Here is a 71,454-nt window from a genome sequence, read left to right as displayed (position 1 = left end):
GGTTGTAGAGAACTGGAAGCCAAATGATTTTCAGTAGAACACTGCCTTGCTGTGAAAAAGACTAGAGCCAGCCAAACCCCGGGTGGGGGTTGGGTCAAGGCTGCTGCAAAATGGGCATCCTTGGATTTGCCTACTTAGCACTCTAAGAGGATTGATAGGCTTCAAGACCATCATCCCCTCAAGATAAATGTCTTTAGTGCTTCCCCCTAGACACTCTGAATTCAATTAGTTTAATTAGAAAACAAGTAAAGAGGAATTATCTTAATATAGCTTTGCTCCTAACAACTCAAAAAAGTCCATTTATTTGGCAGAAATCCAAGTTCCCTCTTTTGTTTATATATTCCGAGATAATGATGTAAATTTTCATTTCTGAGTAAAAAGGCAGACATCTCTCACCCTGTCAATCATGGTTTTGTTTTAGTTTTAATAATAAATAATAACAATAATAAACACTTCCTGATTTCCTCATTTTTAATGAGGTAGGAGCAGTAATATGCTAGTAATGTTTAAATATCATTTAGTTTTTAAGTTGAGAGGGGGACTGTCTGATTTTTAGTGTTTGCCAATTGCTGTGGTGAAATTACTACCACTGTGGCTGATTTCAAGCTACTAAGATGAATCACTGAACTCAGAACTGGGAAGATGCTAACCATAAGTTCTTACAAGCCAGTAGGGGCTGATTCCAGCACACCAATGCATAGCAATATTAGCTGTTTGCCAAAAATCCCTGCAAATCTATTGCCAAGGGAATTTTTCCTCTTACCGAGAGGCTACTTGAACTTGCATCAGTTGTAAAAGCAAGCTCAGAACCAAGATAATTGGGTTGGTAAGTGACGGGGGAGTTGTGTGAAGAGTAACTTCATTGTGTTTGTACAACAAATATATTCCTCCACAATTCACGCACTGACTTTCTCTAACTATAAGCATGGCGCATCTGAGTGTAACAGCCTGAGAGCTCAGCATGGCGGTGCTAATGCCAGAGTGCCCAGTGGACACCCTGGGAGTCTGGGACCCGGCCTCCAGTCCAAGCCCTAGTACAAACATTCTGTCTCACCTTGGGCTAACTGCTTAATTTCTCTGGGCCCACACATTTTTCACATCTAAAATGTTAAAATGGGGGCTAGAAATAAGAGAACAGAACAGATAATCATCAAAGTTCGTTTTCTAAATCTTCAATATACGATCCCCTGAAATAACAGGACACTAAGTGGGAGGGCAGTTTTAAGTGATGCTGTTTCCAAAAATATCATAATTGGGAAACAATGGAAATTCCCAAGGAGGAGACTTCTTGCTAATTGCTGAATGGTCTGCAGAGAGCTGTGGTCCCTATTTTTAGGTGAAAGGAAGGCTTTCAAACAGGGTATTACTGCTGGGAAACAACAGCTCTCAACTGCCCTTCATTTCGTCTTGTGACGAGATGAAATGTTTGCTTCCATATGCCCATCTGCGAGGGCTCTCAATTAAACCCATAATGTCTACATGAGGCCCATCTCTTTGTTGGTTTATGGTCTTTCAGCCACGATTATCTGATGGGGTTATTATTCACTACACTATCCTTATATCAACATTTGCTTCAATCTAGTCTGAAAATACTAGAGAACATCCAGATTGTCATAGTAAGAGGTAAACTACTATACTGGAAATGTCTTTATCATATGTGTCAAGGTCATATATTTATGAAAGTGGCCAAGGATATTCATTGTTAGTTGCCCGCATGTAAAAATGGGGTTCTGGTAGGCACCTCTAAGAACATTTTTCTGATATACCTTGTGGGTTGCTTCAAGTAGCTAATGTTTCATAAATGAGGGAGATCTGGTAGTGAGAGATGAACAAGCATAGTGTATTTTATCTCTGGAAGCAATGTCAGTATTAAAAAGAGCTTAGCTAGTGATATTTTTGCAACCATTGCCAGCAACTCGCCCATGATATGCAATATATAATACAATATAGGGGAGAATTCACAGCATCAAAGGCCAATGCTGAAAAATATCTTTTAGATGCTTAAATATATATTGTTCACAAACCACTGAGAGTGATTTGAAACTCAGAACAGGGAAAACTCCCTAAACTTCATGAGATAGCCTTGGAAAGTTGAATGGCATACTTATTATTATTTTTTTTTTAGCAAACCTGTAACCATCTTAAATGACTTAATAAATTATAGGCCATCCACCATACCTTTCTCATCCCCACATCACTCTGAACTACATTATTCTTGTTACCTTTGACTCCCAAATTTTCTTGCTTTAATTTATCTGCTGGTTCTCTTATGGCCACTGGAGAATTAATGGTGCATGTTAATACACATACCGTGTTGGGGGTAGCACACATGGTGGGCAGAAGGAAGCATTCCTGAGTAAAACACCTAGGTTCAGATCCTGGCTCTACTTGAAACCAGCTGTGTGACCTTGGACATGCTACAGAACCTCTCTGTATTTCAGTTTCCTCATCTGTAAAGTAGGGATAATAATAGTGTCTACTGGCCAGGCGCGGTGGCTCAAGCCTGTAATCCCAGCATTTTTGGAGGTTAAGGCAGGAACATTGCTTGAGCCCAGGAGTTAAAGACCAGCCTGGGCAACATGGCGAAAACCCATCTCTACAAAAAAATACAAAACTTAGCTGGATGTGATGGCCTGCACCTGTAGTCCCAGCTTTGCAGGAAGCTGAGATGGGAGGATACTTGAGCCCAAGAGGTTGAGGCTGCAGTGAGCTGTGATCATGTTACTGCACTCCAGCCTGGGCAACAGAGCCAGACTCTGTCTCTAATAATAATAATAATAGCAGCATCTACATCATAGGATTATCGTAAGAACTAAATTGGGTAATTCATGTAAAATAATACTCAAAAGCATATGGCATATACCCACTGACATGTACTTAGCATTCAATAAATAGTAGCTCTTGTATGTATTCTTAACTCTTGACAACTGAATTTGTTGAACTTCAGTGTGTGTGTATGGTGTGTGCACGTGTTTAGTGATTATATGAGTTGTGTTTTGCTCTGGCTAAAACTAAAAGTAAGTTGCCTTTCTTGCACATGTATCAGCTAGTGGGAGGAGGAGGTCCTGGAATATGGCATGACACAGGGGGAGTTATTCCAGGATTAAAATACATCTGCTATGGGGAAAATCTACACGCAGACAATCAAGTTTATTTGATACACTTTACGAATTGATATGTCATAGGCCTTTCCACAGACATTTTCACCCTAATGTAAAACATCGCTGAGAGGTGAAATGACTAGAGACTGTGGCTGAATGTCCTTAATTCACCGCTCTCCCTCTCCTTCTCCGTCCAGTGCACAGGGATATGCATGTCTCCCCCGTGTTGTAGGTGAGACTGTTCATCCAGAATACTTCCAGAAATTGGACCTTCTCCATACAGCCACGATCAAGGAGTCGCTTTATACTACAACTTCCTCACGTTTGGAAATGTGTGTCTCCCAACCATCCCAAGTTTAATGGGGCTTTAGCTGTGTCTAAGGTTGGCCGCAGGTGGGGGATGGAAGGAGGGGTTTTCTTTGATCCATCTAATGAATTAATGAATTAATCAGAGGTGGGGTTCAGAAGCCAGGCTCCTTACTGTTGCTGAAGCAGGGCTGATTATGAGCTAGCCTAACTGCTGGAAAAATGCAGCTTCATGCTAGAAGAATTAGGGACATGGCCCAGTCCATTCATCTTCCCTAATCGAGTTCTTGGGAAATACACACGTAGATTAGCCCCTAACAATGACCCCCGGCTGATTGCTTGGAGTACCCTCCACCGTGCCCACAATGGTACTGACTAGCTCTTTATGTCCTGCACAAAGGAAGCCCCGACTCCCCCTTGTCCTCCTCTGCCCTGTCTCCCCCACCCCCATCACCACCACCCCTGCCCTCGCCAGTGGCTGTTGAAGTCTTTTCTGCTTTTTTCCCCAGACTCTGAAATAAACAGTAAATAAAAGCTAACCTCACCTGGACTTATTAGGAGGAGCTGGGCAGTTCCAGAGGAATTAACTTTGGAAAACAAGGCCATAAACCCCTTAGCAGCGTGTGGGCAGGAGCTTAAGAAAATGCTGCCAATCTTTGTTTAGCGGTGATTATCGAGATCAATTTAATATTGGGGAAGTTTGCATAAAAAGCATTCTCGGTCAGAGGGGGAACAACAAATACCAATTAATTAACCCCACGGCTGCCCTCTGATCACCACCACCTCAGCACGTCAGCCACCTGGTCTATGTCACTGGCAGTCAGACCTTTTCGGGTGCCACCAGGCCATTTGTGGGCCCTGGAAAGGTGGAGGAGGGGCGGAGGAGGAGGCAAAACCTGGTCTGTCAGGGGACTTTCCAGAGGGTTTGTTAATTTGCCCTGGATGCCAGTACCCAAAGCCCACTCTCTATAAGCTCTGACTTTATTTCTTCTGGGAGCTAAACTGCTTCTACCTCCGCCTCTTAGATGCAGAATCCAGTCTCAGGGAAGGATTAAAGACAGACTGCAGGCTAAGATGGGCTTTGATTCTTTTCAAAAAGATCACACACTACAATAATAATTACAAATGAGCTGCAGGCAGAAAACACTGGACAAGGAGTCAGTGGCCTGAGTTCTAGTCCTGACCCCTCCACTTAATAGCTGTATCACTTTGAGCCTCAGTTTCCTCTTCTGTAAAATGGGGACCAATATGTCTGTCCTGCTCACCTCACAAGGTTGTGAAGATCAGATGACATGAAGAATGTGAGAAGATTCTGAAACCTACAAAGCGACATGTCGAGAGAATTGCTTGAGCCCAGGAGTTCCAGGCTGCAGTGAGCCACCATCATGCCACTGCACTCCAGCCTGGGCAACAGAGAGGGACCCTGTCTCTAAAATAAACAAACAAATAAATAATAAGTAAATAAAGTAATATGTGAACACTGTAAAGTGCTATTAACTTTCATTAATTTAGCTTTTTTCTTAAAAAATAATTTCTGACTTGAATTAGTTCAATTTCTATCTCCTGCAGTCACATACTTGCCCTTATTTTAGTTTGCCATTATATAGTTTTATTAAAAGTAGATATGCCCATCACAGGGAATTAACCATTGAATGATCCTTAAGAAATTGACTTGTCCTCCGCAAACATCCTTCTAACACCAATTTAAAGGTGGGGGATCTGAGGATGTGTGTTTTCCCTCTTCCTTTGTCTTGTCTTCCAGACTGGACGTTAAACTCCACCAGGCCAACGGCCCTGGCCTTTCCCAATTTGTTTGATGCCCACGACGTGGCCCTCGACGGTTGCCTTGCCCTCTAAAGGGACGCAGCAAACGCTTGTCTGAACGCAAGCGGGATAAAGAAGACACCCCTGCTGTGGAGATCAGAGCGCCTACTGAAAAGGAGATTTTAGGGATATTGTCCTCTAGGTCCTTGAGCTTTTATAGGAAAGCATTTTAATTCACGGTTCAGGCCACCAGTTCAGGGAAGGCCAAGCGCTCGCCTCGGGTCTCGCCTCAGATTTGAGGGGTGCGACGTTCACAGCGCCATTGTCCATCCGCGCTGCGGGAGGTGAAACACACTCACCCTATCAAATCATCTTTCCAAGTGGCCGATCAGTCACTGTGGGCCACGGAAGCCTCGAGGGGGTCCAAAGGAGAAAGAACTGCAAGCCAATTACTCCTGAACCCTCGGGGAGGCGAGAGGCCTCTTCCCCGGGAGAAGGTCCTTCCCCAGCCAGCTCTGGGCCATCTCCTTGGCCCGGAGTGTTGGAGGGAGGCGGGAGTGCCACACCGCTGCTCATCAGTAAAGGAGCCCGCCCTCCCCGCAGGACAGGGGGCGGGAGCGAGGAACTCCAGGTGGGTCTCCTGCGGGACCTGAGCCCGGCAGCACAGCCGACTCGGGGCTCCCAGTCTCCTGCTGGGCGATCGGGCGCTAGAGGTCACAGGACTTGCGGACATAAATGGCCCTGGGGTGGGCGCTGGGGGGAGGGAGGGAGGCTGCCGGCGCTCAAGTCCGAGGGGACTGGGAGGAGTTACAACAGATATAGACGGACAAACTAAACGCGAGGTCCGGGACTTCGTACAACCCAGCCAAGAAAGGAGTGGGTCCAGAAAAGGGAGCCAGCGAGGGGAAATTCAAACTGGGACGAGTGCGGGGCTGGGAAGCCTTTGGCTGGGTCTCGGCGCTTCCAGGGGACACAGGCCAGGGTGGCGGCCCCGTGGAGGTGAGCCAGAGGGGGCTAGAGGGGCGAGTCTGAAGCTGGGGAGGGGTGCGTCCAAGGAGGGAGGTGACCCCCAGGGGGTAGTCTGAAGTGAGAGGGTAAGCCCGAAGTAGAGGGAGACAAACGCAAGGGGAGAGATGAGCCCAAGGGCGTCGGCCCCACTGAGGCAGGACTAGGGGTGCGCCGCGACCAGGTTCCCGAGCCCGTCAGGCATCCCGCCGCCGATCCCCGGAGTGTGTTTGTAAAGCTTAAAACGGATCAAGAGGTGGAAGGGGAATATTCCTAGTGCCGGCCCAGGGGTGGCCACGAGAGGACCCTGTGGCTGGGCCGGGTGAGGACACGCCCCTCTGTGGAGGGAGGGGCCGAGAGAAGGGGCTGGGTCCAGGGCGAGAGGGGAGGAGCCGAGGGCCAGTTGGCTCCCCGCCTTTAGCGCCGAGAGCCCCAGCTACCCCGAGCCCGAACTTCCGACTTCTGGGACTAAGGCGGCAGCGGGCTGAGCGCTCGGCCACCCCCAGCGTGCGCAGCCCGGGCGGGCTTCGCCCGCGGAGCTTGACCTAGGGTCGGGACCCGTCGGGTTGCACCGCCGCGCTCGGGAAGACCCGGCTTCGAGACTCTCCTCTCCGTCTCCAAAGCGCCCTCCCGCCTCCCGGCGCTCCCCATGCACCTGCCGGGCTGCGCGCCAGCCATGGCCGACGGGAGCTTCTCGCTTGCCGGCCACCTGCTCCGCAGCCCGGGCGGGAGCACCTCGCGACTGCACAGCATCGAGGCCATCCTGGGGTTTACCAAGGACGACGGGATCCTCGGCACCTTCCCGGCGGAGCGGGGCGCCCGGGGCGCGAAGGAGCGGGATAGGAGGCTGGGCGCGCGGCCCGCCTGCCCCAAGGCGCCCGAGGAAGGCGCCGAGCCCTCCCCGCCGCCAGCCCCGGCGCCCGCCCCCGAGTACGAAGGTGAGTGCGCACCCCCGGCTGTGCGAGGCCCTTCGGGCGCCCGAGCTTAGGAGTTGGCCAGACGAGAGCGCCCCTTCCTTAACTTTTATTAAGGCACCTGGGCGCGGGGTTGGGGACTGTCTATGGCGGGAGCTTCCAATTTGCATTCAGAGAAAGCTTAGGACCCATCGCCGCCCTCACCACGGACCTCCCCGGGCCATCTCGGAGCCCGCAGGCGGGCTGGCCAGTGCCCACAGCGAGGCGGGGTCGGCCCAAGGGTGCTTTGGGGAGTGTATCTGACCCTCCCGGGCCTCGTCGCCCCAGCCCCTCGACCCTACTGCCCCAAGGAGCCCGGGGAGGCACGGCCGAGCCCAGGGCTGCCCGTCGGGCCAGCCACCGGCGAAGCGAAACTGTCAGAGGAGGAACAGCCCAAGAAAAAGCATCGGCGGAACCGCACGACTTTCACCACGTACCAGCTGCATGAGCTGGAGCGCGCGTTCGAGAAGTCCCACTACCCGGACGTGTACAGCCGCGAGGAGCTGGCCGGCAAGGTCAACCTACCAGAGGTCCGGGTCCAGGTAAAGCGCCCAGGTTGAGGAACTGGGATCTGGGAGGGCCCGAGGCCCAAACTGCAGCCAATGCTTCTCGGAATTCACGGGTGTCCATGCATTTATTACTGTCCTTCCTCGACTTGGCATGCCCAGAGTCTCAAGGGAGAGGCACAGATCTTCGATGTTCCCTGTGCATCGCCCTTCAAGCAGTCTGTTCCAGTTTGTAGTACGAGCTCCCCTTTGGGTGTTTCCCTCTTCTAAACTCAAAATAGAAGATGGGAATGACTTGCAAGATGAAGAGGCCGACAGCTCATTAGACATAGCCAGGAAGGGGTTGGGGGTTGCTGAGTGGAAATGGAATGCAGGTAGTGATCGAGGGTGACAGGATTGGGGCCCCAAATGCCACCCTCGTCACTAGCTGCGAATATCGAGTTGGAAACGAAAACCCTGTTTCCTTGCGAAGGGCCTGGCACCTCGCAGTTGAAACTTTGGGTGGATTTATTTAAGAAACTGACTTTTCCTTTTCTGGTGCACATCCAACCAAACTTCTCGCTGCAAAGGCCTTTTCTTTTTATTGTAAAGGGGTTTTCGCTTTAATTAAAGCTGAATTATCTTTAATCCCTGATCATTAAAATATTTGAAAGCCTTAAATATTTGCTAGTCATCTGTGAAAAATCTGGGAGGATTTCCAAATTGGGAGAGTTTACAGAGGGCTGAAAGAGAGACATTGGGAACAAATTTCACTGCATCTGAAAGGCAGTGGAACTAAGATGGGATTTTTGTGTGTGTCTAATAAATTAGATTTCCAGGAAATGAGAACACTCAAGTGTTCGGAGCTTTTATCCATGTCTTAAAAGTAAAAGAGGACAAGCTGCTGCTTTTTCTTTTCTGCTTAGTTTAAGAGTTGAAAGTAATGAGTAAAAGTCATGGCTTAAAAAATATAATTCCCTAATGTGACTTGGGATTAACCAGCAAGGACAGTTCAATGTCTCCAATTTGGTGCAGTAAAGCTGCAATGATTTCACTGAAGGGGTGGAAATTTTATCACCTGCTTTCAAAAAAAGAAGGATGGGAGAGGGAATGAATACAAGAGAAAGAGGAGAGGCAAAGCCTTCCAGTACCCTACAGAATCCAAGCAAAGCAGACTCAGCTCCCTGGGCACTTGAGCCCACCTGCATCCTCCCTCATTACTTGTTCAGGAGTTTTGGCTTCTCCTCTAAGTTGTGAGATTCTTGAGAACAGTGTCTGTGACTTCTTTGTGACCACAGGGCCAGCATAGCACCCAGCTTATGGCCATTCTTAACACATGACTATGATGTAATCAGATGGTAGAGATACTAGGCAGGATCTCTCACACTGAGGGCAGCAGTAAAGCATTGCAATAACCGACCTCGATCCTTCAGTCTATAACCTGGGACACTGGATCTGAAGGCTACAGCTGATGTGGTAGGGAATGGAGTGGGACAGACAGGGAAGCCGAGAAGGTGGTGGGACAGGAGCCCTCACCCAAATCAGTGTTTCTTTTCTCTACTGTTGGCAAGTATCTAATATTTAAGGGAGACTTGAGGCCTTAGATATGCAGATGAATCTTTTCTAGGATGGTACAGGGTACTTACACTTTTGTTGTTTCTCTTTTTCTCCCTAATTGCAGCCTCTCACACACTTACCCTGCGGTGCTTGGGTGCTGGATTGCTGTTCTTTCAGCTCTCCTCGGGGGTCTCCTGCCCTTATTGACTGAAAACTACTTTCTCCCTTCTGAGGTTGCAACAATCTCCCCATTTCCCTTCATAAATATAGCACTAAAGCCACCAGTTTGGCTGAAATTCTTTTGTGTTCTCTACTAAACGGATTCTCTGTCTTGCCTGTGAAGGTGGAACTGGTAGTAAAAATGTAATTACACATATTCCAGCACTTTTATCAAATCAGTAATGAAGTTTCATTGGAAGAACCCGACGTTACTCTTGGCAAGGACTTTGTATAGATAAAGAAGAAGAAGCAAAAAACCTTGTCATTGAGCTAAGGTCTTAGGGTGATGTCAAAATTAACTTTGTAATGTAAAAGTAGATATAATAGACTGGAATGATTGTACTCCTTGAAAGTAATAACAAACAGCAGAAATAGTAAGCAGATATTAATTAAATAAAAATAAAAATATTAAAGCAGCAATTCAAATATGGTTGGGGCAAAATAAACCCCACTTGCTCCTATCTAGTTATCATAACCAGTAATCCGTGAAAAGAGCTGAATTTTAACGCCCATTCTTGCCAATTACTCTACTTAACAATATTTATTTATACCTGTATTTAGAGACAAAGGGTAGGTAAAGCAGAGAAAGTCTGAGACCAAAATACAGCAACTTAGATCTGTACCATACAGAGAACAAGCAAGTCTAAACTGTTAGGAGGGGCTGCCAACCAGCAGGTCACAGAAAATTGGTGAGATCTCGTTTCAAAGTTCTACGATTCGATTGCAGAGTTAAATTCACTTTTTTTCTGAGCTTCTGCTACGCACTAGGAGTTGGAAACAGATACAACCACAGCTATGGATAAACAGAGAAAAGGGTGGGACGCCACGGAGGACTAGGATGGGACAAAGAGACTCAGAAGAGGCGATAATGGAGAGAAGAGGCCAAAAAAAAAAAAAGAGAGAGACAGAGAGAGAAAGGGGATGGAAAAGAAAAGAGAACGCGGGGTGGGAGGAGTAGGAGTGGGTGGAAGGAAGGAAGATCCGGGCCTCTCTCGGCACATGCATAACAGTTGCGCCCCTAGTTTTATTTGAGGGGGACGGAGTGGAGCCCGCCGAGCTGAACCGGCTCAGGGTTGGGGACGCGGCCGCAGCCTCCGCTGCCGCCCGACGGCCCCTGTGCTCTCTCCTGCAGGTGTGGTTCCAGAACCGACGGGCTAAGTGGCGGCGGCAGGAGAAGCTGGAAGTGTCCTCCATGAAGCTGCAGGACTCGCCGCTCCTCTCCTTCAGCCGCTCCCCGCCCTCGGCGACGCTGTCGCCCCTCGGGGCCGGCCCGGGCAGCGGTGGCGGGCCGGCTGGGGGAGCGCTGCCGCTGGAGTCCTGGCTCGGGCCGCCGCTGCCGGGCGGGGGCGCCACGGCGCTGCAGAGCCTGCCGGGCTTTGGGCCGCCGGCGCAGAGCCTGCCTGCCAGCTACACGCCACCGCCGCCGCCTCCGCCCTTCCTGAACTCCCCGCCGTTGGGCCCCGGCCTGCAGCCTCTCGCGCCGCCGCCGCCCTCCTACCCGTGCGGGCCCGGCTTCGGGGACAAGTTCCCGCTGGACGAGGCGGACCCGCGCAACAGCAGCATCGCGGCGCTGCGTCTGAAAGCCAAGGAGCACATCCAGGCCATCGGGAAGCCGTGGCAGGCCCTCTAGGGGCACTGGGGAACGTCTTGGGATCCGACCCCGGGCCGACCGCACCGTACCCGCATCCTCTCTCCCAGGGACAATCCCCCTTCCCAGCTCGGCCCCTCTTTCCCTGTCGCCTGCAGCCACCCGCCAGGCATAGTTCAGGGCCATGCGCCTGGCGCTCCCGATGCACGGGGAGAAGGGCGACTTTCAGGCCTGAGGAGAGGCCCTCTGGCCGCCTCAACGCACTTCGCGGACCTCAGCCCTGCAGCTGGAGGGCAACAGGCTGCCGGGCCCCGCTGGCCACGCCGCTCCCATCACCGCAGGCGCTGGAGCCTCCAGGCCCAAACAGGCTGAAGCTCCTAAACTTGGCCATTCCCAGGAGGCTTGGAGACCCCCAGATGACCATAACAGGGAAGCAGGGGAGGCGGAAAAATAGAGTTTGAGAAACTTTTGTATAAGTAGTTTCAAACTATTTGAGAGGAGAATTAAAGACATGCTTGTTTTGTTTCGACTCTGTTTAAGCACGCTCAGGACTTGGGGAGAGGAGTGAATATTGGGGTACGGGAGGAGGGTGCGTTGAAGGACAGGGTGGGTCAGGGAAAGAGGAGGACTGCGAAGAAGCTCAGGGTTTCCCTGTGAAAATTCTAGGGACACCTCGCTGCAGCAGAGAATCGTCCCCATTCGGAACGCTTCGGCGGCCTAGACCCGAGGCGCCCTTCCCTGGAGCCGGCGTGCGCGCGTGGGGTCCGGAGTGGATGGGGCTAAGGCTCAGCTGCTAGCGTGCTCCCAGTTCCCCCGCTAGCCCCATAGTCCAGCGGCAGCTGGTATTTTCAAGTTTGACTTCAATAGAAAGCGTCAAGACCACCTTCCCTAGGGCGAGAGCGAAGTGTCCCCCGGCCCCTGGCGTCCCTGCTCTCCTAAGGACTCCTCTCAGCTCACCAGGTAGATCTCCGGTTCGGTGCCAGTCCCTAACACCCAAGGTTGATCACCAGCGGTACAAGAACTGAGGCAAAGAGATGCTTTTCCTTTTCGGAGCCGCGAGACTCTCTAACCTCCCCAACTCGCTCCACACTCGCCAACCCAGAGTTCTGTAAAAGGCGCGTCTGGTGAGGTGCCGCGCTCGGAGAGTGTCCTGGAGCGCCCTACGCCACCGCCCCGAGAGCTAGTTCTTGCGGGCGTGCCCTGGACAGTATCTGCAGTTCTTTGGCGCCGGCTCTAGGGCGAGGAAGGAATCTCGAAATCTCAGCCCGCTTCACAAGCTCCTGAGACTCTCGGAAGAAGGAGAGTCCCGGACTCCCGCCTGAGCGTGCTCGATATCCACCGTTGACACTGGAAGCTGGGCGACCGCCAGCAGAACCTGGATGCCCGCCAACAGGTCCTGGCACGGGGGGGGGGGGCGTCACCCCACAACCCCCGTCCCTAAGCGTGCTTTCTGGATGATGCCGCCAGAGCCTTAATTAGCATCAACTGGCTACTGTCTGTCGGTCCTGAGCAAATTAGTGAAGCTCCCAGTCCCCTTTCCTCGTCTAAATAAACCCTGTCTCTCTGGAAGGTGGGAAAGATGGAATAAGATCACCTGTAAAGGCTTTGTGTAAAGTACCAAGACCCTGGCATGACGCAATATGGATTGTAATCATCGTCCCCATTTCCCCGAAATTCCCTGGCTGTTCTCCGGTTCCTGAAACCGACTTGGGAAAAGGATGACCACGCTGGAGCTGGGAATATGGGAAGCCTCATCATAGTTTCCAGTCCTTTCTCTGCGGGTCTAAGAGGCTATTGCATAACCAGGGCTGTGTACCCCTAGACCTCCAGATGGTGCCTTGCACACAGTAGGCTGATCAGTAAAAATTTTCTGAATAAATTATTCCCCCCAAGAGGTAGGGAGTAATATCTGCACTTTCCCTCAGAAGGATGTCTCCTTGGGGGAGGAGGATGGAGCAGCCCATGTGCTATCACCTTTTAGCAAGAAAACAAAACAAAACAAAACCAGAATGAATGTGTGTTTGGCCTATCATTTGTTTCATTCTTTCATTCCCTAGGGATGATTTATTTACAGAACTTCCAACTTCATGGGCTCCAAGTGAGTACCACACGTGCCCTGTCCTCCTTCTTACTGCAGTCTTGGGCACCTGTGACCTTGAGCATGCCACCGTCAGCATCTTCTTCACTTCCCTTAGATCACTGCCAAGATTATCCATTTCGTCTCCTCTGTGCTGTTTTTCAATTCTTTCCCTATGAGTTTTTCTGCTACTTCCCCTTCCTCTTCTACTGTTTAGTTTCAGATGAGAATAGATTTTCTTCTAAACCATCTCTCCAGGCATCAACAGAGTGAGCCATACCCAGATTTCAGAGACAAGCCCTTGGAAAATGATCACGAAAATATCAATAGCTAATAATTATTGAAGGCTTACTATGTGCCAGCACTCTTCTGAGAGGTTTCCATCTAGTGGCTCAGTTAAGCCTCACCACAATCCTACCAGGAAGATACAATTAGCCCCATTTTATAAATGAGGAGACTGAGGCATGGAGAGGTTGTCCCAGTTTACATTGTTTCTAAGTGTTGGGGCTGAAATAACCAAAAGTGTCTATCATAGTGCGTGTTGGGAAAACATTGCTGATAAGTGCTCCTTATATCAATTCTACGACAGCTCATTAGGCCATATTGGGAACTGAGATCCTGAGCGTTGGGCACTAGCTGTGCTTTCCTGAGCCTCCTGGAGAGATCTTCACACACCATCTGCCCCAGGGTTCCCCCGTCCCCAAGCCCCGCAGGGCAGCTCTGAGGGTGGGAGATTCACTGCCAGCTCTAGGAGTAGGGGTGCAGATGGGGCGGGAATCCAGTACTTAACTCTGGCTGGAGGTGAGCAGCTTGTGATAAAGAGCATTAAAACCCCGATGGCCCTGAAACACTTGGGGCCCCTCTGCTCAAGCCCATGGCTAGAGAAAACGCTTTGCAGAGAGGCGCCGGCCGAAGTTGAGTCACAAGCTTCCAAAACTAGACTGTTGGCTCGGTCTAGGACGGGCATGAGGCTTTCAGGGACCCCGAGGGAAGCCTGCATCACTTTCCCAAGAATCACATGCAATGGTTCTTGAATCTTCTCTAATGAGGCTGCAAGTTTGGCTCAGGTGATGCTACCAGTGCCCACAGAAGGAAAACGAGAACCACATGGGTCTTACGAGGTTCCAGAAGAAAAGGCACCGTGCTGCTCCAAGCACAGACCTAGGGCAAGCCTCGATTGGCTTCAGTCAATTCAAGAGGTCTGGAGATGCTTCCTTCCCAAACCCCGACGACGTCTGCTCTGACCCGCCGTAGGAGGAAAGCAAGCGGGTTTGTAGACCGGGATCCTCTTCCGCTCTTGCGAACCAGGTTGGGCGGGGCCTGGGCGGGGCTCTCAGATAGCGAAGGCGGGGAGGGGAAGGACGCCGCGAATTGGACCGGGCCGAGAGAAGGCGGAGTCAGGCACTTTTGAGGAGGTGGGGAGCTGACCGCTCTTTGAGCCTCGGGGTACCTCCGCTGACCCAGAGAGCTGGAGCCTGCCGGGAGCGGACCTCCCCCGCGACCCCGTGGCCACCATCAGCCAGCCCCACGGCAGTTTTTGTTTTGTTTTGTTAGAGACAGGGTGTCGCTCTGGCGCTGAGGCTGGAGTGCAGTGGCGCAATCATAGCTCACTGCAGCCTTGACCTCCCGGCCTCAAACGATGCTTCTGCTTCAGCCTCTCGAGTAGCTGGGACCACAGGCGTGCGCCACCAAGCCCGGCTAATGTTTTTTGTTTTTACTTTTTTTGTAGAGACGAGGGTGTCACTTTGTGTGCCAGGCTGGCCTCCAACTTCTGACCTTCAGCGACCCTCCCGCCTCGAACTCCCAAAGTGTTGAGATTACAGGCGTGAGCCACCGCGTTTTAAGTTTTGCGTTTTTCCCTTTCTGGAGCAGTCTCTGCGCGCGAGGGCGGCGTGTCCATAATGCGCGCCACGGCTCCCGGCTTCTGTTGGCGATGCTCGCAGCCCAATTTCTTTCCGGCACGGACGCAGGGGACTGAGGGCTCGGCCTCTCTGGATTGCTGGGCTCCAGAGGTTCGACGTTAAGAGAACAGCTGTAGGATCGCGGAGGCGCCCTCGCTCAGTGTCCTGAGGTTCCCGTAGGACCGCGGAGGCGCCCTCGCTCGGTGTCCTGGGGTTAGGCACTGCGGCCCTGGACCGGTCCAGGCTGTGTATCCCTAGTGGATTTCCTAGTTCCGAACACGGTTCTGTCCCCTGCCGGTCCGAGCCCCCACCTGCGCTGCTCAGGAGGGTGATCCGGGCTGGTCAGGGTGGGATGGGGTGGAGGGACTGGAAGAGAACCCCCAAGAGGGGCGGGCTTTGACCAGAGGTCACCAACTAAACTGGGACCACCCTGCTAAATTTATTTACCCTAAATACATATTCAGTGTTTGGGGAATGGGAATTGTCAAACTAGTGGAGACAATCCTTGCCTGTTCCCCACCCCGCCCCAGTTAATCTAGAATCTGGTGACGGTAGAGGGAATGCCAATTCCTCCCTCTCTAGTCCAAATTCACAGGCTAGCTGAAAGTCTTTGCGGAGACCGCTGGAGCCCACGCGCAGGAAGCTGGGGGCAGGGGGCGGCAAGAGAGACCAGGACCCCCAACTCAGCTTCCAGAGAGCGTGTTCCCCACACGGTCAGCGTACGGTGAGGGCACTCTGGGTGCGGACCCGAGAGCCTTGGCGGCTTCAGCATTTGATGAGATGCTGTCCCCATGATCCATACCATCCAGCTCCGCCCCTCACCCCAGGCTCCCAGCCCCACTCCCAGCCTTGCCCAGTCCGCTTCTCCAGCCTACATTCCAAGAGCTCCTTTTCACCAGCAGAATCTTATTACATGAATGGAATCCAAGCCTCCAGGAGGTGGGCAGGGAAAGACTGTCAGGGAAGATAAAATTAAAAATTAATTTCTTACAAAATACAATGAAAGTAATTAAAAGCTGCACTTCCTCTTCGCTCAGGTAGCCAGAGCTCCGCACTCCCCCTTGGTGCCTTCTCGCCCTCCTGGTAAAGGCGAGACCCCGCAGCGCCAGACGGGCGCACCCGACCCTTGTGGAGGCGGATGGTGCTCTCTGTGACCTTGTCGTCCCTTTTATTGGGGACCAGCTCTAATAATCTGGCCTCCGCTTGTTAACTGTACAATAGTGGGCACAGTTAATGACTCATTAGTGATTAATGCCTTTACCACGCCTTAATTGCTCACTATAAAACCCCTTTGGTAAACTGGATTAAATCATCTAGATACTTGACCACACCTCCCCCAGCCCTGGCGGACACGGAAACTGCCGGTTTCCCCAGCACCCTGAGCCGTCGGCTTTTTAATGGCAGGTGCAGTGGCAGCTCCTCTGCCTGGGAGTCAGAAGATCTGTGGCCCAGTCGTGACTGTGACATTGCCTGTTCCTGGGACCTTAAACAGAGTACTGTCAACAAACTTCACTGGAGCACTAGGTCTCTAAGATCTCTGCTCCCTCATTACTTCACCACAGACACATAAAATGTGACAGCTCATTTGAGAAGCAGCTTTCCTCTGCTCTGTGCTTAGTATAAGTGTGTGTGTTTATGTTAGTGGATTCTGAATGAATTGTATACAAGAATGTCTTCCTGTCCAAAGTTGTCTGCAAAATGTTTTTTCCAATCCTAACAGTGGCTGGATTCTGCAGTCTCTCTAGAGATATTTTTTTAAAATGAGGTTCTAGTTGTGTTCTTTCCTGTACCATCTTCATTTCCTGCTGTCTTTATCTAATCTGCAGACCGTTACAAAACATGGTGGGCCTAGCCGGGCATGGTGGCGGGCACCGTAATCCCAGCTACTCGGGAGGCTGAGGCAGAAGAATCTCTTGAACCAGGGAAATGGAGGTTGCAGTGAGCCGAGATCGTGCCACTGCACTCCAGCCTGGGAGACAGAGCAAGACTCTGTCGTAAAACACACACACACACACACACACACACACACACCATGGTGGGCATGTAATGATAAAGTCCTAACACTCAAGGAGCATGGCCTAAGGAGGGGAAATAAGGACCCAACTGTACATAAATTTCCAAATGCCTACTGGTTTCCTCCACCTGAACATCCCAGAAGCTATCCCAAAACAAATGCGTTCACATAAAATCTTATTTTTTGCTCTGTAGGCTCCTAAAAGCTCCTTAAAACCCTTGTTCCTCTTTCAGCATTTATGTGCATCTAATGGATACGATGAGAATAATTCTCTTTTTTTATTATACTTTAAGTTCTAGGGTACATGTGCACAACGCACAGGTAAGTTACAAATGTATACATGTGCCATGTTGGTGTGCTGCACCCATCAACTCGTCATTTAACATTAGGTATATCTCCTAATGCTATCTTTCCCCCCTCCTCCCACCCCAAAACAGGCCCCAGTGTGTGATGTTTCCCTTCCTGTGTCCAAGTGTTCTCATTGTTCAATTCCCACCTATGAGTGAGAACATGCAGCGTTTGGTTTTTTGTCCTTGCGATAGTTTGCTGAGAATGATGGTTTCCAGCTTCATCCATGTCCCTACAAAGGACATGAACTCATCATTTTTCATGGCTGCATAGTATTCCATGGTGTATACGTGCCACATTTTCTTAATCCAGTCTACCATTGTTGGACATATGTGTTGGTTCCAAGTCTTTGCTATTGTGAATAGTGCCACAATAAACATACATGTGCAGGTGTCTTTATAGCAGCATGATTTATAATCATTTGGGTATATACCCAGTAATGGGATGGCTGGGTCAAATGGTATTTCTAGTTCTAGATCCCTGAGGAATTGCCACACTGACTTCCACAATGGTTGAACTAGTTTACAGTCCCACCAACAGTGTCAAAGTGTTCCTATTTCTCCACATCCTCTCCAGCACCTGTTGTTCCCTGACTTTTTAATGATCGCCATTGCAACTGGTGTAAGATGGTATCTCATTGTGGTTTTGATTTGCATTTCTCTGATGGCCAGTGATGATGAGCATTTTTTCATGTGTCTTTTGGCTACATAAATGTCTTCTTTTGAGAAGTGTCTGTTCACATCCTTCGCCCACTTGTTGATGGGGTTGTTTTTTTCTTGTAAATTTGTTTGAGTTCATTGTAGATTCTGGATATTAGCCCTTTGTCAGATGAGTAGATTGCAAAAATGTTCTCCCATTCTGTAGGTTGCCTGTTCACTCTGATGGTAGTTTCTTTTGCTGTGCAGAAGCTCTTTAGTTTAATTAGATCCCATTTGTCAATTTTGGCTTTTGTTGCCATTGCTTTTGTTGTTTTACACATGAAGTCCTTGCCCACACCTATGTCCTGAATGGTATTTCCTAGGTTTTCTTCTAGGGTTTTTATGGTTTTAGGTCTAACGTTTAAATCTTTAATCCATCTTGAATTAATTTTTGTATAAGGTGTAAGGAAGGGATCCAATTTCAGCTTTCTACATATGACTAGCCAGTTTTCCCAGCACCATTTATTAAATAGGGAATCCTTTCCCCATTTCTTGTTTTTGTCAGGTTTGTCAAAGATCAGATAGTTGTAGATATGTGGCATTATTTCTGTGGGCTCTGTTCTGTTCCATTGTCTATATCTCTGTTTTGGTACCAGTACTATGCTGTTTTGGTTACTGTAGCCTTGTAGTATAGTTTGAAGTCAGGTAGCATGATGCCTTCAGCTTTGTTCTTTTGGCTTAGGATTGACTTGGCAATGTGGGCTCTTTTTTGGTTCCATGTGAACTTTAAAGTAGTTTTTTCCAATTCTGTGAAGAAAGTCATTGGTAGCTTGATGGGGATGGCATTGAATCTATAAATTACCTTGGGCAGTATGGCCATTTTCACGATATTGATTCTTCCTACCCATGAGCATGGAATGTTCTTCCATTTGTTTGTGTCCTCTTTTATTTCCTTGAGCAGTGGTTTGTAGTTCTCCTTGAAGAGGTGCTTCACATCCCTTGTAAGTTGGATTCCTAGGTATTTTATTCTCTTTGAAACAACTGTGAATGGGAGTTCACTCATGATCTGGCTGTTTGTCTGTTATTGGTGTATAAGAATGCTTGTGATTTTTGCACATTGATTTCATATCCTGAGACTTTGCTGAAGTTGCCTATCAGCTTGAGGAGATTTTGGGCTGAGACGATGGGGTTTTCTAGATATACAATCATGTCATCTGCAAACAGGGACAATTTGACTTCCTCTTTTCCTAATTGAATACTCTTTATTTCTTTCTCCTGCCTGATTGCCCTAGCCAGAACTTCCAACACTATGTTGAATAGGAGTGATGAGAGAGGGCATCCTTGTCTTGTGCCAGTTTTCAAAGGGAATGCTTCCAGTTTTTGCCCATTCGGTATGAAATTGGCTGTGGGTTTGTCATAAATAGCTCTTATTATTTTGAGATACGTCCTATCAATACCTAATTTATTGAGAGTTTTTAGCATGAAGGGCTGTTGAATTTTGTCAAACAACTTTTCTGCACCTATTGAGATAATCATATGGTTTCTGTCGTGGGTTCTGTTTATATGCTGGATTACATTTATTGATTTGCGTATGTTGAGCCAGCCTTGCATCCCAGGGATGAAGCCCACTTGATCATGGTGGATAAGCTTTTTGATGTGCTGCTGGATTCGGTTTGCCAGTATTTTATTGAGGATTTTTGCATCAATGTTCATCAGGGATGTTGGTCTAAAATTCTCTTTTTTTGTTGTGTCTCTGCCAGGCTTGGGTATCAGGATGATGCTGGCCTCATAAAATGAGTTAGGGAGGATTCCCTCTTTTTCTATTGATTGGAATAGTTTCAGAAGGAATGGTAACAGCTCCTCCTTGTACCTCCGTTAGAATTCAGCTGTGAATCCATCTGGTCTTGGACTTTTTTTGGTTGGTAGGCTATTAATTATTGCCTCAATTTCAGAGCCTTTTATTGGTCTATTCAGAGATTCAACTTCTTCCTGGTTTAGTCTTGGGAGAGTGTATGTGTCGAGGAATTTATCCATTTCTTCCAGATTTTCTAGTTTATTTGCGTAGAGGTGTTTATATTATTTTCTGATGGTAGTTTGTATTTCTGTGGTATCAGTGGTGATATCCCCTTTATCATGTTTTATTGCATCTATTTGATTCTTCTCACTTTTCTTCTTTATTAGTCTTGCTAGCCATCTATCAATTTTGTTGATCTTTTCAAAAAAACAGCTCCTGGATTTATTGATTTTTTGAAGGGTTTTTTGTGTCTCTATCTCCTTCAGTTCTGCTCTGATCTTAGTTATTTCTTGCCTTCTGCTAGCTTTTGAATGTGTTTGCTCTTGCTTCTCTAGTTCTTTTAATTGTGATGTTAGGGTGTCAATTTTAGATCTTTCCTGCTTTCTCTTGCGGGCATTCAGTGCCATAAATTTCCCTCTACACACTGCTTTAAATGTGTCCCAGAAATTCTGGTATGTTGTGTCTTTGTTCTCATCGATTTCAGAGAATCTTTATTTCTACCTTCATTTCGTTATGTACCCAGTAGTCATTCAGGAGCAGGTTGTTCAGTTTCCATGTAGTTGAGCGATTTTGAGTGAGTTTCTTAATCCTGAGTTCTAGTTTGATTGCACTGTGGTCCGAGAGACAGTTTGTTATCATTTCTGTTCTTTTACATTTGCTGAGGAGTGCTTTACTTCCAACTCTGTGGTCAGTTTTGGAATAGGTGTGGTGTGGTGCTGAAAAGAATGTATATTCTGTTGATTTGGGGTGGAGAGTTCTGTAGATGTCTATTAGGTCCACTTGGTGCAAAGCTGAGTTCAATTCCTGGATATTGTTGTTAGCTTTCTGTCTCATTGGTCTGTCTAATTTTGACAGTGGGGTGTTAAGGTCTCCCATTATTATTGTGTGGGAGTCTAAGTCTCTTTGTAGGTCTCGAAGGACTTGCTTTATGAATCTGGGTGCTCCTGTATTGGGTGCATATATATTTAGGATAGTTAGCTCTTCTTGTTGAATTGAGCCCTTTACCATTATGTAATGGCCTTCTTTGTCTCTTTTGATCTTTGTTGGTTTAAAGTCTGTTTTATCGGAGACTAGGATTGCAACCCCTGCCTTTTTTTGTTTTCCATTTGCTTGGTAGATCTTCCTCCATCCCTTTACTTTGAGCCTATGTGTGTCTTTGCATGTGAGATGGGTTTCCTGAATACAGCACACTGATGGGTCTTGACTCTTTATCCAATTTGCCAGTTTGTGTCTTTTAATTGGGGCATTTAGCCCATTTACATTAAAGGTTAATATTGTTATGTGTGAATTTGATCCTGTCATTAGGATGTTAGCTGGTTATTTTGCTCATTAATTGATACAGTTTCTTCCTAGCCTTGATGGTCTTTACAATTTGGCATGTTTTTGCGGTGGCTGCTACCGGTTTTCCTTTCCATGTTTAGTGCTTCCTTCAGGAGCTCTTTCAGGGCAGGCCTGGTGGTGACAAAATCACTCAGCATTTGCTTGTCTGTAAAGTATTTTACTTCTCCTTCACTTATGAAGCTTAGTTTGGCTGGATATGAAATTCTGGGTTGAAAATTCTTTTCTTTAAGAATGTTGAATATTGGCCCCCACTCTCTTCTGGCTTGCAGAGTTTCTGCCGAGAGATCAGCTGTTATTCTGATGGGCTTCCCTTTGAGGGTAACCCGACCTTTCTCTCTGGCTGCCCTTAACATTTTTTCCTTCATTTCAACTTTGGTGAATCTGACAATTATGTGTCTTGGAGTTGCTCTTCTCGAGGAGTATCTTTGTGGTGTTCTCTGTATTTCCTGAATTTGAATGTTGGCCTGCCTTACTAGATTGGGGAAGTTCTCCTGGATAATATCCTACAGAGTGTTTCCCAACTTGGTTCCATTCTCCCCATCACTTTCAGGTACGCCAATCAGACGTAGATTTGGTCTTTTCACATAGTCCCATATTTCTTGGAGGCTTTGCTCATTTCTTTTTATTCTTTTTTCTCTAAATTTCTCTTCTTGCTTCATTTCATTCATTTGATCTTCCATCACTGATACCCTTTCTTCCAGTTGATCAAATCGGCTACTGAGGCTTGTGCATTCGTCATGTAGTTCTCATGCCATGGTTTTCACCTCCATCAGGTCCTTTAAGGACTTCTCTGCATTGGTTATTCTAGTTAGCCATTTGTCTAATCTTTTTTCAAGGTTTTTAACTTCTTTGCCATGGGTTCAAACTTCCTCCTTTAGCTCGGAGTAGTTTGATCGTCTGAAGCCTTCTTCTCTCAACTCATCAAAGTCATTCTCTGTCCAGGTTTGTTCCGTTGCTGGTGAGGAGTTGTGTTCCTTTGGAGGAGGAGAAGTTCTCTGATTTTTAGAATTTTCAGTTTTTCTGCTCTGTTTTTTCCCCATCTTTGTGGTTTTATCTACCTTTGGTCTTTGATGATGGTGACGTACAGGTGGGGTTTTGGTGTGGATGTCCTTTCTGTTTGTTAGTTTTGCTTCTGACAGTCAGGACCCTCAGCTGCAGGTCTGTTGGAGTTTGCTGGAGGTCCACTCCAGACCCTGTTTGCTTGGGTATCAGCAGCAGAGGCTGCAGAACAGTGAATATTGGTGAACAGCAAATGTTGCTGCCTGATCGTTCCTCTGAAAGTTTTGTCTCAGGGGAGTACCCGGCTGTGTGAGGTGTCAGTCTGCCCCTACTGGGGGATGCCTCCCAGTTAGGCTACTCAGGGGTCAGGGACCCACTTGAGGAGGCAGTCTGTCCGTTCTCAGATCTCAAGCTGCGTGCTGGGAGAACCACTACTGTCTTCCAAGCTGTCAGACAGGGACATTTAAGTCTGCAGAGGTTTCTACTGCCTTTTGTTTGGCTATTCCCTGCCTCCAGAGGTGGAGTCTACAGAGGCAGGCAGACCTCCTTGAGCTGCGGTGGGCTCCACCCAGTTCCAGCTTCCCGGCTGCTTTGTTTATCTACTCAAGCCTCAGCAATGGCGGGCGCCCCTCCCCCAGCCTCGCTGCTGCCTTGCAGTTTGATCTCAGACTGCTGTGCTAGCAATGAGCGAGGCTCTGTGGGCATAGGACCCTCCAAGCCATGCACGGGATATAAACTCCTGGTGTGCCATTTGCTAAGACTGTCAGAAAAGTGCAGTATTAGGGTGGGAGTGACCTGATTTTCCAAGTGCCGTCTGTCACCCTTTCCTTGGCTAGGAAAGGGAATTCCCTGACCCCTTGCACTTCTTGGGTGAGGCGATGCCTCGCCTTGCTTTAGCTCATGCTTGGTGTGCTGCACCCACTGTCCTGCACCCACTGTCTGACAATCCCCAGTGAGATGAACCTGGTACCTCAGTTGGAAATGCAGAAATCATTCGTCTTCTGGGTCCCTCAAGCTGGGAGCTGTAGACTGGAGCTGTTCCTATTCTGCCATCTTGGATCCACCTGAGAATAATTCTTTTTTTAGAGTAATTCTTAACCCCTGGAGGAAAGTTATATCCCAATTTCCTTTCTACCTTATTTCTCAGCCATATATCTTCCAAATTTTAGCTGATCACTTGGATGTCTTGAATAAAGACATCTCCCAGACTCCCTTTTCATTAGATGTGATTAAATAATGACCTATGTTACGTAAGGGAAAACCCTTCCTTTTTTTATTTTTTTTAGTATTTATTGATCATTCTTGGGTGTTTCTCGGAGAGGGGGATTTGGCAGGGTCATAGGACAATAGTGGAGGGAAGGTCAGCAGATAAACATGTGAACAAAGGTCTCTGGTTTTCCTATGCAGAGGGCCCTGCCGCCTTCCGCAGTGTTTGTGTCCCTGGGTACTTGAGATTAGGGAGTGGTGATGACTCTTAAGGAGTACGCTGCCTTCAAGCATCTGTTTAACAAAGCACATCTTGCACCGCCCTTAATCCGTTTAACCCTTAGTGGACACAGCAGATGTTTCAGAGAGCAGGGGGTTGGGGGTAAGGTTAGAGATTAACAGCATCCCAAGGCAGAAGAATTTTTCTTAGTACAGAACAAAATGGAGTCTCCTATGTCTACTTCTTTCTACACAGACACAGTAACAACCTGATCTCTCTTTCTTTTCCCCATATTTCCCCCTTTTCTATTGGACAAAACCGCCATCGTCATCATGGCCCGTTCTCAATGAGCTGTTGGGTACACCTCCCAGACGGGGTGGCGGCCGGGCAGAGGGGCTCCTCACTTCCCAGACGGGGCAGCTGGCCAGGCGGGGGCTGCCCCCCACCTCCCCGACGGGGGGGCTGCTGGGCGGAGACGCTCCTCACTTCCCAGACAGGCGGCTGCCGGGCAGAGGGGCTCCTCGCTTCTCAGATGGGGCGGCCGGTCAGAGATGCTCCTCACCTCCCAGATGGGGTGGCAGTGGGGCAGAGATACTCCTCAGTTCCCAGACGGGGTCGCGGCCGGGCAGAGGCGCTCTTCACGTCTCAGACGGGGCAGCGGGGCAGAGGCACTCCCCACATCCCAGACGATGGGCAGCCAGGCAGAGACGCTCCTCACTTCCTAGATGGGATGATGGCCGGGAAGAGGCGCTCCTCACTTCCCAGACTGGGTGGCTGGGCAGAGGGGCTCCTCACATCCCAGACGATGGGCGGACGGGCAGAGACGCTCCTCACTTCCTAGACGGGATGACGGCCAGGAAGAGGCGCTCCTCACTTCCTAGATGGGATGGCGGCCGGGCAGAGACGCTCCTCACTTCCCAGACTGGGCGGCCGGGCAGAGGGGCTCCTCACATCCCAGATGATGGGTGGCCAGGCAGAGATGCTCCTCACTTCCTAGATGGGGTGGCGGCCGGGCAGAGGCTGCAATCTCGGCACTTTGGGAGGCCAAGGCAGGCGGCTGGGAGGTGGAGGTTGTAGCGAGCCGAGATCATGCCCACTGCACTCCAGCCTGGGCAACATTGAGCACTGAGTGAGCGAGACTCAGTCTGCAATCCCGGCACCTCAGGAGGCCGAGGCTGGCAGATCACTCCCGGTCAGGAGCTGGAGACCAGCCTGGCCAACACGGCGTAACCCCCTCTCCACCAAAAAATACGAAAACCAGTCAGGCGTGGCGGCGCACGCCTGCAATCCCAGGCACTTGGCAGGCTGAGGCAGGAGAATCAGGCAGGGAGGTTGCAGTGAGTCGAGATGGCGGCAGTACAGTCCAGCCTTGGCTCGGCATCAGAGGGAGACCATGCAAAGAGGGAGCGGGAGGGGGAGCAGGAGGGGGAGGGGGAGGGGGAGAGGGAGGGGGAGGGGAGAGGGAGAAACCCTTCTTTTGCCCCCGCCCCCCAACTGCAGTCTGTTGGCTCTGAGGCAGGTGTGATGCAGGTGCTGGGGCAGCCATCTTGGCCCATGCCATGAAGCCACACAGTGAGGATGTTGAGCAACAGCATAGAAGAGATCCAGGTCCCTGGCTGGGTGCAGTGGCTCACGCCTGTAATCCCAGCAATTTGGGAGGCCGAAGTGGGCAGACCACTTGAGGTCAGGAGTTTGAGACTAGCCTGGCCAAGATGGTGAAATCCCATCTCTACTAAAAACACAAAAATGAGCCAGGTGTGGTGGAGGGCGCCTGTAATCCCAGCTACTTGGAAGGCTGAGGCAGGAGAATCGCTTGAACCTGGGAGGCAGAAGTTGCGCCACTGCATTCTAGCCTAGGGGACAGAATGAGGCTCTGTCTCAAAAAAAAAAAAAAAAAAGAAGAAGAGATAGGCTGGGCACGGTGGCTCATGCCTGTAATCCTAGCACTTTGGGAGGCCAAGGTGAATGGATCGCCTGAGGTCAGGAGTTTAAGATCAGCCTGGTCGACACTGTGAAACCCCATCTCTACTAAAAATACAAAAATTAGCCGGGCGTAGTGGTGCATGCCTGTAATCCCAGCTACTCGGGGGGCTGAGGCAGGAGAATTGCTTAAACCCAGGAGGCAGGGGTTGCAAGGTTGCAGTGAGCCGAGATGGCGCCACTGCACTCCAGCCTAGGCGACAGAGCAAGACTCTGTCAAAAAAAAAAAAAAAGAGAGAGATCCAGATCCAGGTTCATGACACTGTGGAGCACCATACTAGCTCTGGACTACTACCCAGGCTCTGTTTTGATCCTAATTTTTAGGGTCACTATCAACCATACCTAAATCCAAGTCCTTTCTTTCAACCCTTATATGCAGTCAAGTACTTAGCCCCATCGATTTTACTTCAGAATGTCTTGTATTCACCTACCTCTGCTTTTCCTCTCCCTGCCAGTTTCCCATTTGGGGGCTTTATCATCTCACTCATGCTGCATGGCCTCCCGTGGCATGCAGTGCTTCTGTTACGGTGGCACTTCCTGCATCTAGGCCAATTTTATGGTATTTCTTTATTAATTAATTGAGCCCCCTACCCCACCTCTCTCTCTCTCTCAGACGGAATCTCACTCTGTCACCCAGACTAGAGTGCAGTGGTGTGATCTCGGCTCACTGCAACCTCTATTTCCCGAGTTCAAGCAATTCTGCTGCCTCGGCCTCCTGAGTAGCTGGGATTACAGGCACGCGACACCACACCTGGCTATTTTTTGTATTTTTAGTAGAGATGAGGTTTCACCATGTTGGCCAGGCTGGTCTAGAAGTCTTGACCTCATGTGATTTGCCTGCCTCGGCTTCCCAAAGTGCTGGGATTACAGGCATGAGCCACTGCGCCTGGCCTAAATTTTATTTTCAAAGAACTTCTTTGGTCTATTGCTTCCAAAGAGCCTGGCTCTCTTTCTTTTGCTAAGCTTTGGAGCTATAAAAATACAGCCTCCATATTGTTCTCCTTATTCCTCAATCCTTTCAATCTGTCTTTCCCACTGTGGTCAGAATTAGTTGTCTCAAACAATTCCGCTGCTTAAAAACAATTTCTTACGGCCTATGGAAGAAGAGCGAAGCTCCTGAGTATGACATGTGAGCTTCTCCTGAATTTGACCTCATCTATCTTTCCAGGCTTGTGACTGGCATTCATACTCTACCTTCTTTCTCTCCTCACTCTCTGTTCAAATGACATCAGTGCACTCTGATTTTCACTGGGCCACCATGTACTTTTTCACTTTGAGGCTTTGAACTTTAGAACAAATAAATGAGTTCAGCTAGGTTACAGGATACAAGATCAATACCCAAAATTCAATTGCATTTCTATGTAATTGCAATGAGCAATCCAAAACGAAATAAGGGAAACAATTCCAACCACAATAACACCAAAAAGAAGAGAATAGGAATACATTTAACAAAAAGTTCAAAACTTAACACTGTGAACTACAAAACTTTGTTGAAAGAAGTAAAAGATCTAAATAAATAGACAAACATCCCATGTGCAAGGATCAGAAGACAACATGGTTAGGAGACTGATAGTCCTAAACTGATCTGCAGGTTCAACATGATCCCTATTAGAATCCCAGCTGACTTCCCTGTACAAATTGATGAGCTGATTCCAAATTCTATGTGGAATTTTAAGGAACCCAGCATAGCTAAAAATAATTCTGAAAAAGAATCAAGGGGATTCACAGTGCCTGATTTCAAAACTTACTACAAAGCAATAGTAATCAAGATAGTGTGATACTGGTGTAAGAACTGTCATATAGATCAATTGAAAGAATAGAATCCATACGTAAGCCCAAACATCTGTGGCCAATTGATTTTCAAAAAGGGTGCCAGTGCCATTCAGTGAGGAAACAATGGTCTTTTCAATTGGAACAACTGGATATACACATGAAAAGAATGAAGCTGGACCCTTACCTCACATCACATACAAAAATTAACTCAAAATAGATCAACTACCTAAATGTAAGAGTAAAAACTATAAAACTCTTAGAAGAAGACATAGGGGTAAATTTTTTCATGATCATGGATTATGGCAAAAAAGTCTTAAATATGATACAAAAAAAAGCAACAAAAGAAAAAATTGATAAAATCATTTCATTGAAATTTCACACATGTGTGCTTCAGAGGACACCATAAACAAAGTGAAAAGACAACCCACAGAATGGATGAAAGTATTTGCAAATCATATATCAGATAAGGAACTCATTTCTAGCACATACAAATAACACTTGCAACTCAATAATAAAAAGATCAGTAACCCGATTTTATAATGGGCAAAGGACCTGTAGAGATATTTCTCAAAGAAGATCTATAAATGACCAATAAGCACATGAAAAAAATACTTGACATAATTAGTCACCAGAGAAATGCAAATCAAAACAACAGTGAGATACCATGTCACATGCATTAGGATGGCTAGAATTAAAAAGTCAGGTAGCAAGAAGTGTTGGTGAGAATGTGGAAAATTGGAACCCTCATATACTGTTGATGGTAATATAAAATGGGCCAGCCACCTTGGAAAACATTCTGGCAGTTCTTCCAATGAGTAACACAGAATTACCACATGACCCAGCAACTCCACTCCCAGGTAAGATACACCCAAGAGAAATGAAAACTGTATGACCATACAGGAACTTGCACATGAATGTTTATAATAGCATTATTCACAATAGCCAAAAGATGGGAACAACTCAATGTTCATCAGCACATGACCTGATAAAATGTGGTGTATCCATATGACGGAATATCATTCTGCCATGAAAAGGAATGAGTACTGATACATGCTACAACATGTGTAGACTTTGAAAACATTTTGTTAAATGAAAGGAGCCAGTCACCAAAAACCATATACTATATGAATGGAAATTCATATGAAAGTCCAGAATAGGGAAATCTATAGAAACAGAAAGTAGATTTGTGGTTGCTTCATGATGGGATACAGGGACATGGGGACACAGAGGGGATAGGAAGTACAAAGTATGAAGTTTCTTCTTGAAGTGATTAAAGTGTTCTAAAATGGACTGCGGTGATGGTTGCACATATCTGTGAACACACTGAAAGCCATTGGATGGTGCACTTTGGGTGAATCGTGGGTATGTAAATTATATCTCAATAAAGCTGTTAAAAACGAGACAAAACTAGTCTTCCCACCAGGCTCTTGCTGTTTACACACATTGCAGGCAGGTACTCACATTGGAAAACTTTTCCTAAATACCATTTTCATCATGTTGCTCCCTTACCAGTTCAGCCTATTTAGAATCAATAAAGATGCATCGATTAGCTAACAGATATTGCGTGTCCACTGGCCTAAGTGCAGTGACAAATACATCCACAAAATTCTGCAATTTCAAACCTCATTGCCTTTTCTACCTTCAAGGCTCATCCACAAGACTCACTCATCCATCTTGTTTTCCATTTGTCTTCTTAGTAACAGAGATCCTCTGCTCTAAACAGCTGACCTTCACAGCGTTGAAGTTCATACTATTGACCTCTATACTATTGCTTGATGTGGACAATGCCTTTTTATCCAAAATTAGAGACAAGCCTAAAATGCCAGCTCTGTTGGGAAAGAGAATAATTACTTAAAAGAACTCTAATGTCAAAGACTGGCTAGAGACGCTTTTTGGTCACTGATAGTTCAGTGAATGGTGGGGCTGAGGCTGGAGCTCCTGTGAGGAGCAAGTGTGAGAAGAGACAAGCTTGGCCTCAAGGGAGGCTTGGCTTACTTTTCACTTGCAGAGGTCAGCTCTGCTGAAATGCCGGGTTTGTTTTTCCTTCTTTATCTGGGCACACACTATGTTTCCTCTGAAGGATGCTTTTTCTCTTTTCATTGCATCTTTCTTTTTTTTTTTCATTGCATCTTTCTTTTCTTTTCTTTTTTTTTTTTTTTTTGAGACAGAGTCTCGCTCTGTCGCCCAGGCTGGAGTGCAGTGGCGCAATCTTGGCTCACTGCAAGTTCCGCCTCCCAGGTTCACGCCATTCTCCTGCCTCAACCTCCCGAGTAGCTGGGACTACAGGCGCCCGCCACCACGCCCAGCTAGTTTTTTGTATTTTTAGTAGAGACGGGGTTTCACCGTGTTAGCCAGGATGGTCTCGATCTCCTGACCTCGTGATCTGCCCGCCTCGGCCTCCCAAAGTACTGGGATTACGGTCGTGAGCCACCGCGTCCGGCCTCATTGCAGCTTTCTATTCTTCAATCAAAGCTCATCTCCTCCAGGGGTCTGTCTTTGCTTTTGTTATTGTTGTTGTTGTTTTGTTTGTTTGTTTTTGAGAGAGGAAATCTCGCTCTGTCGTCCAGGCTGTAGTGCAGTAGCGCGATCTTCGCTCACTGCAGCCTCCTGAGTAGCTGGGATTACAGGCGCCCGCCATCACGCCTGGTAATTTTTTTTGTGTTTTAGTAGAGTTGGGCTTTCACCATGTTGGCCAGGCTGGTCTCGAACTCCTGACCTTAATTGATCCGCCCGCCTTGGCCTCCCATAGTGCTGGGATTACAGGCTTGCGTGACTGCGGCCGACCTCTCCTTGGTTTTCTTCTATCCCTGACCCACCCCTTCCTACCTCTCCCATCTCCTCCTACACACCCTTTTTTTTTTTTTTTTTTTTTTTTTTTTTTTTTTTGTAGAGCAAATGGGTCCTCAGTTAACTTGACTGCCTGATAGTTGACCAAAAATCTGCTCAAGGCTCAAGTTTTAGCCTGTAAGACTTTGCACTCAACCTCAAACAGCTGTCTGAGCACTCAAAAGGCTCTTTTTATTTTTTCTATACCTTACTTTGTTTCTTTTTGGGGTGAGGGAACGACGCTTCTTTCAGATCACGATCATAGGGAGATTATTGGATTCCTTGTTGGGAGATAGTAAGAACCCTAGTTCTGCTACTGACTTGATATGTGGCTTTAAGCAAGACTTGACTTCACTCTGGCTAGAGTTCCTTGGCTGGGAAATAAAGGGGCTGGACTATAGGATCTGTAATATCTCCCAGCTGCAAAATTCTGATCCGGAGAGCAAATTTACTTCAGAAATTTGGCTGAGGCTGCCATCTGATGGCTATCTTGAGAACTTCATCTGCTGAGTGTGCAGTAGACGCTTCTAGTAGAATGTCTCGCTCCCTCTTGCAATCATCAGCAATAAGGGTTTCAGCCAGAAAATGACCTTCCCTTCTGAGTACCCCCAGTCTTGAACTTTACGCTTCCCCTTAAATGAAAAGCTCCTCCTTTTCCACTCACATTCCCACTCAGGCGAAGTCAACTCAACCATGGGGCTTTTTATATCAGTAAAGCCACCTTAAGAAAAATCAGGAGGCTAAGAAAGCTTATGCTTCCATGTTTTCATGCTGCTCCATAATTCTCATCAGGAAGAAATTGGTTTTAAGTTAATTTATTCAAAGTGTGATTGACTGCACCTTTGAGACTCTCATGAACAAATATTTACTTTTTTTTCTTCAATAAAATGAGCTCTACAGTAGGGCAGTTCTTAATTCAAATCTAATCATTTTTTTAAAAATTCAACTAAGAGTAGAATCTTCCTTCTTCCTTCCTTCTCTTTCTTTCTTTCTCTCTTTCTCTCTTTTTCTTCCTACCTTCCTTTCTCTCTTTCTCTCTCTTTCTTTTCTCCCTTTTTCTTTCTCTTTCTTTCCTTCTCTTTCTTTCTCTTTCTTTCTTTCCTTCTTTCTTTCTTTCTTTCCTTCCTTCCTTCCTTCTTTCTCTTTCTTTCTTTCTTTCTTTCTTTCTTTCTTTCTTTCTTTCTTTCTTTCTTTCTTTCTTTCTTTCTTTCCTCTCAGAGACAGAGTCTAGCTCTGTCACCCAGGCTGGAGTGCCTGATCTCAGCTCACTGCAACCTGCACCTGCTGGGTTCAAGCGATTCTTATGCCTCAGCCTCCCGAGTAACTGGGATTACAAGCGTGCACCGCCGTGACAGGCTAACTTGCTGTATTTTTAGTAGAGATGTGGTCTCACCATGTCGCCCAGGCTGGTTTTGAACTCCTGAGCTCAGGCAATTTGCCCACCTTGGCCTCTCAAAGTGCTGGGATTACAGTTGTGAGCCACCACGCCCAGCCAAGAGTAGGATTTTAAGTGCCTGCACAGTCAAAACTATTTGATTCATACTATCCCCTTCCTGGAGGCTTCAAAACACAGCAAATAGATAATAAGTTTAGGCCTTCCATTAGACATTATATGCTGTGGGATTTCCACTTAGGTTAGTCTCTAAAACCTGGTATTGAATACCAAGGCATTAATAAGTATCCCAATATATCACCCATCTAGAAATAGTTACATTTTAAATTTCTGGGGTCATGGTGACCAACCCAAAGGAATCATTCTTTAATAGTAGAATTTTAGGTGTGTAAGACATCTGGTGGGAAAATTCTTTGCAATTCTGTAATTTTTATGGCCACTCTCCAATAACACATAGGTGGCTGAGATGCTAGTGACACTTAAGGATCCTAGGTTGGAAAAGATATTTTAAAATTTGCTTTTTTCATTCACTTGCTTCCTAGAACAGACATTAATGGTCTCAGGAAGGGAATTATCTTTTTGACTCTGGAGTATTTGTAGGAAACAGCTGTTGTACAGTAAACTAGAATTTGCCTTGGAGTTGAAAGAATTGATTTTCTGTTTTTCCAATTTATAAGACAGTTGCCCTTGAGCTAGTTCTTTAATTATATACCTCAAGTTACTAATCTTATAATTTGCATGATATTATCTACCTTAAGAGCTGTCCTGAAATACTAAACCAGATCATCCAATCGGAGGTTCCGGGTAAGATTTCCGTTTATACTAAAATGGTGTCCACTCCCTTTGTTACTGGAAAAGCCAAAGGCACATCTTTCTTCTCCTCTTTTTTAAAGGATCTCATAAGAAAGGCTTCCAGTAAAAACATAATTTTTGAGACTGCATCTTTCCTTCTCTTCTTTTCCCTTCCGAGATATTATGCAAGAGAAACAAAACCTTCAAACACCAATCTCAGTGAAACTAGAAGATAGTTATGACTTGAACATTCATAGAAAACATATAGTGCAGCCCCAAATAACCAAGATTGTCATGGAAGGTATGTAGATGTGAACCCCAAAAATCTGAGACAGCTCTCAGTTAATTTAGAAAGCATATTTTGCCAAGGTTGAGGACGCATGCCTGTGACACAGCCTCAGGAGGTCCTGATGACACGTGCCCAAGGTGGTCAGAACACAGTTTTGTTTTATACGTATTAGGGAGACATGAGACATCAATCAACTTACGTAAGATGAACATTGGTTTGGTCTGGAAAGGCAGGACAGCTGGAAGCGGGTAGGAGGTTTCCAGGTTGTAGGCAGGTGAGAGACAGGGTTGCATTCTTTTGAGTTTCTGATGAGCCTCTCCAAGGGAGGCAATCAGATCTGCACTTATCTCAGTGAGCAGAGGGTGACTGAACAGAATGGGAGGCAGGTTGGCCCTCAGCAGTTCCCAGCTTGACTTTTCCCTTTAGTTTCGTAATTTTGACAGCCCAAGATATTTTCCTTCCACATAGAAAGAAGATAGAAAGATGGCCCAGTGGTAGCAGATCTCAGAAACTGCCAGCAAAAATACACCTCTGAATGTGAAGGGATCCCCCTAATGTGATAAACGTTTATATTTTGAGTGCAAGTGCTGTGAGATTTAGAGAGAGTGAGGCGGAGATTACTTGGAAGCCACATCGAGGGAAAGTTCCACAAGGAAACGTAGAAGATATTAGGCAGCAGCAGATCTCAGGAAACTTGGGCAAAAGTGCACCTCTGAAGGTAAGGGGCTTTCTGTAAAATGCAGAAGGGAGACAGAAGGAAATGATCAACATAAGAGCAGTCATCAGTGAGATTAGAAATAGGAAAATGGAGAAAACCAGTGAAACAAAATGTTGGTTGCTATGGTCTACATGTGTCACCCACTCCTCCAATCCATATATTGAAATGTAATCCTCAATGAATGTAATCCTCAATGTAATGATATCAAGAGGTTGGGCCTTTGGGAAATAATGAGGCCCCACCCTCATGGATGGGACTGTGCTTTTATAAAAGAAGCAGAAGGGGATGTGTTTGGCCCTTCCACCATGTGAGGATGCAGCAGGAAGGCGCATTCTAGGAGAAACAGGCCCTTACCAGACACCACATTTGCCATCACCTTGATCTTGATCTTGGACTTTCCACACTCGAGAACTGTAAGCAATAAATTACCCAGTCTAAGGCATTTTGTTTTAGCAGCCTGAAGTGCCTAAGACACTGGTTCTTCAAATTTGTAGGAATATCACTATAGATAAGGGATATAGGAATACCACTAATAGATAAGGGATATCAAGTAAGGGATCTCACTACAGATTCTGCAGACACTAAAGTAATAAGAGAATACTACAAACAACTTTAGTTCACAAATTTGTCAACTTATAAGAAATGGACCAATTCCTTAAAATCCACAAACTACTGAAACTCAAACCAATTGAAATAGTCCTGTAACCATTAAAGAAATTGAATTCAAAATTCAAAAGCTCCCAACAAAAAAGAGATCCCCAGACCCAGATGGTTTTATAGGAGAATTCTATCAAACATTTAAAAAAGAATATACACCATTGTTACATAATATCTAACAGAAAATAAAAGAGAACAGAGTACTTTTAACTCCTTTTATGAGGTCAATATTATCCTGATAACAAAACCAAACAAGAAGGAAGGAAGGAAGGAAAGAAGGAAAGAAAGAGAGAAAGAAAGAAAGAAAGAAAGAAGGAAGGAAGGAAGGAAACTGCAAACCAATATCTCTCATAAGTGTAGATGCAAAAATCCTCAATACAATATTAGAAAGCTGAATCCAACAATGTATAAAAAGGATTATGTACTATGATCAAGTGGGGTTTATTCCAGGTATGCAAGACTTATTCAACATTTGAAAATCAATCAATGTGATCCACCATATCAACAAGCTGAATTAGAAGAATCATATGATCATATTAATTGATGCAAAAAAAGCATTTGACAAAATCTAACACCTATTTATGGTGTTAAAAAAAAAAGCCCCAGCAAATTAGGAAGAGGGGAATTATCTCCATTTGATAAAGCACAGCTGTAAAAAAAAATCCATGGTTACCATCATACTTAATGGTGAAAGACTGAATATTTTCCCCCTAAGATCATGAACAAGGTGAGGACGTCTACTTTTACCATTACTATTCAACACAGCACTGGAAGTTTTAAACCAAGAAAATAAATGTAAGACATACAAATCAGAAAGAAAAAATAAGGCTTTCTTTATTTACAGATAACACGATTGTCTACATAGAAAATCTCAAGGAAACTATTAAAAATCTCTTAGAACTTAGAATAAACACCAGTTTGGAGTGTCTAATTAACCTCTCCAAAGGAGGCAACCAGATATGCACTTGATCAGGTGCGATTTAAGTAATAAGTATGCAAGACTTATTCTACATTTGAAAATCAATCAATGTGATCCACCGTATCAACAAGCTAAATGATTAGCAGTAACTGTAGATTTTTTTACAGCGGTGCTTTATCAAATGGAGAATGAGTTCAACAAAATTGCAGAATACAAGATAAACACACAAAAATGAATTGCATTTGTGTGTACTAACAAATAACATATAGAAACTGAAATTAATAACACAATATTATTTATGATCACTCCAAATACAATTAAATACTTAGGTATGTACTTAACAAAACATGTACAGGATCTGTATGATGAAATTACAAAATATTGATGAAAGAAATTGAAAAGAACTAAATAAATGGAGAGACATACCACGTTCAGGAATTGGAAGACTCAACATAGTAAGGGTGTCAATTTTCTTCAAATGAATCTGTAGGTTTAATGCAATTCTCATAAAAATTCTAACAACACTTTTTGTAGACATAAATAAACTTATTCTAAAGTTTATGCGGAAAGGCACAGACCCTAGAATAACTAAAACTATCTTGACAAATAAGAATAAAGTGGGAGGGTCACTCTACCCAATACACAGCTACAGTAATCAAGACAGTGTGGTGTTGGCAGAGGAATGACACATAGATAAATGGAATCGAACAGAGAACTCAGAAATAGACCTACAGATACACTCACTGAATTTTGACAAAGTACAAAAGCAAATTAATGAATAAATGGTAGTCTTTTAAATAAACAGTGCTGGAACAACAATGAAATGAATCTCAACCTAAGTCTCACTCCTTACACAAAAATTAACTCAAAATTGTATAAAACTATAAACTTTTAGGAAAAAACCCATAAGCATTAACCCTTGGAATCTAGAGACAGAAAGAATTCTTAGACTTGACACCAGAAGCATGCTCTGTGAAAGGATTGATAAACTGAACTGCATCAAAATTAAAAACTTTTGCTCTGAAAAAGCCTATGTGAGGACATTGAAGAGACAAGGTTCAGACTAGGAGGAAAGACTTGCAAATCACATCTTCAAGAAAGGACTGGTATCAAAAATATACAAAGAGGCCAGGCGTGGTGGCTCACGCCTGTAATCCCAGCACTTTGGGAGGCTGAGGCAGGTGGATCACCTGCGATCGGGAGTTCAAGACCAGCCTGACCAACATGGAGAAACGCCGTCTCTAATAAAAATACAAAATTAGCAGGGTGTGGTGGTGCATGCCTGTAATACGAGCTACTTGGGAGGCTGAGACAGGAGAATCGCTTGAACCCAGGAAGCAGAGGTTGTGGTGAGCCAAGATCACACCATTGCACTCCAGCCTGGGCAACAAGAACAAAACTCCTTCTCAAAAAAAAAAAAAAAAAAAGTATATATATATATATATATACACACATACACACACAGAACTCTTGAAATTCAATAGTTTTTTAAAAAAAATCTAACTAGAAAATGGGTAAGACATGAACAGACATTTCACCAGTGAGAATATACAGATGATAAATAAGCAGGTAAAAAGATGCTCAACACCATTTGCAATCAGGAAAATGCAAATGAAAATCGTAATGAGATATGCATTTTTGTGTAGTGAATTTCCAAGTATTTCGTTTTCTTTGGAGTGGTTGAAAATGATATTGTAAATGATATTGTGCTTTTAATTTCAGTTTCTGTATGTTTTTGTTAATATACAGGAATATGAGTAATATTATGTGTGTTTTATCTTGTATCTTTTCAAGAGTGGCTAAAATAAAAAATAGTGACAACATCAAATGCTGGCAAGGGATGAGTAACTGGACTACTCATACAGTATGGGTGGGAATGTAAAATACAGCCACTCTGGAAAACAGAGTGGCAGGTTTTTAAAAATAAAACTAAATATGTAATTACCATACAACCCCGCACTCACACCCTGTGGCATTTATCCCAGAGAAATGGAAATTTATGTTCACATAAAAATTTTGAATATTCATAGCAGCTTAGTTTGTAATAGCCAAAAGCTGGCATCGGCCCAGATATCCTTCAATAGGTGAGTGGTTTAACAAATTGTAGAACATGCAAACCATGGAATGCTATTTAGAATAAGAAGACACAACTATTGATACCTGCAACAATTTGAATGAATTGCCAGGGAATTATGCTGAGTTAAAAAAAAAAGCCAATCACCATTATTCACAATAGCAAAGACTTGGAACCAACCCAAATGTCCAACAATGATAGACTGGATTAAGAAAATGTGGCACATATACACCATGGAATACTATGCAGCCATAAAAAATGATGAGTTCATGTCCTTTGTAGGGACATGGATGAAATTGGAAATCATCATTCTCAGTAAACTATCGCAAGAACAAAAAACCAAGCACCGCATATTCTCACTCATAGGTGGGAATTGAGCAATGAGAACACATGGACACAGGAAGGGGAACATCACACTCTGGGGACTGTTGTGGGGTGGGGGGAGGGGGGAGGGATAGCACTGGGAGATATACCTAATGCTAGATGACAAGTTAGTGGGTGCAGCATACCAGCATGGCACATGTATACATATGTAACTAACCTGCACAGTGTGCACATGTACCTAAAACTTAAAGTATAATAATAATAAATAAAACAACAACAACAAAAAAAAGCCAATCACAAAAGATGTGTAATCTATGTGATTCCAGTTATATAATATTTTTTGAATGACAAATTTTAGAAATGGAGGACAGAGTAAAGGGGGGGGGGGGTGGAATCCAGAATGGGTGTAGTTCTAATAGGGCCACACCAGGGATCCTGCAGTGTTGAAATTGTTCAGTATCTGACTATGGTGGTAGTATAATTTTGCAAAATTTTACCATTGGAAGAAATCGGGCACAGTATAAAAAGGATCTCTCTGTATTATTTCTTCTTTTCTTTTCTCAACTTTTATTTTAGGTTCAGGGGTACATATATAGGTTTATTAATGGATAAATTGCATGTCATTGGGGTTTGGCGTATAAATGATTTCATCACCCAGGTAGTGAGCATACATAGTACCTAATTGGTAGTCTTTCAACCCTTACCCTCCATCCATTCTCCCCCCTCAAGTAGGCCCTGGTGCTTGTTGTACCCCTCTTTGTATCCATGTGCCCTCAGAGTTTAGCTCCCATTTATAAGTGAGAACATGAGGTATTTGGTTTTCTGTTCCCCTGCTACTTTACTTAGGATAATGGCTTCCGGCTGCATCCATGTTGCTGTAAAAGACATTATTTCATTTTTTATGGCAGCATAGTATTCCATGGTGTATATGTATCACATTTTCTTTATCCAGTCCCCTGTGGATGGGCATTTAGGTTAATTCCATGTTTTCGCTATTGTGAATAGTGCTGCCATGAACATGTGAGTGCACGTGTGTTTTTGGTAGAATGATTTCTATTCCTTTGGGTATACACCCAGTAGTGGGGTTGCTGGGTTGAATGGAAGAAATTTCAAAGAAAAAAGGGAGAGTAACTTATTTTGGGGAGGTGGTGATGAAAGAGAAGCCTTCTCTGAAAGAGGGAGACATAAGCCAAGATAGAAAGGTAAAGAGGGGCAGCAGGATGTGCAAAGGCCCAAGGCGGCAAATGACTTGGTGAATCCATGGAAACAGAAGAAGTCCAGTGAGAGCGGAGTCTTGTTAGTGAGGCACAGAGGGTGTCAGGTGAGGCTGGAGGCGGTGGCCCAGGTCTGGCCCGGCAATAGGCGGTTGTAAGGGCTGACCTTCTGCCTGTGAATAAGGGGCGTCATGGAAGGTTCCAAGTGTGAGAGTTACACGATCTCCTGTGGTCCTGGGGCGTGTGGGGAATGGCTTGGAAGGTAGCCAGGTGGCACACGGAGAGGCCTTTTCAGCCATGAAACCGTATGGTAGGAGGACTACTCCAGCCTCCTCAAGAAAAACATTCAGGTGATGAGGTTCATTTTGAACGCATTGAGAGGGCACAAGTGGAAGAATATTATATCTCAGCCCTGGATTTAATAAATAAAGGGCTTGTTATGACTGTTAGCTTTCTGGCTCAGCAGAAACTGGAAAACCAGCTGAAAAATCCTGGTTCAGGTCTACAAGAAACCAATCCAGAGGTCACTTCACCAACTGGGTAACCGCTTCAGATTTCCTTTTTTGGGTTATGCCCTGGAAACCAACACCCATGGGGCGGAGCTTGGGTTACCCTCATGACCCACCAGGACCACAGTTGGAATCCTATGGTCACCTGACTTGCACTTCTGCCTGTAACAAATGTTCTTTCAGTTTAAAGAATACCTGGCTTCTTGTTTAGGTGGCAGTGTTTGGGATTGCATCTTTTGCTTTTGGCCAACTTAAAATGAAGAAAGTCAGCTCTCAGGGCCTGGAGGAGCAGGAATAAGTCAAACATGAAGCTCAGGACTCAGCCCTTCAGCAAGGAGAGCAGAGTTAGGAGAGACAGAGGAAAGCCCCCGCCCCACTACCCCACCAGGACCAAGACCGGACACAGACATTTATTGCTGTTTTCAAACTTGACAAAGAGGTTCTCCATGTAACTCTTTCTTACTTTTTATTTTAACATTTCACCTATCAAAAATCATCCTTCCTTGGTCTTCTGTGTACTTGGGACTATGATGGCTTGATCTCAGGAGTTTGAGGCTTAGTGAACGATGATGGGGTGCCTGTGAATAGCCACTGTACTCCAGCCTGGGCAACATAGTGAGACCCCATCTCTTAAAAAAATCGTATGAAATCACTTGAAGCCTTCAAGTGAAATCTCTCTCTCAAGCTAATTATCAGGAGTCTAGTGAAAACTTCTATTTGCCAAGTTAAAATCTCTAAATAATGATTGTTCATTTTATGAGAACTGTGCCTTCAGTTATCTCACGAACACAAAAAGTGCCACAAAATTAGGTGAAACAGAGCAGAGGGAGATCACACGTGGTTTGGGCCACACAGATTACAGGACCTCAGCATGATTCTATGTAAGAACTGCTTTTTGGTTCGTTTCAAGATACAGTGAGAACTCTTGGCCAATGAATCTCAGAAGCAGATGGTCTGCTCCCAAACATTCCACGAGGTTCCACCCAGGCTCTGCTCGCTTATCAAGAACTGCTCACCAGTAACATTTCAGAGTGAGTTGCATTGCCCAGCAGTCTCACCTCTTTTTTAACAGGCTTCCATCCTTATCTCAGTGACCAGCCTGGGAAGGAGTGAATCTTCAAAATCATCTGGGGGAGCAAACATTACATGGGCAAAACTCTTTCTACAATGTTGCACATCTGGGTGTGGTGGCTCACCCCTGTAATCCCAGCACTTGGGAAGCCGAGGTGGGTGGATCACCTGAGGTCAGGAGTTCGAGACCAGCCTGGCTAACATGGGCTCTACTAAACATTTTTTAGCAGAGACCAGCCCTGCTTCTACTAAAAATACAAAAAGTTAGCTGGACGTGGTGGCGGGCACCTGTAATCCCAGCTACTCAGGCTGAGACAAGAGAATCACTTGAACCCGGTAGGCAGAGGTTGTAGTAAGCTGAGATTATGCCACTGCACTCCAGCCTGGGCAACAAGAGTAAAACTCTGTCAAAAAGAAAAAAAAAGTTGCACACACTGTAGAGAATCATAAGCATGAACAGGAATTTAAACAATATCATTGAACAAATCATGGAACAGTCTCCTTCCCCCTGACATACAGAACAGTAAACTGGGATCATAAATTCAAATGCCTAGAGGGAGCAGGCAGGTATTGTAAACAAACAGAGCAGGCAGAAGTGTGCACTAGGGTGTGGTGAGGAGTGTGGCGAAGTCACAAATGCGTCCCCCATGTACAGGGGCAGCACCAGCACTGATTGTCTTCTGGGAAAGCAGGCCCAGTAGCGGATTTTCTGATTTTGCAAAAGCTTGCAACCTGGATTTTTATATGAAATCCTCGGATGTTTAGATGTGACTAATTCTAATTTTCAAGACACTGTCCAGGCAAATGGCACATCTACAAAGGGCATCAGACCAGCATGCTACCAATTCCTCTCTACTAAATTCAACATTTTTTTCACATTATTCGCCTTTCTCCTCTCCTTCCATCCCCAGGAGTTAAGCGGGAAGAAAGGAGCTTCCTCTACAATCTGCTCTGGGCCTGTTTTTTGATTTTCATTTCTTAATTCAGGTTCAACCCCTAGCCTGTCCATTTGGGCTGTCTCTAGCTGAGGCATTTTGGGAAACTGCCAGGTGGAGGAGAACACAATTTGAAGCTCTCTATTTCCTTTTCATTTCTGTTTATTTCAGTGGTGGAATCAGAGCAGCAATTATGTTGTTACAGCAACAGCCACTTGTGTTGCAAGGCAAAGAGAGGAGTAAAGGATGAGAGAAGCCCAGACAAACGGGAGGAACAGCCTGTCAACTGCAATCACAGGCTGAGTGCTTTGAGAGAAGGAGAGGTACTATTTCTTGCTCTTAAAAGATTCATGGCTTTAAAACTATTCAAAAGGACTTTACATGAGCCTCTGAGTAGGAAATAAAACCTAAAACATTTCCACTTAATGGCAGTGACTAATTCTTGAGATTGCTATATTGATAGAACCAGGGCAGTGTGAGATCACAAGAAATGAACTTCACACCTGTGGCAGATGCTGTTGGGTGTCAATTCCAAATCAAAGCCGCCCTCCTTCCTTACCGAGAGAGTCTTGATTTTGTTTAGGGACTTGCCCCTCCTGCAACATGACTCATTGGTAAATCCTAATTGGGCGAGTCCAATCATGATGCCTCGATTCCCTTCATTAGTGTTGGCTTTAGCGCAGCCATGTAGCCCATGGGGTTACTAAGTTGTGAGGCATTTAGAGATCTCTGGGAAAGGATTTATCCCTATTAATTAGATGAAGCCTCAAAAGAGATAGTCCTTCTTCTTCCTCTGAATTTTGTCAGGTCTGGATGTGACACCCGGAGCTCCAGCAGCCATCTTGTGACTGTGAGAGAAGTCAGCTTAAGGACAAATTGGAAACACTGCTGGCAGAGTGGGAAGACGGAAAGACCCCACCTCTGAAGATATATTTGAGTCACTGAATTACCTTGAACTAAACAAGCCTGAGTTCCTCCTTCCCTCCAGAATAATCTTCCTTCTCCTTCTCTTTCTCCTCCTCCTCCTCCTTCTTCTTCCTCTTCTTCTTCTTCTTTTGAGACAGAGTCTTGCTCTGTCACCCCAGCTGGAGTGTAGTGGTGCAATCTCGGCTCACTGCAACCTCTGCCTCCCGGTTTCAAACGATTCTCCTGCCTCAGCCTCCGGAGTAGCTGGGACTACAGGCACCCCACCAACACGCCCAGCTAATTTTTATATTTTTTGTAGAGACAAGGTTTCACCATATTGGCCAAGCTGGTCCCAAACTCCTGACCTCAAGTGATCTACCCACCTCGACCTCCCAAATTCCTAGGATTATAGGAGTGAGCCACTGCACCCAGCCTGGAATTCTTGTATATCAATAATAAATCCTTTTATCTTTCATGCCAATTTGAGCTGAGGGGTTTTTTTTTTTTTTTTTTGTGGGGGGTGGGGAAGGAGTCTTGCTCTGTTGCCCAGGCTGGAGTGCAGTGGAGCGATCTTGGCTCACTGCAAGCTCCGCCTCCCGGGTTCACGCCATTCTCCTGCCTCAGCCTCCTGAGTAGCTGGGACTACAGGCACCTGCCACCGCGCCTGGCTATTTTTTGTTATTTTTTTTTAGTAGAGATGGGGTTTCACCGTGTTAGCCAGGATGGTCTCGATCTCCTGACCTCGTGATCTGCCTGCCTCGGCCTCCCAAAGTGCTGGGATTGCAGGCGTGAGCCACCACGCCCGGCCTGAGCTGAGGGGTTTCTAACAGCCACAGGTATGCTCATTGTTACAATGTTTATTCCTGAAGGTCTGCACAAATGGTCTTTCTATCTAGAGTCCTGTGGAATCATTCAGTCATCACCATCTTTTAATTAGTTTCGTGAATCCAATCACAGGGAAAACAAAAACAGTGCCATGTGTTCCCTTCTGCCAGAGTCCAGATTGCTTACCTTAGTCCAGTTTATTTACCAAGACCCCTTGTTTCTGAGATGATGTAGATGGAAGAGTGCAAATATACCTCCCTCATGTGTTTGTACAGAAATGCATGCATAAAGATAGGAGTGATACAGCACAAAGTGGGTTTTTTTCCATGTAAATAGATACTTGGAAATTGTCATATCTTGGGTTTAAGTTTAGTAATACGGTTTGTCTGTGTCCCACCCAAATCTCATCTTGAATTGCAGCTCCCATAATCCCCACGTGTCGTGGGAGGGAGCCAGTGGGAGACAATTGAATTATGGGGGCAGTTTCCTCCATGCTGTTCTCATGATAGTGAATAAGTTTCATGAGATCTCATGGTTTTATAAGAGGTTTCCCTTTTCACTTGGCTCTCATTTCTCTCTTGTCTGCCACCATGTAAGATGTGGCTTTCACCTTCTGCCATGATTGTGAGGCCTCCCCAGCCACATGGAACTGTGAGCCCATTAAACCTCTTTTCCTTTATAAATTACCCAGTCTTGGGTATGTCTTCATCAGCAGGATGAAAACTGACTAATACATGTAGAGATTAAAAGTGACGCCCAATCTATAAAACACGATCTTCATTGCAGCCTTTTGTTTTCAGAGATGGAGGGTAGGTGAAGTCATGAAGACCACATGTTTGTAAACCTGGTTTCCTGGCACTCAGTCTTGAGAACGAGACACAGGGCAGGGCAATTTCATACTAAACATGGGGGCCTATTGTCTAGGCAACTTCTGGTCATGTCAGGCTTAAGACCTCCTGGCTCCAACTTGGTTCTTTCTCGGATTCGATCTTGTCATAGCTGACATGGCAAACACCTCTGGTTGCCTATCAAACATCCATTTTCTTTTCCTTATTAAGAGAAATTTTGTTTTTGTTTTGTTTTGTTTTGTTTTCAGGGGAGCAGGGAGGTGATGTGGTAGCAAGGTCCTCACTGAAAAATCATATTTTCCAGCTTCCTTTGCTGCTAGAGATAGTCATGTGTCACAGTTCTGACCAAAACACCAAGGCTGAAGATTTCTCAGAAAGTTTTGTTTTCATGATATGCAGATCCTACCCTTTTCTGTTTCCCTCTCTCTTTTCTAGATGAAACTGGAGTGCGTTGGCTGGAGCTGCAGCCACCATTTTATAGCTAATCATGAAGGGAAATTAAAGAGAATCACAAAGATCTTGGCTCTGAATCCTCAGATTACTGCACTGGCCTGCACCTCTAGCCTCTAGACTTCTTGTGATGTGAGAGAAAATTAAACTTCTGTCTTCTTTAAGCCATGGATATGTGGTTTGATTTGGTTTTGTCACATGTATCCAAAAACTACTTCTAATTAATACAGATACAACTGACAGCCAAAGTACCACATGTTTCTAAAGGAGAGGGTGCTGGATTGTCAATTATCAGTATAAATCAATAGGAGAAATCTCTTATTTGGAATATTAAACAAAAATAATTAACAGATTGGATTTTTACATTTAAAAATATACATTAAAAACTCTTAGAGTTAAATTAGGAGGCAAAAGAGGATTTTAAAAAATATGATTATCATGTTTTCTTCATGCCCAAAGTGTGTGTGTGTGTGTGTGTGTGTGTGTGTGTATATATATATATATATTTTTTTTTTTTTTGACACAGTCTCACTCTGTTGCCCAGGCTGGAGTGGAGTGGTGTGATCTTGGCTCACTGCAACCTCTGCCTCCCAGGTTCAAGCGATTCTCATGCCTCAGCCTCCCGAGTAGCTGGGATTACAGGCATGCACCACCATGCCTGGCTAATTTTTGTATTTTTAGTAGAGACAGGATTTTGCCATGTTGGCCAGGCTGGTCTCAAACTCCTGGACTCAAGTGATCTGCACACCTCGGCCTCCCAAAGTGTTGGGATTACAGTTGTGAGCTACTGTGCTCGGCCACCAAAGTATATTTTTAATGTTTAAATATTTATTTAAACAAGGGGTAAAGAATCTGAGCAACACTCTTGGAAAGAGTAGTATATAATTAGTGTCAGAGAGTGGAAGGATGAAAAATACATTTTCTTCCTTGAGGCTATTGGAGTTTCCTTTGGAGTATAATATATCCTTGGCATTAATCAGGTGCTCCTCTCAATCCACCCATATCATGATCTACCTTGTCTGTCCATCATATATATGTTATACAATACAACATATATATGTTATATAATATATATAAGTTATATAATATATAATATATTATATATAATAAGTTATATAATATATAATATATTATATATAATAAGTTATATAATATATAATATATTATATATAATAAGTTATATAATATATAATATATAATATATTATATGTTATATAATATATATAATATATTATATGTAATATGTTATATAATATATATAATATATTATATATAATATGTTATATATTATATATAATATGTTATATAATACATAATATATTATATATAATATGTTATATATAATATAACATATAATATGTTATATAATATATATAATCTATGATATATAATATATTATATAATATATATAATCTATGATATATAATATGTTATATAATATATATAATCTATGATATATAATATGTTATATAATATATATAATCTATGATATATAATATGTTATATAATATATATAATCTATGATATATAATATGTTATATAATATATATAATCTATGATATATAATATGTTATATAATATATATAATCTATGATATATAATATGTTATATAATATATATAATCTATGATATATAATATGTTATATAATATATATAATCTATGATATATAATATGTTATATAATATATAATCTATGATATATAATATGTTATATAATATATAATCTATGATATATAATATGTTATATTATATATAATCTATGATATATAATATGTTATATTATATATAATCTATGATATATAATATGTTATATTATATATAATCTATGATATATAATATGTTATATTATATATAATCTATGATATATAATATGTTATATTATATATAATCTATGATATATAATATGTTATATTATATATAATCTATGATATATAATATGTTATATTATATATAATCTATGATATATAATATGTTATATTATATATAATCTATGATATATAATATGTTATATTATATATAATATATTATATATAATATGTAACATAATATATAATATATTATATATAATAGGTTATATAATATGTAATATATTATATATACGTTATATAATATGTAATATATTATATATAGTGTTATATAATATATATTATATATCGTATGTTATATAATATATATTATATATCGTATGTTATATAATATATATTATATATCGTATGTTATATAATATATATTATATATCGTATGTTATATAATATATATTATATATCGTATGTTATATAATATATAATATTATATATCGTATGTTATATAATATATAATATTATATATCGTATGTTATATAATATATAATATTATATATCGTATGTTATATAATATATAATATTATATATCGTATGTTATATAATATATAATATTATATATCGTATGTTATATAATATATAATATTATATATCGTATGTTATATAATATATAATATTATATATCGTATGTTATATAATATATAATATTATATATCGTATGTTATATAATATATAATATTATATATAATATATAATATATAATATGATATATAATATATTATATATGTTGTATATATTATATATGTTATATAACATGTTATATATGTTATATATAACATGTTATACATGTTATATGTTATATATGTTATATAACATTTGTGAACTAAGTAGAGTGGAAAGAAAGGTAGGGAGAGGATTCTGTATCACATCTGGGTCTGATTTAAGGTGATTAATTAAAAGAAACGAAGCCCTTGGAGGTGGAGCTAGGAGCCTTTTCCATGCACATGGTGAACATCGTTTCTTTGCTGTGAGGATGACAATGGTTCATAATTACAGGTCTCCCTTGAAGAGTTATTTCATGTTGTCTGAATAAAACAGCCAGTGGCTAAGGAAGTGAATAATGCAATCTCTACATTCTACTTAGATTACTCCCCACACAACCAAGCTGGGTTAAGATGCTCGGTAATGATAAAATATTCCCCAAGTAGGGAGTAAAAGGCGAGCATTTTGAGGCTAGAAATTGTACTGCTCTGCCGGAAATGCCTGCTTGGTGTGTTACTGAACCTCTAATCACATGCAAAAACTGCCAAATCGCCCAGAGCAATCCAACCTGTGGCACTAAAAAATAAAAATTAAAAAATAAAAAAAAAGACTGCTTTTCAAAGGAGAAATTCAAAGGCCATTACTGCTTTCTTCCCTTTTGGATTGTTCCTTCTGATTATCCTGCTTTGCTGCCAGGATTTCTAAGGTATCTGCTCTTAGAAGCAATCTTTTCATCTTGCTGTACTATGGACACACCTGGACTGTGTGCTGTGCAGAACAGCCACCAGGCTCCTGCTTTCCCTGAGTCCCAGGCTAGGGACTAACTGTTCTTTAGAGTAGGAATGGGCAGGAATCAAAGGGAAAATTCTTTTTGGGGAAAAAGGGAAGGGGCATATATTGTTTGTAGTCAATCACATCTCTGAACACCCTGTCTCCATTTTGACAGGGTCCCATTATTTTAGTCCCAAGAGCCCAAAGTAGAATCCTAAAAACTCCATTTCCCAGCAGCCCTTGCAGCTAGGTACAGGAATATAATGTAGGTTCCACCAATCAGACACTTATTCAAGACTGATTTGGGAGTCTCTGGGGAGGGCGGGGTGGGGGAAATCCTACTGCAGGCACAGGTGGTAGCAGAGGCAGAGGAAGAGAGCGCAGACTCAGGCAGTTCTGCAGCATGCTTCTAGGGGTAGCCACCTCATCAATACAATTAGAGACATGGCTTTGGGCATTGAGCCTGCAAGTTTAGGCTTGAGCCCGGTTCTCTGGTCTTCCCTGACTAATATCTACCCATCGATTTTCTCCTTTTCTACTTAAACTACCCAAGGTGGATGCTATTATCTTTAGCTAAAAATTACCTGACCCAATAGGCACACACATGTGTGGTGTGATATAACTCCCCTTGCAAATAATTTCTTTTTTAATTTTGCAGGGAAGAGTATACCTCTCAAAAAGATTCTAACCTTGACCGGGTTTGGCACAGAGGAGCACTGCAAGGGAGAGGAGATTTGAGAGAGCTGTTCTTACATCGCAATCAGAACTCATGGAAAAAAGTGATGGCTGCCAAAACATGGGATCACGTAGGTTTACTCTTGTGAAACAGCCAAACAAGTGATAGTCTGGATGGGGTTATTCTAGGAGCACTGGCCTATGTCCAGGAAACCTTTTCTCTTTGCCTGAAATCCCACCATTAGAGAAAGCTTCCCCTGGGTCTGGAAGGTGTTTTTTGTTTGTTTGTTTTTTGGTTTTTTTGTTTGTTTTTGGGGTTTTGTTTTTTTGGGGGGGTTTTTTTGGTGTTTTTTTTTTTTTTTCTCTCTATGAGTGTCCTATTGGAAGGCAAATCCTTGAGAGGGCTTACACCTTCATCATCAGCGGCATGGGGGCTTTAGTTGACATAACTCAGGATCAAATCCTTGGGAAAGAGGCTGAAGATGGTCTCATGATAGAGAACAGGGGCCCTGTAGAGGAACGTGGTAACACTGAAAACACAGTTCACACATTTCCCCAGGTCTAGCTGTGTATATGTTGTGAATCAACATGGTTTTAAAAGAAATTAGGAAGAACTCATCATCTCTTATGTGGTTCTAGGTAATCAAAACAAGAGCAAGGCAAATCTCTTTAAGGTTGCTAATGTGATTTTCCTAAATGAAGAAATTCTAAACATATGGCAAGAAGCTTCAAAATCTGTTAATGTGCAAATGTCATGATAAAAAAGGAATCGGTTAAAAAAAAAATAGAACTAGTGAGTGTTAACGAACTGCCAGGCCACATTCTCTGAAAATGGAAGGAACTGAATTCATCTTATTCTTTAGCTGTGGAACTAACTAAATCTGGCACTGGGGACGACTCCTCCCAGACTGGCGATGAAATTTTGAAAAAACAGTGCTACTTGCTAGGCATAAATATACTGAAAGGGACATTTAAAATGAGTAATGCAGGAAATCTGGTGACTGTGGATGTCTAGATCCCAGTTCCATTTACTATGTGACTTGGGCAAGGCACTTGATCTCTTTAATCCTCTGTTTCCTCATCTGTTAAATGGAAATGATAATTCTCAGCTTAAAGGACTATTAGGAGGCGTCCCTCAGTAATATCAGCAAAATACCTGGTCATGGTAGGGGCTGAAGATTAGGGAATTCTTAAGTGATGAATAGGGCTAGCCTCCATCTTCAACCTGGCTCACCTGATGGGAATGAGAAAGTGAGGGAGCCTCTGGAAAGGCTCTAAGTCACTACAAGGATTCAGAGGGGAGAGCTTCAGCCTGACTTGATCAGTGAGCACACGAGTACGTCCTCAAGCTGTTTGTTCATCTCTGCCACACTATCCTCTCATTTGGGATTGAAATAAGAGAACAGCCTGCCCTTTGGACAATGTGTTTAAGCTTTTATTGTGAATGGTAACAGCTCGGGGCCTTGAATCTAACCAACAGGTAGCCTAGATATAAAAAAGCATTAATTGGAAGACTCTTTTCGACAACTGTTCACAGCAAACAAGTTTAAACCAGAAGATGCTGCTTGAAAATCACGAATTTAGTCAAGGATGAAAGATACAGAATAGTCAAATATTTTGCACAAGGAAATCTTGTTGATGATCCGTAGAACTGATGCTTGCAGAACGCAGTCTCTTAGGGGTTTTGTTTTTCTCTTTTCAGAGAGGCCATCATTATCATTGCTGGTTCAGCTGGGGGTTCCTTCCTTCACGTTGAGAACCTGGAGCAGAGAGTCTACCAACTTAAGAAATATTAGAAAGAGTTCAGCAAACAGAGTGAGCTGAAGTCTAATCCTAGAAGTAAATCCATTCCCACAAGTCATCAGCATCACTTGGGAGCTTGTTAGAAAGGCAAATTCTTGGTTCAACCTAACACCTACTAAATCAGAAACTCCGGGGGCGGAGCGCAGCAATCTGTACTTTCACAAGCCCTGCAGGTGATTCTGAGCCTGTAAAATTTGAGAACCAGAGCTGTCCCCCAGGAGATAAATTAACTTCTACTTTTTTTTTGAGCTACTGCATTTTGGGATCTTATTGTTTTATCAGCTTAACATGCACCCTGATATGATTACTCAGGTATGTTTTAACCAATGTTGGTTAATGTATTATCCCCAGGAACTTATTACTAGAGGAGCAGCTGAGTGTTAAATTCTGGGAATGTGGAATTTGAATTCTTACTTTGCTTACTTTGACAGTGCGTCGTTATACAAGTCAAAGCTAGTTTCTGCATTACATAATTATACATTACAAACCTACAACTGTAAATGGTAGTAGTGTGGAAACTTGGGAAGAGGAGTTAATTTGGATTTCTGCCAATTCTAAATTTATTGTGGTTTGCTTGTTGTGGCTTCTGCTCAAATTAACTAAGACTAAAGAAAGAATGAGTAGTTATAATTTTAAAATACTTCTTTGTTCCCCTATAGCACCCTTTACGCGCTGAGATGAAAAAACACTTTTTGTTGAGACTAAGAGCTTATTACTCTTCCCAAGATTCTCTGGCAATTCAGATTCCCCAACTTCCATATCAGCCATTTGCTTCTAATAAAGGAACTACTGATATTCTTGGGCAAATTATTACCTCCTCTGGCTCAGTTGTTTTGACCATGGGCTAATGAGCCCAGGGCCTGGGGTTTGATTCCCACGCATGCCAATTAGCTTTGCTTGCCTCCACCAACCCAGGCTGCCCTATTAAAGCCTGCCGCCTGTCCGAAGATGCCACCACACATCTTGCCTTATGAGTCATTGGTCATAAAAGGGGCCAGCTAATGTGTAGGGAAAAAAATCTACATAACTCCCCCATTGGCTCAAAATATTGAATAAGAGAGGTTTGGCTGGAGGGAATAAAACTAAAAGGAAAAGGAGAGTTGTGGAACCTAGGAAGATCAAGGAACTGGGAGGCAATGGGCAGGGTCCATTGTTGGGGGTAGGGAGGAGCTATATTCCAGGTGGGGGCCAACTTTACTCTACTCCTTCATAGAAAGTGCCAGGGTAATCAGAAGGTTATGAGTGATTCTTGATTGTATGTTGCTTTTTCTATATTTGGCACTTCCTTTGGAGCATTTCAAATATTCAGAAAAAAGACCTTCCTATTCTCTGTACTGATTTGATGAGACAGTGAGAGCAGTCCCTTCAAAGTGAAGAACGAACACATTTACTTTCTTTCCATAACAGCCTTTGTAGCTCACTTCCTTGCCCTCTTCATGTCCACTAAATAAAAGGAGAGACCTAAGCTGCAAAGAATAAGGGACTAAGTCCAAATTATAAAGGTAGACCAAAGGCCAACTAAAACCTCCATTGAAACCCAGGACAATGAACAACCACATCCAGGATCATGGATGAGGCCCTGGAGCTTCATCCATGGGGATGAGTTTCATGTTGCAGAAACAGAACAGAGTTTCATGTTGCAGAAACCATGTGGGAAAAGTTCCATTAATTGCAGAATAGAATTAAAAGATTTGTGAGAAGGGCACAGTTAAAAGGATTAAGGTTAACCTTGAACATTGCTGGGCATAATTGCTCTAAAAGTTCTGGAGCTGTTTCCATGGTCGAGCAATCTAGTTTCAGTGCACATTACACACATCCTTTATGAATTAAGTAAATATCTTTGTCATCAAAACATAGGAAATGCTTGGAGTTTCTAACCACAGCTCCAAGAGAGTTGGCAACAGTACTTGATGTTTTATTACTAAAATGAGAGAGGAGAGCATATGTAGATAGTTTTTAATTTTAAGAACAGTCCTTCAGCCTCTGAAAACTCCTGCTGCTAATTCTGGCAATGCTTATCTAAGTTATTAAGTTTCTCTCTAATACTCCCATAACTCTAAGATATGGGAGATATATGGGTTTCTAATAGAACTATTCTCTTGGCACCCCTTCTTTTTGAATAAGATCATTGTAAGGTGTTTTCAATTTTCATAACAGCATACTTTCATTGAGGTGGAATTTCCAGTGCAAGAGAAGCAATAAAATATTTTGGTCTCTGCAAACACGAACTGTGGAACTTGTTTTTGTGTTACTAGGAAATATAGCCAAAAGAATAGTACCAATGTGTGCGATAACTAATTATTCAACTGGAGGTGGAATTAAATGAGATGGGCTTTCTAAACCTGTAAAAAGAAAAACAATGCATAAAAATAATAGAAAAGCAAAGCCTGATTTTTTTAATAATCTTTTTGATGACCTTTTTCAGTTCACTTGGGATAAGGACTGCCCCCTTTAAGCAGTCACTCTCCGCAGCTGCCCACTCAACCCATCCTACTATACTGCTACTCAGACACCTTTGTGGAGCTATTCTTTTCGCGGTTGCCTTTGAAGCTTACAGAATATTCTTCTGAATGTGGTGGAAAATTTTTGATCCTTAAGGAAGGAGTTGAATTTGCCAAAAGATTCCAAAGATATGCAGAGCCAGGTTGAGGAAATAAAATAACAAACTGGACACTGCTGTTTGTTTCAAAAATGAGGCACTATAGTAATATGATTGTGTGTTAGTAGAGGGGAGTATTTCATGAACGAGCTATGAGGGCAAGTCCAGTTCAATGTTTGCAAGAATTATTTTCAAGGGTTTTGTGGTGGCAATTTTTGTTACTGTTCAGACAAATGAGAAGGGTACTGCTGTTGGATATCCACCTACAGGAACTCTGGCAAAGCACCTGACCATGAAAAAGGCACGGCAGCTAGAATCTGAGAAGCCACCTGCAAGTTCACAGAACCCTCAGAGTATGGGATCAATCAGTAAAGAAAGGGGCTGATGACATAACACCTATGACACAGGTATGGACCAGACAATCGCTTGGGGTTTTGTACAAAGTTGGTATTTATTTCTGTATTGGTTTATTTAATCTGGGATTGTTTTTTGTTTTTGTTTTTTTTCTGAATAAAAGCTACAAAGACTTTCCCTCTAGGTGCTTAGTGCAACAAGTGAACTTCAGTTTCCATTTAGCATAGAAACCCACATTTGGGAGGCCAAGGCTGAGGGAAATCACTTGAGCCCAGGAGTTTGAGACAAGCATGGGCAACATAGCCAGTCCTTGTCAAAAAAAAAAAGAGAGAGAGAGAGCAAGAGAGAAAGGAAAGAAAAGAAAAGAAAGAAAGAAAGAAAGAAAGAAAGAAAGAAAGAAAGAAAAGAAACCACATAGCCAGAACTTGTAAGAAAGGAAGGAAGAAAGAAAAAAGAAAAAAAAAGAAAGAGAAAGACCAGAATAGACCCAAAGGGCAGTGAAATAGAAAGCTTCCCTCCAGAAAGCCAGCCGAGGCTTGGCAAAGGCAGCTCTGAGCCCCTAAAGGGGCCATGAGTCTTCACCATGAAAGAGAGAAGAAGGAAGCTCTCCAGTACTGTGAGTGGAAAGCAATATTATTTATTGTCAGAAGCAGCAAGTAGCAAGGCCTTCAGCCTGGATCCTTTATATTAAGATCAATGAGGACCATTTCTGGAAGATGTCTGGCATGGTACAGACTGTCTGAGGCAGACTGAGCACAGGCCCTTACCCTGATTTTATCAGTGAAAAGCTATGGGACTAGTTTCCTTACCTCTAAAATGGAGAGAATAATAGAATCTTCCGTCTAAGACTGCTGTGAGCATAAGCCGAGAAAATGGAGGTAAACTGCTTAGCCCAATACTTGGATTATCGTAAATATTCAGTAAAACTAGCCACCGTTGTTATTGTAATTATTATTTTGTATTTTATTATACATTTCATGGAAACTTAAAAGTTAGTGATAATCACCTCATTTTCAGTTGCCTTGCTTTCTTCCTGTAAATTTTATTCTCTCTTATCTTGCTCACTGTCTTTAAGCATTGCCAGTTTAGTATAATTATTTTCCCCTATCCTCTATAAAATCATATACAGGATGGATTTGTTGATCTCAGACATGTTCACTGAGTTTAAAAATATTAGGATGAAACCTGAACTAGGTACTCCTGGAACAAATATGAGGAAGTGCTACTTTGTGTCAAAGGTAGCAAACAAGAATGCTGTCTTCTAAAAACAGGAACTTCCACTAGTGTTCACCAGAAATAAAATAAAATCTGTAGATCCACAAGGATTTACTCAAATAGTTTGCAGACTCACTATCAAAACATTCTGGTAGGGCCTGTGTGTTAAAAAAAAAAAAAAATCCCATCAATGCGTAATGGCAAATAGACAAAATTGCTGAAAAAAACTAAATTGGAGTTTGGAATCAATATCCTTTTGACTATATGTCAAAAAGAAGAGAATGTAGAAATTGTCTGTCAATGTGCTTAGCATGTATTGGTGTTAGCCTAATGTAGCGACTGTGAAGGTTTATATCATAAGCAATTCTATTCTTCCTCCTTTGAACTTGCCCTCTTTCCACCTCTCCCCAGATACCTCCCACCCCATCTTGCATGTATGTTTCTTTTACCTTTGCCTTTTGAACCTACGTCTTTGAAGTTGCTGCTATCCTCTGAATCCCACGAAGGCTGCTGATTGCCCAGGGCCTTGGGTTGAGGTGGCTGGTGGTTTCTGTTCTCCTTTGCTTCTATGAGACCCAGCAAATTCCTTGCAGCTTCTTCCCACCTGATGTACTCTCTCAGCTGCTGCTTCAGGCTCCCTCTCTCAGAAACAGAAGAAGACTCCCCTGTGCTCTTTTTCCCCATTAAGTGCCCTGTAAAAACAAAAACAAAAACACTCAGAATGCCACAAATTTAACCAAAGGGAATGAATGAGAAATTTAAAAGAAATTTAAAGCCAATTGTGTTTGTGCTGCTTTCTCCTAAATGCAGAATAAATCATGTTTTATTAAGAGTTAGTTCATAAACGACAGATAGATTTTGCTCTCTGTTCAAAATGTGCAATGAGCTAGACAGCATTCAGAACTGCAACTCAGGAACCCTGGGTTTGGTTGCAGCACCTCTCCTAACTAGTTAGGTGACCTCTGCCAAGTCGTTTAGCACCCCTAGTCTTCAATTTTCTCAACTATAAAATGAACAGGGTAGACTAGATTAAATCTAAGGAGGCTTCCATATCTAAAATTCTATCATCAATTCTGTGTGCACCAAATTCTATTTCCAACTGAAAGATGGAGTTTAAACATCTTCCCCAGCCAATTTTGAATTGCTGCTGAAAATAAAAGTCTCCATGCTTTTCTTTGTGTGGTTTTTTAAAAATATTGCTTTCCTTTTATCGTAGTAAAAAAAAATACCAAAGGAATTTTTCATTTAAACTTTCTCAGAGTTTTAGTTGAGACTGAACTTAGAAAACTACCCAGATTTACTGTTTGTTAAGAGTGTAGTGAAAAACAAGTTGAAAACAAGCCCTGAGTAACACTTTACAGCCGCATAAATGCAGAATTTTCTCTTGGGTGTCTGAAAGTCTATCAGTGGCTCCAGGAATGTGTACTAGCCTTGTAAATAATTTTTTTTTAAAACTGCTGTTAAGGAGGCCAAACCATCAAAAACATGAAAATTTATGTATGCAAGAGAGGATAACTTGGAGTCAGAAGTGGGTACAGAATTCAAGGTCTGCATTCTTAACACTTTAGACCCTTGCTTGAATATTCTCATGTTCTCTATTTCTTACAGTTGATTTTTCCTCTCTCTGTAGTTGGACTTTGTAGCACTTTGAAATTTCTAACGTCAACAAAACTATGGTGCTTTTGATCTAAAGTGTGCAAGGAAAAAGGTCTTTGTGGTTCCAACACTGACTGGCATTAGAAGTATTTAAGGCAAACATAAAATTTGAAAGATCTTCAGTCTTAAAATGGAAAGAGGCCCCTTCCCAGAAGTTCTATCCACCAACAGAGAAGCCCTCACTTTAACTTTATTGCTTTTATGTGTATTGCGATTTGCAGTTTATGAGATGTTTAAATGTGCTGGATTTCATTTGATCCATATGCTAATTGGTTTGGTGAAAATGAGACTTGCCAGAGGTCACACAGATGTAAGCAACTATTTTAGGATTAAAATCAGTTCACAATCTAGACTACATTATTACACTGCTTGGCAATGTCTTCTAACTTGCTAAGAATATAAGGTAGCTAAAATCATTCTGGGATCTGGAAATAAGGATAAGGTCTACAAAAGGCTTTCTAATGTTATAAAAATAGGGATTATATGCCAATATATCATGATGCATTATGTAATTGAGAAAAATTAATTCTATGAGTATTAAGGAGCATTAAAATCAGGTTTACTGCATTGCAGTGTGAGCATTTGCCAAATTGCTTATGACATGAGACTTCACACAATTTCAGGATCCTAACTGGGGATACTGTCCCAAGTGAAGACCTGGAATCCTGAATGATTGGCTCCTCACGTATCAGCTTGGTCACATGGTGCTCAGATAGCCACTCAATAACCTTGCATTCAGCCATAATGGTGATTATGTTGTGCAACTTCCCAGGAAGTAGTGATGCATTTGGCTTTATTTATATGGAGGAAATTAAATCATGATGGTTGGAAGGCAGGATTAGAATCCTGATACTCCCAGTAATGACCTAGATCACCTTGCCCTTCTAACTGACTATCATCTAGTTAGAATGCTGGAAATGAGAAAGAGTTATTGCCAGTAAAACAGAGAAGTGATGCAGATATCACACATAAGAACCTCATTTTTGTCATACCTGAATAATTTTGTGGACTTTTCTAAAATGGGAGGAGAAAGTTATTCTCCATTCTGTGATTGTACTAACTTTCAGTACTTACATATATGGGGAATGTGTGGGGATCAGTTCTTTATCTCTAGTTCCATAGACTGGTTGCTAAGGAGAGCACGCTATCTGTAACATCCCAGGGAAGTACACATTCCCTGGGTCCAATTTTGCTTTTGAGCTAGTGACTGTCAACCAAATCATCATCTCCATGGCAACATGGATGATACGCCCACTTCCACCTCTTCTCCCAACATCATTTGTCAAGTGCCCATATCATAATAATGGAAATCTCACCACAGACAAAAGACAGGCACTTGAAAAAAATAAAACCTTGATCAGAGAAAAAAAGAGCTTTTGTTCTTTTTATTAATCATTTAAAGATACTACTAAAGGGAAGGTTTGAGACAGAAATGAATGAGACAGAAATGAATAAGACATAGATGAAAGTATTGAGTACTACTAAGAAGTAGTATTTTTGGACCCACACTTAAATTCTATTCCACAGTTTCTGGGGCCATAACAAGCCATTCTGCAGTGGAATACTGGTATTTCCAAATTCAACCTTCTGGGATATGTCTCACGTCCAAGTTAGAACCACAATTAGGAGCATTTCATGGGTGCACAGGGAATAGTAGCCAGTATAAGTGTTGTCATATATTTTCATCACACAAACAAAACATTTCCATGAACATCAAGCCAGATAAAAATTTGTTAAGTTTTCAAGCTGTTAACCTTTTTTCCATTGCTGCACCATGCTTCTCTCAGCTAGAAGAAGCAATTTACTTACCAAGCCTGTAAATGTGTGCTGACAGCATCCTCATGGACAGCAGCATGTAGCTTTGGTTTTATATAATTAAAACTAAACTACATGTCTTTGGTGATTGAAGAGGATAAGCATTTTCTTGAGATAACTGAAAGCTAAATTTGAAGTGTAACATCATTCATCCTTGTCAATGCTCATATTCCAACAGAGGGCATGTTACTCAAAGCAAACGTTTTCTCAACCGCAAGGTAATTTTAGGCTAAAATGTGAGTTTCTACTTCACCTCCCTCTTTCCCTTGCTCCTCCTCAACTCTGCACAGTTATCAAAGGGAGAGAAAAAAGTGCATTTGAGAATAAATATGAAAATGGTATTTGGGGTCACCACTGGTTGGTATTCTTTGGGTTAGGAATGCTCAAGTACCACTATGAAGGGCAATTAAATGGCAGACACCCTAAATACCTGGAGACAGATGTTCTGCGGAACTACAGCAAATCAAGATTGGCTTAACTTGCACCAGAAATAACACGATGCCACTCCCCAGTTAACTCTACTGTCCTCCTTTGGGCCTGCAAGCGTTACCTAATAATAAGCTTTATTAGTGCAATAATATAGATGAGTACAAAGAGATTGGGAATCCAGAACTTTCATTCCATCTTTCCAGCCCCATTGGCTGGTGGCTGGGCCAGATAATGGCCACTTGATCTAAGCTCCCAGAAGCCCTCTTTAAGAAGCATCAATTCTAAGTTTGGATTCTTCAACACCTGCTAAGCATCCTTCATTCTTGAAATGGAGGGTTTTTCAGCTTCACCCATTCCAACCTCTCCTCTCCACACCAGACTACTGGGTTCCTCCTGTCCCTCAGCGATCACACATCCTCTCATCTCTGGAACTGTCAAGACTTGGCAAATGATTATTTTAGCAACAGTGGAAACCACTCTATTGCAACCCAAAGATCTCGACTTCCCTCACAAAAGCACACACGACACAGACGAGCTGAGGAAGCAACAGTTCCAGTCCCACTCCTTTCCCCAAATTATTTATCTTCTATCAAGATTTGTGAATCAGCCGATATATGAATTAGCAAGTACTTGTTCAACACACCGTTCCCCAGCGCCCCTTCTAAGTAGATGGCTAAGGAAATACACACACACACACACAGACACACACACATACACACTCTTAACTCTCTTCAGGGATTAACCAGCTTCCCACGAAGCTGGTTGGGGTTGTTGTAGTTGGCTTTTGTGGGGCGGGTAGGTGAGGGAGTGAGGAAGTTGGACGCTCTGCGTTTGCTGGAAGCTATGCTTGGCGACGCCGAGAGCCCTGGGGTGATGCTGGGTGAGCCGAGGCTGCCAGGCGCTTCCTGCCTCACAGCTGAGCGAAAGCAGCGAGTGCGCGCAGGGCGGAATCCTGACCCCACCCGCAGGCGCCCTCCCCACCCGCAGCGCGGCCGTCCTCTCCGCCCGGGTTCTGGGCGCCGTGGCGAGGGAGCCTGCAAGCCGGTGCCTAGAGAGCAGGACCTGTTGCAGAGGGAATGGGAAAGGAGCGAGGGGAAAGGGCGAAGTCGTGGGTCAAGAGGGGCGGAGAAAGAGCGGAGCTCAGAGGGGCAGAGAGATTGGGATGAGCTTGGAGAGCAGGCGAGATTCCCCAAGCTCAGAGCCTGCTGGCTGGAAAGAGGGAGGGCAAAAGGACAGGGAAAAGAATATCGCTGCAAAGCGAAGAGAAGGACTGAGGAAACTCCAGAGAGTCACAGACAGGCGGGATTCAGGGCACTGCGCACTGAACAGATGTGAAACCCGGGGCGGGAGCGCTGCACCCTAGGTCCCCACACCTGTGGCTTTGCGGGGCGCATAGGCGCAGCTTAGATTTCAGCCCATGCCAGTCGCTGTTGAGGCCACCGAGCTGGACCAGGGTTCTGCGATGCTTTCAAGGGACAACGCTCCCCAAGATTATTCTAGGAGAGTACCGTGCCAGACAGGTTGAGACTAGGCGGACAAAAGGAGATGTAGGATGGGCGCAGAGGGAAGGTGATCTGCACCGGGGTTGGCTGTTGGGAGCTCGGGTGCCCTGGGGAAGACGGGGAGACAGGCTGGAAGCGAGCGGGAAAGGATCAGCGGACCAGCCTGCGGCTGACGAGGGACTCATGGGCTCCCTAGAATGGGGAAAGGTGGGGTGGAGTTTTAGGAGAACGGGGAAGGTTTTTGTCGCTAGAAAGGTCACAACAAACCCAGCTCCCAAAGCTGGGCCAGGGAAACGCAAAGAAATGGGGAGACAGGTCCCCTCCGGCTGGCTGATCCAGAGGAGGACAAGCGCGCGGCTCCCGCGGCCAGGACACTCACCCACCGCCCAGTGGTTGCCGCGCGGGTACATCTTGGTCAGCACGGTCCCTCCGCCCGCAGGCAGCGGGACCGCTCGCCCCCGGGGCGCCTGGCAGAGGACCAGCGCCAGCAGGACCAGCGGGAGCTCACGGCCGCGCATGGTCCCGACGGGAAGCCCTTGGAGCGCGCCGGAGAGGCTGGGAAGAGCAGAGACTGGTGACCCGGACCTCGGAGGAGCTCCGCCGCCGCAGCCGCTGGTGCTACTGCTGCGGCCTCCACTAGGGCCCCTACTTTATATGGAAGCCCGGGCGGGGGGGGCTGGGGGGCTCTTCTATCGCGGACCAGAGCGCTCTGACGTCTCCCTATAGCTAACCGGGGCGCTGGGACGCCCGGTCCGGAAAACCATCCATCTCCCCGCCGAGTGATGAAAAGGCTGAGTGTACATTGCCCCCTCTTTTTTCCTCGTAGCCCCGTCCGCCTTCCCCACATCGGATTAATTCCTCCGGTCCTCGACGCCTTCCATCCAACACAATTTAGTGAACTCCTCCCTCTCCAGGCTCGCCGGCGCCTCCAGCCTTAGCTGCCTTGAGAGTCCTGGAGAGGGCGACCCCGCTGCCTGATCTGGGCCGGGAGGGGTGGGGGGTGTAGCTGGAGACGGGTGAGCTCTAAAGATGGATGGGCTTTGCTGGAGGGATTTGGAACCACCATTTGAAGGCCTTCTGATTCTCCAGACCTTTCTCTTCGTAGGCCACATCTTTGCTGTCCCAGCCCATAGATTTCGGAACCTTGCCTCCTTGCAGATCTCTCTCTCTTTCTCTGGACCTTGCCTCTTTCTTGCAGATCTCCTCCCCTCCTCTCCCCTCCTCTCCCCTCCTCTCCCCTCCCCTCCCCTCCCCTCCACTCCCTTTCTCTCTTCTCCTCCCCTTCCCATCCCTCTCTCTCTCCCCTCCTCCCCAATCTCTCTCTCTCTGTCTCTCTCTCCCCCTCTGCTGCCCTCCACCTTAAGGTTAAGGGCAGTATCCTTAACCCACCTGGTATTCCCAGGCAGCTCTGCCCACTTGTATGGCAAGACAGAAGATAGCTGGCCCTTTTCACAAGCATGCAACTTCCATGGAATAGAGAAAGAAACTGCTTTATGCCAGTTTCCCTAGGCTGCCTCTACCTGAAAGCTCAAACTGTCCCTAAACTGCCACATACACACCCCTCTAGAGTTGCTCAACGTTCCTCTGCTCCTTCTGTTCTCAGATCTAAAGAATGGTCACCAGCCCAATCCCCGAGGTTCTAAATACCATGGATACAAAGGGGATCAGCACCATAGCAATGCAACAATAAATAGAAGCTGGTAGGATGCTGTTGCCCACGTTTTGGCTGCCAGAGTTGGCCGTGTGGTTGAAATAGGTGAGGTCTATTCCTCCTCAAATGCTTGTTAATTGCCTCCCTGTTGGGTCTTTAGTGTTCCATGTCAACATGGTGTTGATATTGATATATTGATATTGATAAAGTTGAAAACATACACTTGTGTCTGAGTATCTGCTGATTCAATACATTCTTCTTTTTTTTTTTTTTTTTTGAGACAGAGTCTTGCTCTGTCACCCAGACTGGAGTGCAATGGCGTAATCTGGGCTCACTGCAACCTCTGCCTCCCCAGCTCAAGTGATTCTCCTGTCTCCGCCTGTGGAGTAGCTGACATCACAGGCATGCACCACCACGTCTGGCTAATTTTGTATTTTTAGTAGAGATGAGGTTTCACCATGTTGGCCAGGCTGGTCTTGAACTTCTGACCTCAAGTGAGCCGTGGCCTCCCAAAGTGCTGGGATTACAGGCGTGAGCCACTGTGCTTGGTGTTCAATATATTCTTAAGTGATTACACACTCACATTGCATGACTGAGTACTCTTGGATCTGAAGAGTATTTTCATGCATGTGTCTGGGTCTAAGAGAAAAAAAGTCAATTTTAAGATCATTAATAGTTTGGTAGCCAACAAAATACAATAATACTATCCTCAGGGAGTGAGCTAAGTGAAAATCAAAAGAAAAAGGTCCACAGACTGGCCTGGGCTCCATCCCTCCCGGGTTCCCAGCCTCTCTGCATTCCGTTCCCAGGCTCTGTCAGTAGGCAAGTGTTCCACTGGCAGGCAACTGATCATCCCTAGGCTTGCTGCCTCCCACACAGTGAGCTTGCTTCAACACAGGGACTTGGTATTGTTCCTCTGTGTGTCTGCAGAGCACCTGGTTCATAGTGGTGCTTGATAAGTATTTGGCAAATGAACAACAAACCTAAGAAATGCCTTCTGCAACCGTGGATCTTTGGAGATGCATTAAACCCTTATCTCTCCAAATTAAGTTGTAGAAAAATGCTCTTTCTCTTTAGTTTAACCAAGATTATTTTAGAATCTTTCAAATGAAATCCTCCACCTCCTCCCATCCCCATGAAACTAAGGGGAAGCCACTGTAAAGACATTCAAGTGTAGAAATAATTGTTTAGAAAGCACAACACTTCTGCTAATTCAGGCAACACTGTTTCTTGTGTCCATTACACGCCAGGAGATACCTAGGCCCCTCCATTCACCTTAGCTTTTGCTCCAAGGCCACCCCAGCCTACAGGTTTCCTGCCTGCAGACTACGGCTGGGCCACATGACTTGCTGTAGCACCCTGTAAGGACAGCACCCATGTCATCTGGCTTGATACTGCCTCCACAGTGCCTGGCCCAGTCTTAGGCACAAAGATGGGACTCAAGAGATTTGAATCGATACATTGTCCTCCAGGAAAAGGAGGCTGAGTCCAAACTTCTAACCAGAAAGGACAGTGGACTGTTTCCAGTTAGAGAATGGAACCTTTGCATGTTTGATTCAGTTGATATGAATAAGCCCCAGTAGATCCTGGCTGGGTGTCCTCTCATACACCTCTTAAAATCCTCACTACAGACAGCTGGGTAAATATGATTAACCCCACTGACATAGTTAGGGGAAAGCTAAACTCTATGAGAAAGAGACCTTGCAATGCAATGACCCATTCAAAAGAGAAGTCTATTTCTCTTTTCTGTCCAGGGCAGGTGTTCCAGGTTGGCAGGCAGCTCTGTTCCACATTGATAATCAGAAACCTGGGTTCACACCACCTGGGGTCTCTACCATTCCCTACAGCAGCACTACTCAAAGGGCTGGCCTGCAGGGAGAGAAGGAGCTTGCATTAGAATGCAAGTCAATGCACGGCTTCCTTCATCGAGAGCATCTTGCTATGAAAAAAAAAAAAGTCAGCTGTACTAAACAATGTGTGTAGAGATGTTATTGATTTGTGTCCTAGTACAAGATCTTTATCTCATTGTGGATGGGAAACAAACAGTTTGGGATGAGCAGCTGGTCTATGGACCACATGTGATGAGCACTTTCCTATCTGTCTGCATAGCTTGGGTTGCAGGTGCCAAAAAGGGGAAGATGGAGGAGGCACGCCCGCTCTCTTAATACACCAGCCAAAATGAAGCATTTATCTCTTCTGCTCGTGTTTCATTAGTAAAAAGTCAACCACATGGTCATAGCTAACTGCAAGAGAGATTGGGGGTTACAGTCTTAATAATCAGTTATGCCTGGCTCTGATTGCATCACTGTGGAAGAAAGAGTCCATGGAGTTTGACGGATAGCTGAGATACTCTACCAGAACCAACCTAGTGCCTGATATTCCATGATTTATGCTGTGACCTTTTAGCTCAGTGACCACGGATAGTTCATCACCGAGTGCATTTGTAAAATTATTTTATCCCATGGAGCTCAGGGGTATTTTGTGATTTTGGGGTTTGTTTTTGTTTTGATACAAGGTCTCCCTCTGTTGCCCAGACTGGAGTGCAGTGGTACAATCATGGCTCACTGCAGCCTTGACTTCCCAGACTCAAGTGATTCTCCCACCTCAGCCTTCTGAGTAGCTGACACTACAGGTGCATGCCACCATGGCTGGCTAGGTTTTGTATTTTTTGTAGAAATGGGGTTTCACCATGTTGCCCAGGCTGGTCTTGAACTCCTGGGCTCAAGCTATCCTCCCACCTTGGCCCTGCAAAGTGCTGGGGTTACAGGCGTGAGCTACCATGCATGGCTGAGTTCAGGCTTTGATGAGCTTTTAACTGTGCAACAGGCCATATATATTTAGATTTCCCATTTTTTTATTCATCAAAGACATAAGGAACTGTCTATCAATCAGAGCTTCTAATCAGGTTGAAATAACAAGCATCACCTCAGAGAGTCGATGTAATTCCAATATAAATCAATGAAACATTGCATTTTAGTTTCTTCATGGCTTTTTGAAATATGGAAAACAGCTCATGCATCTCTACCATTGCTCTTAGGGGATTCCAGGCTGAGAGTCTCTGCTTAAGTTTAGTGGCTATTTTTGCCAAATGAAAATAGCTCTGTGAGGGGAAATACCTTAAGCTGTGACTGGCCATTTATATGTGGAGCCAGTGAAGGCTTTGAGGGCAGGTCTTGCTGCAGTGAGATGCTCCAAGATTCCCAGGTCCAGGCTGGAGTGAAGGAAGCAGAGCAAGATGGGGAATGATGGAGAACAAGGAAGCAGTGGTGAGGAGTTTAGGAGTCAGGCTGGCCTTGGTTCCAATTCCTCCTCTGCCATTTAGGAGCTATGATTGGCACCTCACTTAGCATGGGCATGTCAGTTTCATCATCTGTAAATTGAGTTGGTAATGCTTCCCTCCCTAGGGTGGTAGGACAGTTACATGAGAACATGTGTATCTATTGTCCAGCAGCTACTTATTCTTTAAATTAATAATAATGGGGAACTGTAATTAGGGCAGGCTAATTTCTGTATTAGATTGTGATTTTCAAGATAGCATCATTTTCTTGTTCAATGCCTAACCCAGTGTTGTGCTATTTAAGTCTCCTGAGAAGATCATACAAGTAATAGCTGCTGCTTAGTGAGTACTTTTTATGTGCCAGGGACTGCGTGTGATTGTTATGTGCATTTGTTCATGTGCTCTTCACAGCTATCCCATGAGGTCAGTGTTATTTACTCCATTTTATAAATGAGGAAACTGAGGCTCAGAAAGGTAAATAACTTGCCTAGGCCCAGATGGTAATTGACAGAGCCAAGAGTTGACCTCATAGCCATCTGATTGATTCACACATCTGGTAACAACGAATTTCATTGTAATTCCAGGGCTTTTCTGGAGTTCGACAAATTGCAGTACCCAGCAGGCATAAAAGGTGGATTAAAAGATAATTTTAGAAGAGATATCAGGGATCATTCTTAGAGGCCTTTGAGGGAAACCTCACTGTAGTTTCCTCTGTTTGCTTGTTTCCTATTCTTCTCCACCCCCTAGCCCACCCTGTCTCTAGATCTTTGCCTTCCAACTTGTACACAGAAGTAGGTACAAATGGTGGGAACAGAAAATTTGCTGTGTGGAGAATAACAGGCTCATAGTTTTGGCTACAGCAGAAATGGCCAGCATCCCAAAATATAACCCACAATGTTTGAAACTGAAAATATATTTCTGAGATTCATCTACTTGAAAATCTTACTGCACGGTCCTGCTTGAAATCCAGCTCTTCCCAGCATGTCGCTGATGCCCTTCCACGGTCTTCTGGGTTGCCAGACAGATGGGAGGGGGCGATTACCCTCCACTCAGGGTTTATAGCTTATCTAATTTAGGGTTTCTCAACCTCAATGCTATTCATATTTTGGGCCAGATAATTATTTGTGGTGGTGCCGTCCCATGCATGGCAGGATGTTGAGCAGTGTCCCTTGTCCCCATCCATTAGAGGCCAGTAGGACCGCTCAGTTGTGACAACCAGAATATCTCCAGACATTGCCATTGTCCCTTTCTGGGGGTAGGAGTGGAGTTGCCCCCAGCCAAGACCCATTCGTCTCATCTAACTGCCCATTCTCCTTAATTGCATCCTTGCCGAGTGCTCCTGGTGTTCTCGAACATCTCCAGTGCTGGAGAACTCACTTATTCTCGTCTTCAGAGAAAACTGAATTTAGCAAACTCTTCTTTATATTGAACCTAAATATGTCTCCCTAGCTCTTCCCCTGTCACATGGTCCTATTCTGCACTGCCCTCTGGTCCTTGAGGACTCCTTGAGACACCATCATGCCCACCCTAAGTCTTCTCTGTGCTACACTTTCCTGTGCCATCAACAGCTCCTTGCCTGGGACAATCATTCCTCCCTTCCCCACCCTGGCTAATCCATTGGAGCATCCTTCAGTGTGATTATTTCCCCTTTAAAGTTGAGAAAGTGAGAGACAGGGGTGCTGAGCATGGCCACAAAGGAGTCACTTCCTTGGATCACCTCCAGAGGAAACTGAGCATCAGTCGAGGGACTTGGTGAGGAAGGGGTACTATTTTCCATAACTTTCCACAGGTATAGTCCTAGCCCTCTTGGCCAAGGGATCCAGGCCTGGGACAATGAAAGCCACTGTGCACTCTGGGTCAACCCGGCCTGGAAGGCTGGGAGGCTCCAAGTGTTATACCCACTCCTTAGACAACACAGAGGTGAGGACTAAGGCAGGAGAGGGACCAGAGAGAGTAGGTGATGGCGCAAGGGGTGGGGCTGGCAGCGTTCTGGGGCTGAGCAGCTCTTGTTCTTCTAAGGATCCACCTGCAGGGGCCATGCCCTTCATGCTACCTTTCTTCCTATCTTTGTCAGGACAAAATTTTTAAAGACTATAAATATTGGCCGGGTACAGTGGCTCACACCTGTAATCCCAGCACATTGGGAGGCCGAGGCGGGCAGATCACTCGAGGTCAGGAATTCTAGACCAGCCTAGCCAACATGGCTAAACCCCGTCTCTACTAAAAATACAAAAATTAGCCAAGTGTAGTGGCATACGTCTGTAATCCCAGCTACTCGGGAGGCTGAGGCGAGAGAATCGCTTGAACCAGGAGGCAGAGATTGCAGTGAACCAAGATCGCACCACTGTTCTCCAGCCTGGGTGACTGAGACTTCATCTCAAAAAAAAAAAAAAAAAAAAAAAGACTATAAATATTAAACAACTTCATATCTCTACATAAAGAGCTGACTTCACAAAGGTAAAGTGATTATCCCCGAATCATGACTCCCACCCTCCCACCCCCACTCCTATCCCACCCCCAGGTAATTGGCTTCTCCCAGCCATAGTCTCTCAACTTCAGCCAAGAAAAGTTGCAACCAACTTCAGTAACAAGTTCCTAAGGAAAAAATTATTCAGAAAAATCTCTGAAATGCCATTAGTTTAATCTGATTTGACTTATCAAATCAAGATACATCCATCCATCTCTCTTGTTCTCTTTCTTGATGGCGCCCAGCACTGCAGCCCCCAGGTTTTCAGACCCATAGATTACATTATGGCAGAAACAAGGGTGTCTGGGAGGGCCAAGAATAGGCAAAGCCTCCCTGCATGGCCCCCTGGGAAGGCCCAGGAAGGGATGGGCATTGATGGTGAAACAGTGTCATGCGTATGAAGGGTTATTCACAGCCTGCCTACCATGGTGACAGAAAGACTAAGGCCAACTCAGATGAGTTATCAGAAAGCCTCCTAAGACTACTTATCATAGTACCAAATATTATAATACCATGACAATCCTTCCCACCGAAATCGGTATTTTAATTCAAGTTTATTTTTCAATTTTTAATTTCTTTTTTTGTAGAGACAGGGGCTTGCTATGTTGCCCAGGCTGGTCTGTAACCCCTGGGCTCAAGTGATCCTCCTGCCTTCGCCTCCCAAGGGAAGGTGCAATTACAAATGTGAGCCACTGCACCTGGCCCAAGTTGAAACTAGTGTTGGCCGTCAAGGTTCAGAGTAGTGTGGTCCACTTCAGATGTCATTGAAGACAAAGGAGGGACACTTTATAGGTATCCAGAGGCAGTGAGAGGAGTATTGTCCCAAAAGTTGGGAGATTTTGTGTGACCTTGGGTGAGTCACCCTCTAGTAGTAAATATCAAAAATGGTAAACTTTTTGTATTAATATCTCATTAAATCCTTGTTCTTTCTTGAACAAGTAGGTATTTTTATTGTCTCTTTCTTGGGATGGAAGAGTCTTGGAAAGTGTAACCACTTGTCCATGGCCAAGCAGCCGGCTGGCATTAGAACCCCTGCAGTACGTTGCAGACTCTCCTTTCTAAGTATCACCCTTCATGGCTAACCCTGGAGTGGCAACTTGTACATGGAGGCCCTAGAGCTTCACTACTCTAATTCCATGGTGTTACCTGTTTGCATTAGTCAGCGTTCCCCAGAGAAACAGAACCTACCAGATGTGTGTGCATGTGTATATATATAAATCAATGGGGGGGGGGTGCGGGGAGAGAGAAAGAGAAAGAGAGAGATAGAGAAAGAGGGAGAGAGAGAGAGAGATTGATTTATTGTAAGGAATTTGCTCAAGTGATTATGGAAGCTTGACAAGCCCAAAATTTGCAAGCTAGGCACACATAGGAGACGAGGGAAGAGTTACAGTTCAAGTCCAAAGGCAGTCTGCTGGCAGAATTCCTTCTTGCTTGGACAGGTCAGTCTTTTTCTCTGAAAGCCTTCAACTGATAGGATGAGGCCCACCCAAATTATGGAGAGTAATCTGCTTTACTCAAAGTTTACTAACATAAATGTTGATCATCTAGAAAACACCTTCAAAGAAACATCTAGAATAATGTTTGACCAAATATCTGCATGCTGCGGCCTAGCCAAGTTGACACATAAAATTCACCATCACACTGTCTCTTCCTACTATTGAATTGGGGCAATTACTGTCAATGCTGCCATAGCCCCTATAGCATTCTGCATTTCCACTAGGTGTTGGGAAAACACCACTTTCCCTGGAGTGCTGCTTAAACAAAATTGGAATTTTCTAGAAGGAATTTGGCTAGGGACAAAATAAGCAAACAGAAAAAACATAAAAATGGAGATGTAGACAGACAAAAAATATAAATAAACTTTGTTGAGGTATAATTTACATATTAAAATGTACCCATTTTAAGGGTGTACTTTGTCGAGTTTTGACAAATGTACACAAACACCACAATCCAGATATTGAACATTCCTGCCATCTCCAGTAGTTCCCCCCAAGTTTAGTAAATCACTGATAAGCTTTCTGTTACTCTAGATCTGTTTTGTCTTTTTTAGAATTTCATATAGATGGTCTATATATGGTCATACTCTAGTGTATGAGTCTTTTGTATCTGGTGTCTTTTATTTACCACAATGCTTTTGAGATTCAGACCAGCAGTGGCATGTATCAGATATCTGTTCCGTTCTGCGAGTGTTCTGTTGTGCAGCTATCCCTCAATTTGTTTGCTCATTCACCAGTCGATGGATGTGTGGGTGTTTCCAGTTTTTCTGTTTTCGCTTTTTGTTTGTTTGTAGGCTAGAATCTTTTCCTGATACAAAAGCCAGTGCTCTGTGTTTGGAGAAGCCATCAAGTTATTTCTCCATGTTTGGGGGTGCCTCTAATTCTGACTTTATGTACCGCACAGAAATGCCTGGTGGACCCTTATTCTAGTGAACGCTCAAACTCCTCCATGGGTGCTTGCCCTGGCAAAGGAGCTTTCCAGAACCTGCTCTGACAAATTTTTGATTTCAGTTCCTTTTCATATACTCTACCGAAAATGAACAATGGGAATAGGCACATCTTATCCCCCTCCTGGCTCACACTTTGGCTAGAATATGTCAGCTGCTCAAATCAAGACACTGCAGGAATCAGGTCGCTTGGTGAAGAGAAGAGAGAAAAAGGTAGTGGTAGATACCATTAGTAGCTTACCCAATACCCACTTTTCCTTTCTTCCTTGCAGAGAGCCCCAGGCCCAGGTTCAGGCAACGGACCATGGTTCAATTCAATCATGGCAGTCCTGTGTCCTGCTTTCTCAGTCTCCCCCTGAACAGCAGGGGCCATGTGACCTAGTTTTGGCCAATGAGACTTAGGTGAAAGTCAGCCTGCAGTGGGTTCTGGGAAAGTTTTTGCTTTTGTGATCAAGGGAACAGATATAGATGGCACAGCCCTTCTACCTTCTTCCTGCCTTGACTGTAGACATTCCACCAACCTCTAGCAGCCATCCTGCAATCTTGAGAGAAAGGCCAAGAAATACACGGAGACTTCAGCCTTGGCATTGTTGAAACGGAAAATCATTGCTAGTATCTGTCCACCACTGTGTTCATGTTACATGTGACAGATAAGCCCCTATTTGTATAAGCCACTGTTTAAGGTTTTTGTTATAGCCAAACAAATTCCTAGATGATATACGGGAGGAGCATATTGAAAGTAAATGTTATCTTTCTTTCTCTAGGGCTGATCTCACCTACAAAGTTCACCACTCCTCAAATCTGCTAGGAATCTGCTAGGTTTTTTTTTTTTTTCAGATTCCCTCTACTGCAGTTTGTTTCTCAAAGAACATGGGTTGATAATCCCTACCCCTTCTCTGCCATTTACTGTGTGACCTTGGGCAAAATACTTAACCTCTCTGTGAGTTTTGTCATCTGTACAATGTGACTAATAATATCTGGTTGTTGTGAGGATTTTTCAAAGCTAAATAAAGTCCTTAGAACAGAATCTAGCATATCAATAGGAACTTGGTAAGTGGTGGTGGTGATGATGATGACGATGATAGAACGATGACATGCAAAGCACTGAATCACCTTGTAGCCATATTAGGATACAAACTGCACCTGAATTTCCATTTTCCTGCAGCAAAACTCTATAACTCTGACTAGGATGGCAGGTCTATAACACTGACTTGCTTCTCCAGCTGCAAAATCTCCTTAAAGACACAATCTGCTAAATTCTTTAGCCGACCTTCCAAGGTGTGTGGGAGGAATGCCAAGTTTCCCTTTAGCTTATCCACCCCACCCCAGCCTCCCCTGTGTGCTATCTGATTCCTCGGACCTTCAGGTGTAACCAAGCCTGACCGTGTAATATTTTCCTTTTTCATGTTAAATTTCATCTTACTGAGTTCTGACCAAGGTTCTCAAATATTCAGGCCCTTTGGTAATTTTAACTTTAATTTATCTTTGGTATTTGCCATTTCTCACTCATTTTGCATTATCTGAAAATGTAATCTAACTCAAATTGACTTTCTCCTCCAGGTTGTTAATGAGCACTGCATATTGGATAATATAGTTTCCTGTACTGAGCTCTGTGGAATCCTTCTTGATTTTTATTGACGTTCAGATCTAATTTAAGATGCCACCAATTATTACTTGTACCGACCATTTGTCAATAAAACCCAGAACTATGCTACCGTCAAATCTTCCAGGCCCTACCACTTTAATTGATTATGAATTGCTTGGGTCAGAGGTTTCACATCGAATAAATGTTTCAATGATTTCCCCTGAATTCCCCTGTGGGGTTTCAAGTTCATAATTGTGTTCAAAAATGGCTGTGTCTGTGTTAGGGAGAATAACTGGAGGCTTTTGAATCTGCCTGGCTTGTTGCTCATTAGATTCTCTTTCCTCGTGTGCGTAGAGATCAATTTTCTTATTAAATTTCTTAACTTCTTACCTGGAAGGGCTGGCAGACCATG

General features: G+C 44.1%; 2 protein-coding genes across 7 annotated transcripts; one reads left to right on the top strand and one right to left on the bottom strand.

Moving 5' to 3' along the window:
• The first annotated feature begins 6,577 nt into the window (after positions 1 to 6,577).
• Positions 6,578 to 12,985, top strand: RAX (retina and anterior neural fold homeobox). The gene is made up of 3 exons (XM_001142510.5): positions 6,578 to 7,114; positions 7,418 to 7,671; positions 10,523 to 12,985. Exons 1-3 carry the CDS (start codon positions 6,826 to 6,828, stop codon positions 11,018 to 11,020), a joined length of 1,041 nt encoding a protein of 346 aa, XP_001142510.1. The 5' UTR covers positions 6,578 to 6,825; the 3' UTR covers positions 11,021 to 12,985.
• A 36,674-nt stretch (positions 12,986 to 49,659) lies between these two features.
• GRP (gastrin releasing peptide) lies at positions 49,660 to 61,226 on the bottom strand. 6 transcript variants are annotated; one of them, XM_009434080.3, is made up of 3 exons: positions 61,009 to 61,226; positions 54,667 to 54,909; positions 49,660 to 50,027 (listed from the first exon to the last, which is right to left on the bottom strand). In XM_009434080.3, the coding sequence occupies exons 1-3, from the start codon at positions 61,076 to 61,078 to the stop codon at positions 49,963 to 49,965; spliced, it is 378 nt and encodes a 125-aa protein (XP_009432355.1). In that variant the 5' UTR covers positions 61,079 to 61,226; the 3' UTR covers positions 49,660 to 49,962. The 6 variants fall into 6 exon arrangements, with proteins under 6 accessions (XP_009432355.1, XP_009432354.1, XP_063651861.1 ...); XM_009434079.3 differs by lacking the exon at positions 61,009 to 61,226 and adding an exon at positions 59,999 to 60,814 and having other exon boundaries at positions 49,660 to 50,020; positions 54,686 to 54,909; XM_063795791.1 differs by lacking the exon at positions 61,009 to 61,226 and adding an exon at positions 59,999 to 60,812 and having other exon boundaries at positions 49,660 to 50,020.
• Positions 61,227 to 71,454: the final 10,228 nt, after the last annotated feature.

The sequence above is a fragment of the Pan troglodytes genome, chromosome 17 (genome assembly GCF_028858775.2).
Source record: "Pan troglodytes isolate AG18354 chromosome 17, NHGRI_mPanTro3-v2.0_pri, whole genome shotgun sequence".
Lineage (NCBI taxonomy): Eukaryota > Metazoa > Chordata > Mammalia > Primates > Hominidae > Pan > Pan troglodytes.
This window is presented reverse-complemented; position numbering and strand designations above follow the sequence as displayed.

Excerpts from the sequence above, each read along its gene's own strand:
- RAX (XM_001142510.5), top strand. The coding sequence starts at position 6,826 with ATGCACCTGCCGGGCTGCGCGCCAGCCATGGCCGACGGGAGCTTCTCG. Across the intron at positions 7,115-7,417 it reads GCCCGCCCCCGAGTACGAAG|CCCCTCGACCCTACTGCCCC; the intron begins GTGAGTGCGCAC and ends TCGTCGCCCCAG. Across the intron at positions 7,672-10,522 it reads TACCAGAGGTCCGGGTCCAG|GTGTGGTTCCAGAACCGACG; the intron begins GTAAAGCGCCCA and ends TCTCTCCTGCAG.
- GRP (XM_001142106.6), bottom strand. The coding sequence starts at position 60,137 with ATGCGCGGCCGTGAGCTCCCGCTGGTCCTGCTGGCGCTGGTCCTCTGC. Across the intron at positions 54,910-59,998 it reads CGGCAACCACTGGGCGGTGG|GGCACTTAATGGGGAAAAAG; the intron begins GTGAGTGTCCTG and ends TTGTTTTTACAG. Across the intron at positions 50,028-54,666 it reads CGTAGGTTCAAAAGGCAAAG|TTGGTAGACTCTCTGCTCCA; the intron begins GTAAAAGAAACA and ends ATATTTCTTAAG.